General features: G+C 36.0%; 1 long non-coding RNA gene across 3 annotated transcripts; it reads left to right on the top strand.

Annotated features, from left to right (window-relative positions):
* The first annotated feature begins 10362 nt into the window (after positions 1 to 10362).
* LOC106063435 (uncharacterized) lies at positions 10363 to 48800 on the top strand. Of its 3 annotated transcripts, none has more exons than XR_008774891.1 (8): positions 10363 to 10769; positions 11052 to 11202; positions 11691 to 12027; positions 12421 to 12498; positions 16589 to 16765; positions 47618 to 47677; positions 48168 to 48307; positions 48423 to 48800. It is a non-coding gene; the product is annotated as an uncharacterized LOC106063435 (long non-coding RNA). The 3 variants fall into 3 exon arrangements; XR_008774890.1 differs by having other exon boundaries at positions 48448 to 48800; XR_008774892.1 differs by lacking the exon at positions 47618 to 47677 and having other exon boundaries at positions 48448 to 48800.
* Positions 48801 to 72089: the final 23289 nt, after the last annotated feature.

Raw genomic sequence — 72089 nt, forward strand, 5'->3', positions numbered from 1 at the left:
TGCATTTGCAAAATATTGGGTTTATTTCTCGTCTTCTTTGTATTACATTTACTAAACATTAACTAAAAGCTTTATCTTCGAGTCAGAAGATTAATGAGGAGTGCAGTGTTTCCAGTGGCTACGCAGCCCCAGCTGTGACCTATATACTTTGCCACAGCCAGCGCATCCTTCTTATAAACTTAAAAAAAAGGAAAAATTTCCAAAAACTGAAATAATTCTTGACCTTATTTCGTTGAATTCTCATTGTCATATTCTTTTCTGCTGCTCAGTAAATTTGATTTCACTGCAACTGGTCAAGCTCTCAATAAGTATTGTTTTTTTTTTCTGACCTACTTTGTTGACTGGACTGAATGTGCAGTGTAGCGTGATCAGCAGCATTGTCATTAATTGTGTCTTCCGTGTGTTCCAAACAGAGAGAAACGGAGAACGAAGGTCAACAGATCTTGCCCCAAAATCTTAAAATAAATCATTAAACAGTCCTAACCAGATCTAGAGATTATCTCAATATATCAAGCCAGATAGCCCGTTCTTTATTATTGTTATTATTATTTCTAATGTAATGTACCAGTTAAATCCTTATTACTTTTCTTGTCTTCATTTTGATTATTTCGAGTATGTTTTTTGTATACTGTTAGTATGCGTAATGACTGCCTTTGTAGCATTTGTGCTTTGTGGCAAAACAAATAAAATTGAGAATTTTAGGATTTTTTGAGACTTTTCTTTTCTTTTTTTAGGAGATTTTTGGAGCGCTATGAACACTATAAAAAAATCATAAGTCGAGTTAAAAAAAAGACCGGAAGTTACATTACTTAAGTTACGACGCATGCGCTTATTTCCGGACTTTCGCTTTGTTTCAAAAACGTCAACAAAAATTAGAAACAAATCTGTAAGGCCAAGCCCTAAGACGCCTAAATTAGTAAGTAAATCTAATTCTAATAAGTTTGATCTGCCGGCATAAGAACTTATCTTCTTAGAAAATCATTTTAAAATGTAGAAACACAGTTTTTAGCCACGTCGTGCCTTACGTACATAATTTTTCTGGACCTCCAACTCTTCCAACTTGCTTTTCAACTCTTTAAATTTTCCACAGCAGAGTTGAGCAGAGCTTTACTTTTTAAATTGAATTGTATTTCTAGAGATCTAGATCTAGTATCAATTTCAAATGGATCAATGTGGATTTCCTTACTATTTGTATTGAGAGCATTTACTATGAATGCTACAATGGTTTTGTTGATTTTAAATAGTTCAAATCTGTCAAGAAATTTATCTAGATTCTAGATCTATCATTTTTGTTTACAACTGAGATGAAGTAATTCGTGTCAAAAGTTGCACTGGTTATATAATATATTTATATCTTCTGCTAAAGGATTGGTTTGTGTTTTAAACATATCAATTCTTCTACCAAAACATAGGATGGGTTTACCTTTCCTTGCAGTTTTAGATTCAGCTCATTTAATTTTTCTGAGTTATATCCACCATAAAGTAAAATTTTTTTGCAACCATTAGTTGTTCTCTAATTCAGTGTGATTAATGTCTTTGTTTCCGTTTAGCAATGTATTTATTTCATTCAAGCACAAAGCAAAAGTTTCAACCTTTAGAAAGCCATCACAGTTTATTGTGAAGAAGGAGCTCGGAATACTGGGTCTCCGTTTTGTTCTATAATTCTTGAAATTGACAATGGTAGAGTGCTTTTGACAAGATACTACTAACAATCTTGATTACCAAATTCATGGCTTTATTATTTTGACCGGAAATATTTGGGCACAAAGCCATTCTTGATGTATTATTCAGTGAAACTTAAGGATTTCGCTGTTTGTTTTGCCGACCCCTGCTCTAGTGGATGGTAAGGCTTTTGGTAGTCGCACTGCCGTAAATCCGGAGCGACATGTACATATTATTATTAATGATACAGCAAGCGGGAACTTTTAATGACGACATTGTTGCCAGCCGACGTAAGATTCAAAGTGTAGGTGGTGAAAATGCGAATAAACTGTTTGAAAAAAAAAGTTACTGACACGTCATAATTCGGTTATATTTTATATGTTTCTTTTTTTTTTATGGAGGCTGTAGCCCGGCCTGATCTTCCTTAAATCCGGCCCTGAAAACAGATAGCCCTTATATCATTGATGCCCAACCTAATTCAACCTGCGGGCCATTTTTATTTTCGACAAAAACGTAGGCCTACAAAACGATATCGACCTGAAACCCGTAGATCCTGTGCTTCAATAATTAATGGGATATTTGAAATATATCTTTTTTTTCCCTCGCCAGAAGATGGCTTCATTTCTCTACTTAAAATATGAGCAACATTGTAGCTAGCTTTACAACCGAGTCATTTTCCTGTCTCTTTTTGGTAAATGTTCCCACCAATCCTTCAATCTCTAGGCGGCTCAAACCAAGAATGCCGTATTATTTGTTTCATAATGTCGTCTATATGTTGTTGTTTTTTAAATAGGCACACTTTCTGTATAAAAAATATGTTGGCTCATTATCATGTTTCACATAAAGTAAAGAACCGTTCACTTTTCCCTGGCCGGATGGACTCACGTCGCGGGGCTGGATCTGGCCCTCGACGTGAGTCCATCCGGCCTGGATTTTTGTTTAATACTACCAATGAGTAGTTCCACAAAGTTAGTTTTTTTTTTCCAGTCTAATTATGCTTCCTAACGAGTTCTTTCAATGTTTTTCTTTTGTTCTTTGTTTTCCCCCCCATTGTAACGTAAACCAAGTTTAGACCTGACCTTGAACTTTCTGAGATCCAGCTAGGCGCCCACAATCTCGGGGACTTTAAACCAGTCGTGCAGACCGACCTCGGTCTCCATTTCGTAGGTGTTGACCCGCACCCCCTTTTTTTTTTTTTTTTCCACACGCAACTGAAGAGATGGGGCGAGAATGGATAAGTAGGCCTATTGCAACAGTGGGCATCTGTTCATTAACAGCACGTCAATCTCTGGTCAGGTGTGTTGTGGGGTCACGGAGGTCACGGTTGTGGCAGCGAGCAGTGAGAAAAGGTTACATCATACGTGATCACGAGCTGCTTGCTTCATACATTCTCATCCCTTTGCCTTTGATTCCAAAGATTGTGTGACTAAGGATGAAGGCCGCATTTAATGTGGCAAAGCAGAACCAGTTGCGACCTGCATATTTTGCCACAGCTTATGCATAAAAAGCAGATTCTTTAGGGTCGCCTGCTCCTGTCTTATCTGATGAATTACAGGCGTTACTTCAAAGGAAAATTACGGCCTGTGAGAATACAGTTATGCTAGTTAATTAGTGATTTAGTATTTGCCAAGAAATTGCTTTTCCTGGCTGATTCAGGCAACCCATTCCATGCTCTAATAGCACTAGGGAAGAAGGAGCACTTGAACACATTTGTCCTAGCATATGGAACGAGTAATGTGCTTTACCCTTCTGTCTTTCTGAGTATTTTATTATGTTTTATTTTTCAGACAAGATAAATATAGTATAACAATATAGATGCAAATACGAACACCATTTACACACGGAACACATACACACTAACAACTAGCGCTTTGTAAGTTAGACTTCTGTGTACATCTCGATGACGACAGATGACCTTTCGTGTTTGTAAATTATGGTACAGCTAGTGTTATGTAGTATTGCTACTTTACTGCTTAGCCTTCTGAGTGATTTTGATCATTGTGCTACTCCAATCAAATATGTTTATTTTTTTTGGCAGTTGTTTTTCTCTGTCAGCTCTATCAAAATGGCGCCTCATTTGATCTTTATAGCGCCTGGGGGGGGGGGGGGGGGTCTCTGTTACGCCATCCTCCATCGCGCTTGGATTAAAGATCGCATTAGGCATGCTGTCATTCCAATACTCAGAACTCAAATGTAATATCATAATTTGGGGATTATTTCCAACTAAATGACAAATGCGTGTTGTTATAATTGAGTGCTAAGAAGAAATAATCAAATTCCATTAAAAGAATGTTTAGATTTCAACAGTAGGACAGGTGAAAGAAATAGGGTGTTTATATATTGGCCCATATTAGTCTGTGTTTTGTCTCGATTTTGAACGAATAAATCTATCTCGAGATAATTTATTAGGAATCACTAAGTGCGCAAACAATTCCTGAAATTCGCAAAGCACTTGAATTTTATCCAGTAATCTTTATCTTCGCACATTTTAAGAATTTTTAATTGAAGTAGAGAGAGAGAGAGAGAGAATGTCTATGATTCAGATATTCTGCCCTATGAGAAACATTTTGAGCTTTAATGTTTACCGAATTAAAAAAAAAATCTTCATTATTCACTATTCACTGTGCAGAGATAACGAACGATCTGTAGATGACAGCTCATCTTTTTTTTTATTACGAACATGTAATGCGAATTAAAAAAAATGAACAACGTTATAAACTTAGTCAATATTTGATGGAATGATTATTTACGAGGATGGCTGCCTGGTCGTGCGGTATGCGCGTTGGACTGTCGTTCGCACTTCTCGATGGTCCCAGGTTCAAACCCTGTCCACTCCCGTCGTCCTGCGCGAGGTTCGGACTAGGAAGTAAATTATACTTGTCACGACATGGCCTAAATTGTGCCGATGTGCCTAAACTCAAAACTCAAACTCTGAAGGAACATCCGAAATATGTAAAACATTTTACAATTATTGAGTGACAAAGACCTGTTATTACGCAACACTTTGTGTTCGACATGTTTATATGTCTAACCATCGAATATGTCGGCACATCTGGGAAGCGTGGCCGAGAGGCCAAGTACGCTTGAACTTTTCTTGGCTTGGCTACCTATGAAGAAGGCTCGAGGTTCGACACCCGACTTGAGCAGAGTTGTGTTTACTGATAGGTCTTAATATTCTTTTTGAATGTAGTGTAGCAGGTTGTCTGTCTGAGATCAATGGGGAGTGAGTTTTGGACCGTGCACAGAAAAAAGGGTGGCTGCCTGGTCGTGCGGTTTGCGCGCTGGACTGTCGTTCGGATTTATCGACGGTCGAGGGTTCAAACCCTGCCCGCTCCCATCCCCCGTCGTCCTGCGGGAGGTTTGGACTAGGAAGTAAACTATCTTCAACTCTGAAGGAACATCCGAAACATGTAAAACATTTTACAAACATTTTACAAAAGCCGCATACCGTAGCTTTTGATGGAGTTATAACATGTGTTGCCTATAGGTAAATCCAGCCCTGGTATAATTACTAAGTTTAATTTGATGTAGGCCCCCAACCCAAAACACAGGTACCGGTACTCGCGATATATTGTACTTTAAAATCATAATTATTTCAATAAAAATGTCTTCAGGGCTACTAACTCTGATCAAACTTCAATTTCGTATTGTTTATACATATTTGTCTCTTTTGGATGAAGAGTTCGCTGACCAGTGGTTAGTAGATTGTGTGTATGTGTATTGCGGGGTCACGGGTCAGAGTAATTTAAGCGATCTATTGTTTCGTTGCAACTAAACGTCAAAGTGTGTTCAACTAGGCGTAGGTCTATCTAGTCCCGGATGTAACACAAGCAATTTACATGTCTCAGATAAAGTGACCAATCCTGTCGACTTTTAGAATGAGTTTTGGCACAGAAGCCTATTGGTCACTGGCGGTGAAAGTGAACAGAGCTCAGTGTGTTGCAAGCACGCTTCAAATATCTATCTCGCTGTGTCCCTTGCGCGTCATCTAGATCTAGTCATAGTGTCATCTTTGGCTGCAGCCAGTGCAGGTCTGTTTGCTATTAGTATAGCATTGTCTTCCAGCTAGATCTAGATCTCATACCATCTTACTATCTAGTCAATATTTAATAATTTATTTGCTTTGGCAACTAACTCTTTACTTTATGGTAATTTAATATAAGATCTAGATCCTGGATCTAACTCTAGTAACTCTAGACTATAGATTTATCTGACTACAAAGGACGTCTCTGCATCATCAAGATCTAGACTAGATGAGAAAGGCTTAGATCTAGAAATAGCTGTCTGCACAAATTAACAACTTATCAAAAATGTTATCCTTTGAACTTATATTGAAGGCTTTGTTACTAATCAGCTTTTGTGGCTTAAACCAGCTCAGAGATTATGCAAAACTTGAAATTATTTATTATTCCTTGTTACTGTTAGGCTTGTTGACTTGTAGATTTCGATTAGATCTAGTCTATCGAGATCTTGAGATCTTATATGGCTTGCAACAATCTAGATCTTAATGATAAATGTGTAAACAAAAAAAAAAAGATACTGTAAAGCTTATTTGTGACTATTTGTGAAAATAAAAATGCTGCCTAAATAGCATAACTAGATAGTTACTTAGTTTAGATTTTAGATCTTAAGTTGTTCATTTGTGTCGAAATATGCATTGACAACTTGGTCTGCATAGTCATGTGAAATACTGCAGGCTACACATCCATAAAATTTGTATTAAAGATGGTGTCACTCATCCATAACCTACGTATTAAAGATGGTGTCACTCATCCATAACCTAGAATTAAAGCTGGTGTCACTCATCCATAGCCTAGTATTAAAGATGGTGTCACTCATCCATAACCTACGTATTAAAGATGGTGTCACCCATCCATAACCTTCATATTTATGATGGTGTCACTCATCCATAATCTAGTATTAAAGATGGTGTCACTCATCCATAACCTAGTATTAAAGATGGTGTCACTCACCCATAACCTATGTATTAAAGATGGTGTCACTCACCCATAACCTAGTATTAAAGATAGTGTCACACATCCATAACATTTGTAATAAAGATGGTGTCACTCACCCATAACTTACGTTTTAAAGATGGTGTCACTCATCCATTACCTACATATTAAAGATGGTGTCACTCAACCATTACCTATGTATTAAAAGATGGTGTCACTCACCCATAACCTACGTATTAAAAGATGGTGTCACTCATCCATAACCTACGTATTAAAGATGGTGTCGCTCACCAATAACCTACGTATTAAAGATGGTGTCACTCATCCATGACCTACATATTAAAGATGGTGTCACTCATCCATTACCTACATATTAAAGATGGTGTCACTCACCCATAACCTAGTATTAAAGATGGTGTCACTCATCCATAACCTAGTATTAAAGATGATGTCACTCACCCATGACCTATGTATTAAAGATGGTGTCACTCATCCATAACCTAGTATTAAAGATGATGTCACTCACCCATGACCTACATATTATAGATGGTGTCACTCACCCATAACCTAGTATTAAAGATGGTGTCACACATCCATAACATTTGTAATAAAGATGGTGTCACTCACCCATAACTTACGTTTTAAAGATGGTGTCACTCATCCATTACCTACATATTAAAGATGGTGTCACTCATCCATTACCTATGTATTAAAAGATGGTGTCACTCACCCATAACCTACGTATTAAAAGATGGTGTCACTCATCCATAACCTACGTATTAAAGATGGTGTCGCTCACCAATAACCTACGTATTAAAGATGGTGTCACTCATCCATGACCTACATATTAAAGATGGTGTCACTCATCCATTACCTACATATTAAAGATGGTGTCACTCACCCATAACCTAGTATTAAAGATGGTGTCACTCATCCATAACCTAGTATTAAAGATGATGTCACTCACCCATGACCTATGTATTAAAGATGGTGTCACTCATCCATAACCTAGTATTAAAGATGATGTCACTCACCCATGACCTACATATTAAAGATGGTGTCACTCATCCATAACCTATGTATTAAAGATGGTGTCACTCATCCATTACCTACATATTAAAGATGGTGTCACTCATCCATAACCTAGTATTAAAGATGATGTCACTCACCCATAACCTAGTATTAAAGATAGTGTAACTCATCCATGACCTATGTATTAAGGATGGTGTCATTCATCCATAACCTTTGTATTAAAGACTGTGTCTACTTATCCATAACCTTCACAGTCCTTTGTATAAAGATGGTGCCTTGTTAAGCTAGAAATATAACTTATATCTAGTTCTTAAACAAAATTTAACAACCACTTATATGTTAAACAGGAGTGTTTTAATAATTAGTTTTTAACTTGCAGATTTTTTTTTTCCAGATTAAAACACAGATCTCTTCTTTGTAATATAAAAAGGGAACATCATACAGATTGCTAGAAATTACCTTTGAGAAACAGACAAGAAATAAAAACACTATAAAATTGGTGTATCAAGGATGCCAGCATTCTATAAGGCAAGTAGTCATTCACAAAGTTAGAATTTAACTATTTTGAATTTAATGTCATTGTGTCATATAATTTTCTTAATAAGCAAGGGCAAGCAATGAAACCACTGATCTAGCAAAGCAAGTATCTTTACAAGTTTCATTCTTTTTTTTTTTGTGTTATTGCATGCAAATTGAGCATGTTTTTAATTTTAATTATTTAAGAATAATTACTCATTTTGCTTCATATAGTTTTTATAGGTCTAGTTAAAAAAAAATGTTTAAATATGTGAGTTGAAATTTTATCTTCAAACAGACTTAAACTCAACAACTCTGATGATTTCTTAGACAAATCGTTTATGTACTCATTATCATAATTATATTTTGGAACATTTTCAGATCAATGTCTAGTTATCAGATGATTAGAGCCATCGCTTGTGATGAGGAGCTGGCCAGAAGTTAAAACATGTGTAAAAGTCTATGCCACAAAGTGTTATTTAAGGCAAGTAATCTATTCAATATGACATAGGCATTTTAAATTTAATTTCATTGTTTCTTTTAATGTATGCTAATTAAGAACAGGAAAGCCGTGGAACTACTGATCTAGCAGGGCATGTATTTTTTTTTTAGATTCAGTTGTTTTTTAGCATGCAATTGGAGAATATTTTTTCAATGTTTATATTTATGTGATGGAAAGTAGTCAAGATTAGATGATCAGTTTTTGTTTTTTTCAAAGACAAGTATTACTTCAAATGCTATGATTTGTATAATTTAGACTTAAGTTTCTTTTGATGCTTGTTTAATAAAGAATAGGCAGGTAATTGGTATATATAGATATAGAGCAGCACAGTAAGTGAGCTTTCAATTGTATAGTTGTTGTTTTTTGCTTTGTATTGTAACTGCATGCTAATTAAACCTGTTTTTAATATTAACATAACACTTGGTATTTACTTTTCTGTTATCTTAGTTTTTAGAAACTAGTTTTAAATATATGCCTATTAGAAAGCCTCATTATGATATATGTAGTATTTATTGAGATAGGTAAACTCAGGTTTAGCCTTATTAATTTGGTAATAAAGTCAATATTTTCAAAATAAACTCTCTTTGCAGCGATAATATTCTATCCATATTCTTATATTTTATAACCTTTTCAGTTCCAAATGCAGTTTACAGCCGAGTGATCTAGAAATGGAGCAGGAATATAGATTATGAGAACTATGACTAAGAGACATCTGAGAAATAAAAAGTGCATATAATCAGAACTGTAGCAAGCTTGTACCAAATGTTTCTTAAGGCAAGTGGTCCTTTCCAATGTTACATTTAACTTTTTTAAATTTAATTCGTTTCTTTTCATTTATGTTAAATAAGAACCAGTTTCTTACTACAGATCTATCGAAGCAAGTATATTTTTTTTCTATGTATTTGTATATTTTAATTGCATTATTTCTTTTTTTTTTTTTTTGTTGCATGCTAATTGAAAATGTTTTAAATATTTTCCTAACAATTTAAGAATACATGTTTCTGTTATCTCTTAACCTTATGGTAATTAGTTTCAAATGTATAAATAAAACTTAATTTCTTCACTTTAAAATTTAGAGAGCTAGATCCTATTGGGGATTATCTCATTATGAAGTTAGTCAAAATCCCACAATCTTCACTAAGACTTGTATTTGATTTATCAGCCTGTACACATTTTGTTACAACTTTCAGGTTAAGATGCTGAGTAGAGCTTAGTTCTCCTCCGATGTAGGCAATGAAAAGAACGACAAGTTATGAGGAACAGGAAAAAGCAGTGTAGCAAGCTTATCCAAAAGTTTTTTAGTCAAGCCTATTCCATTCCTGTGGTTCTCTAGCCATTAAGAATTCTGGACTCGTTTCAACCTACTTTTCCATTCATCTATCTATTGAGCTTATAAGGCAAGTAGTTCATCTAAATGTTAAAATTTACCTTTTTTTTTTTCCCCCCCGAGGTCAAGGCAAAGTTTCTTCTCAATAAAACATTCTAATTAAAGCACAAATATTTCATAACTATGAAACAACAGATATTGCCTTACAAGTATAGTGGTTACTTTGAAGCAATTTTTTTTAGATGCAATTTATTTTTTTAAATGCTCAGCTACTTGATATCTGGTTGAATTCAAATGATAATAATAGCCTCTTAATGTGTAATTATAAAATTATTTAATTAACCTATTTTTTTTTTTTTTTTTATCAGTTCAAGATGTAGAGTATTAATTACTAATCAACTACAAGCCTGGTAAACAGACAGGCCAGGTAAATATGAATGAAGAACTGAAACTAGAGGTAAACATCATGGGAAGTCTAATTGTAGGGCAAGTATTTTTCATTCATATCTTATTTAACATAGTCGAACCATGCAATACTTATAGGCTTAACTATTGTTTTCATAGAAACAATGTTATTTTAAATATCATGAGATTGTGTATTTAAGAGATATTCCTATTCAAGTTTCCATGTTGCACCAGCTTAACAAGTGCACATTCTCTGCTGCCAACAGTACCAATTTGTCATCCAAGCAACAAATATTCTTTGGTAATCTTCTATCAGATGACGACAGTTTTCTCTTTGGCATTTTTATGAGTTTAAGCTTTCAAGGCCAAAGTGAGACTTAATTTTTTTTTCTTTATCTGCTAATTCTAAAACAATTTACCATTGCATTTTAAAAATAATAAATAACTTTTTATACTTTTATTCTCTACCATTTTTCTGTGTTTTGGTCTAGCTACAGATTGTCTTAGCATAATTCTGTACTACATATCAAGTTTATTTGATGCATTACTAAGCCTTGGACATCCTCATAACTAATTATAATGTTAAAAGGCATTTATTAGTTTAAAATTTAGGTCAGTCAAATAAGATAATGTGATCCCTAACTGTTTTCAGGGCATCAGCTATCAGCAGTGATATACAAGTCTTCATTGCCAAACAGTGACCCGCTTTACTGTTCTTCAATGTCAAGAGTCTGGAAATGTCAGCCCAAGGAGATCAAGTTTATGTGTCCAAGGTTAATTTGGTAATTCTCTAAGAACAATAGGTGAGTTGAATTCTAGTGCACCAGTCAAATATCTTTTTATAGCAAAGTGAAAAAAAATCAGTTTATTTTAAAAGCTGAACAAATCTGTTTTAAAAACATAAAATATTAGTTTTAGAGTACCTGTTTCCGGGTCAGATAGTGTCAAGCTCAACTGTTTCTATGGCCAATGGTTAACCATGGGTTGTTTGGCCAGCAATTTTTTTAGATACTGCTCTAGTTTTAGGTTTATAAGATATATGTTTTCTTCTAAAGTTAATCAATGAGTACTAAGATGTTAACTTTTTATAAGGTGGTGTACTTAATCACAACAGCTGCTTCACATTTACTGTAAGAAGGTTTGAATAGTGCATACATTTTCATAACTTTCCCTCTGGCTTGTAAGGTTCACATTTTATCGTTATTACTTTGTTTCCTTTTTTTTTTAGATTATTGACATTTTTCTTTTAATTTGTAAATTTGTTTCAACATTTCTGTTTTTTTTTTTAAAGACAGACTCTATGTGTTGTTGATCTGCGGGTTAGCGGCTCAATCATTGAGCACTGATTTTCCACTGTTGCCTTGATACTCCACTGATGGCTTGATACTCCACTGATGGCTTGGTTCTCCACTGACGACTTGGTTCTCCACTGACGACTTGGTTCTCCACTGACGACTTGGTTCTCCACTGACGACTTGGTTCTCCACTGATGACTTGGTTCTCCACTGATGCCTTGATACTCCACTGATGGCTTGATACTCCACTGACGACTTGGTTCTCCACTGATGGCTTGATACTCCACTGATGCCTTGATTGTCATAAGTTTATCTAATGACCTACAGATCAAGGTAATAAATATTTTTTTACTCTTTAACCCAAGAGCTTCTGCTTTAGGATACTTTGTTTTTACACTAGGTGCTTAATTCTGTTGTATGCTTCAGGACCCTAGTAATAGTTTCTTAAACTTTCAGACAATAAGAGCTAGTTTAGAATGAAAACACAAAACTTAAGCCAGATCTGTAGTCTCTTGAGTCCAGATGGGTAGATTAAAGTCTATTTGGGAAATTAGGTATCTTTAAAACTTGTACTTATACTAAAGATATTTGAAGTATTTTTAAACTAGCTATGTTTTTCTATTTAACTTTTTTTTTTTTTTATTCATTTGTTTGTGTTAGATTTACATTTTTCAAAATTGGTTATTATTTTAAAAAAAAATTAGTTAATCTCCTTTTGTTTAATAGGATAGCAAGTTGGAGCTGTTGGGTTGAAAACAAATAAATGAACTCACATTAGGCTGCATTACTTCCTAGAAAATTAAAGTAAGTAATTTGCTCCATTCTTCATGGTACATTTTTATATATAGCCAAATGAAAAGTTGAAAGTGATTCTTATTTAAAAAAATGCCCTTCATGTAAAGGTCATCTGTTTTTGTGGCCTACAGTTAATGGTGTCCTGTGGCCAGCACAATGACCAACTGCCTTTACTTTCCCCAACTAATGTCAGGTACACATTAGAGCTGGTTAGACTAAGAGGAGCCCAAAGGTCCCAAAATTTAAAATACCATGATTCGAACCTGGGACTTCCACTTCGGAAGCTAAATGCTTTACCGCTCAGCCACTATACCTCCTAGCAAAGAGAGATAATTGAAAAAAAATTGACTTTAAAATACCATGGAGTCTCATAAATCTTTCTATTTTTCCATCAGACAGTGAGATATTATCAGGGTGTCGGCGGCCTCCTGAAATTCCAGGATGTCCTGGAATCTCCTGGAATTTCATAAAAACTCAAAAAAAAAGTCCTGGAATTTTAAAATATCTCCTTATATGTCCTGGAATTTCGACGATCGAAAAAAAATAAATTTGGCACCAGTGGATGGGCCGTGGGGCGGAAATAAATTCAAAATTAGCGCAGAATATGTTAACTGCTTCTTGACAATAGATAGATCTAATCTTTTTATAGATTAGTATTGTTATCGGATCGATTTTTTTTTCCCTGAACACGTTGATTTCCATCCAAATAGGAACTACGTTACATATCTTTTTAGACCTAATTTCTATTGTTTCATTTTGTGTCCTAATACAGTGATGGGAATTCCGAAAATTTCTTCTGATCCGATTTTCTAACAAAAAATTCTGAAATTTGCCCGACATTAAAAAAAAAAAATGCAATTTTTTTTTTTCTTCATTTTTTTTTAATGAAAAAAAATCCGAATTTTCCCAATTTTGGAAGAATGTGAAATAAAATTAGACTTGTTTTGGGCATGCGAACATCCGGTCTTTTGACACAGTTAAAGTTCTATTTTTTTAAAAATCTCGTGTTATCGTATAGTCTTATATAAGTCTAGACTTAGATCTAGATTAATTATTTAGGTCTAGAGTGGTTTGAATCAGTCTAGATAGACGTATTCTAGATTAGTTTCTTTAATTTGAATACTTTTGATCTAGATTATCTTGATCTAGAGCGTCTAGACTTCAGTGGGCTCAATGGCTGCTTTGCCAGCTTTTGGAAAGTATCTAGAGTTGAGAGCGTCAATATTGATCATAATGGCCGGCCGCCTTTTGCTCTGTTGTTACGATGGCCCCTAAATTTTTTAAAATTTGAACCCTGCCTGCCGACTTCCAAGAGTTCAAATGGGATTAGATTTAGACATCTAGATCTATTATAAGATCTAGATCTAGTATTATAGTTATAGACATAAGTCATAAGGCCTTATATGATAAGCCATAAGGCAGCGGTTCTCAACCTTTTAAGTTCGGTGACCCCTTTTTACTATCCCCCACTCTGCCGTGCACTCCTCCCCCCACACACACATACAGCAATAGTAGAGTAGACAATAACAATCCATATTTTCGATGGTCTTAGGTGACCCCTGGGGGTTGAGAACCCTTGCCATAAGGTGATATGGTTGTATTTTGTATACATAGTTAACATAGTGAGTTAGATAGAATATAATACATGTAGATACAAAATAGATAATAATAGTAATATATTGGATCTAGAGTGTCTAGAGATCTAGATCCAGGTTATTAGATTTAAGTAGATCTAGATTATAATACTATTAGATAGATCTAGATTTCTAGATCTATAGTGAGAAATATATATTAAAGTTTTTTCTATTAAACTAATAACCAATCATTATTAATGCTTTAAAAGCATACTTTTTGTAAACAATTTGTATCAGCATGAAAAAGAGTCACATTAAGAAGCCTCAATATGAAGTTTTAAATATTCTCTTCCTCTAAGTATTGCTCCATATCTGGTTGTTCTTGCTTGTCTTGCTTAAGAACTCAGCAGAGATTCAGCAGAAGTGTAGCTCCTACTTTTTAGTATTTCCAAAACTCAAGCGTGTTTTGATTTTCAAACACGTTAATTCTTTATAGTTGTTTGAGAGAGAAGTTGTTACAATACCAGTAAAGCATTTATCTATTATAGTAGAATGCTCAGACTGCCTGGACCAAGATATAAGGCATTTGCAAATAGCTTTCTCCTCTCATCAGTATGAACAAACAATAGTGCCTTGCATGCATTTAATTTTGTGTGCAGTAAAGCCTATGCAGTGTAATTATTATGTAATACATTATTTAAAGAAAATATTAATTAATTTTACATGATAAAAAAAATTCAGCAACATCAGCGACAGGCCAGTAAAAAAAGCGGGATTACGAAATTTCCTAAAAATTTTTCAAAGACTGTTCCCATTATTGCTTATATTTTCATTGGGCTACATTATTAGATCATATTATTTCTGTGCACTGGCAATTTAATAAATAGGTCTTGTCCAATGACCTAGATCTGTGTGACCTGTGTCCTAGATTTAGATCTAGATCTAGTCAATCTAGTCTAGATATAATCGTAGTTTCTTATTGTGTGTGGCACTGTGTTCAATCTAAGTATAATTTTAATCTAGATCTAGTATCTAGTCTTATACAAGAATTGTATATCTAATCTAGGGTATTAGTTAAAATTTCTTATATTTTTAAGACTATGCTGAAGAAAAAACGTATTAGATCTACCAATCTATTCACTATTGATCACTATTCTATAGCCTAGTTTGTATTAAAATGCTAAAATGCGAGACATCGTTTAATGCACAGTGGGTCACTGTGCCAGACTGTGGCTTGAAAAAGATGTAGATCTAGATCTATCTAGATTTCTAGATCTACAAATCTTGGCTTCAGAAATTGTCCATCAGTGACACTAAAGCTTTTTGTTGACATTATAAAAACAAACAAAATTATCATTTCAATCATTGGTTAAGCAGCACTTAAATCGCATCTGAAATCCGATAAACACAAGCGAGTCTGGTAACTCAGTTGGCTGCCTTATTTGTCATAAGGACTGTCAGTCTCAGTGACTGTCCCTTGTCCTAACAGCTAATCCAGTTACCCAACAAATTCATAGTTTTATATTACTGCTAAGAAGGCAATCAACACAAAGTCTTTTGAGCACTTCAAAGGCTGTTTGCCAAAATTGAAAGCTTTATTTCAATTACAAATGTTTTGCAACCTTTTCTATAAAAATATCAATCAGATGCACTATTGTTGGTTGCCCTTTAAGGCTTTATGGCCCAAGACCTCTTGAGCATTCTTCAGTCATTTTCGCAAAGACTTAAAAACACCAGCTGTTTTCAAAGAATGTACTTCTTTTGCAACACTGCTTATTGTAGATTTGACATGCACCAACAATCTTCTAAATTAAAAAAACCCAAAAACTAAAGCCAGCGCTCGTGATGTTTTAAATTTCTAGATGGAAAGCAGAAAGTTTCTGCTGACAACAGCTCTCAAACTTGTTGAAAAATCTCCATTGAAGAATGCTATTTGCCCAAATACCCATTGCAAGATTTTGATAGCTCCTTAAATGATTTATATGCCACTTTGAGCATCTTGGTTCTGCTTGGCCGTATCAGTGCAGATGACTATGATAGTATTAAATCTGAATTTATGCGATTGCACATTTCCATTTTAAACACAAGTTCTGCTGCCTCCCAGTTCTTCAGTGTCACCTCTGATAGACTGAATACTTTCTTTAGCCAGATTGTGAACACTGAATTTTCTAAACTCTGGTCAGTGATGGCAGGGATGTATACCATGAGTATGGTAATTTAATTTAATTATGAAACCTACATTAATCAACTTAATATTTTGGCGCAAATTTTATGTCCTGGAATTTAAAAATTTCTCCTGGAAAAGTCCTAGAAAAGACCTGGAATTTCATTTTGACTTTGGTGCAGAAACCCTTTATTATTTGAAAACAAAAAAGTCTTGAGACAGAAAAAGCTCTTCTTGAATGAAAAGTTTAGAAACTGCCACATATTAAAATGGACTAATTTTATCAATACTGCATTATATGGTAATGCATTTAAATGTGATACATTTGTTTAACAGTGCGTTTTTCTCATTTCACTTGTAGACTAAATGGTCAATTAAACATTGAGGTCAAGGAAAAGGGATGAACATTTCAAGGCTACAGGAGGAACATTAAGTGTCTCTCTCACTGTGAAAAGATTCTATCGATCTACAACTGGTCAACATGTTTTATCTAAAGTTCATCTGCCGTTTCTTCAAATGGAGCCATAGTCAGAATAAGGTAAGAAATGTTCTTACTCTTCACAGCATTTATATTTTGTAAAGCAATGATCCTGCATTAGTTGTATGTGGTATATGCATGGTTCCTGTATTTGTTTTGTATATTATGATGTCAGTAATTGCTTCACAAACACATAACAACTTCATACACAACTTTGTACGTTCACCTGTCTAGTTAAAGAAATTTGTATTGTATTTGTTTTAATAGTTTCTAGTTATAATAGTAAACTGAATTTTCATTTGTGATATACCATTTTCATTTCAGTTAATATATGTGGATGTTCCTATTAATTTTTGCAGAAAAACTGAATAGCTCTGAAATATTCTAACTTTACAATTGTAAATATATTTCAACAAATAATAGAATTGAGTTCTTTGTCATTTGGAATTCAATAGTAATGTCTTATAAATATGGAATTTAAACACAAAAATGAAAAAGTTATGCATCACCATCAACTTTCTCTTTGCCACTTGGAGATTGGGATGATTCAAGTTACTATTGTAGCTAAACATTATTTAGAAATGCAAGTATGTGATAATATGTATGGTCTTGTCACCCCAATACTTAATTGGACCAAAAAAAAAAGGATCTACAATTCGCAGTGATATGATGTACTATTACATAAACAAGTTGACTTGAATTCATATATTAAGATCTTCAACTCCATAAACTGTTTCAATTCTTCAGTGTGTGATAGTGTGACAAAAAAGTAATTATTTCTTGTGATTATGTGCAATATAATTGCATATTAAGTAGACTTGAATACTCTATAAACTGTTTCATTTCTAAGGTGTGTTAAAATGCGCATTATATTTTCATGTTGGGAGTTAATGTGAGCCAAAAAAATCTACTATTCCAAGTGTTTGGATATACAATTGCATGCAAAAAGGTCCTAACACACTCAATGAACAATCATAAACAATTCCACCAAAGGTGCATCTATTTATTCATCATCACTCCTTTGAGTTCCTCATGGAACATAGGGCCTCTACAAAAACACGTCACTCTCCACGGTCTCTTGCTAGTTCTTTTATGGTTTCCCAGCTCTTCCCGGTCTCTCTGCTTCTTCAAGTACACTGCGCAAGTACACTGCGTCGCCATGTTCTTTTTGGTCTTCCTCTGCGTCTTGTTCCCTGGGGGTTCCAGTCTAAGGCCTGCCTAGCTCTGTTGCTGGTATTTTTCCTAAGGGTGTGACCAATCCATCTCCACTTCCTCTCTATGATCTGTACTTCTATATTTTTCTGTCCACTCATCTCCCACAGTTTGGTGTTTTCAACTTTGTCGTACCAGTGTATTTTTAGGATATTTCTCAGGCATCTGTTGATGAAGGTCTGTATTTTTTTTTGTTGTGGCTTCAGTTGTTCTCCATGTTTCAGAACCATACAGTAGGACAGCCTTGACATTAGAGTTAAAGATTCTTAGTTTAGTCTTGTTTGAGATGTGAGGAGATTTCCAGGTTGGTTTTAGCTGTGTAAATGTCTGATGCGCTAGATTTATACGTAGATTTATACGGCGTTTTATGTTTTCATCTGTTCCACCTGATATACTGACTACACTCCCAAGGTATATAAAATTTTCTACTTAGTCTATTGTCTGAGAATCCAGTACTATGTCTCCAATTTGTTTGTTTACTTTAAGTACTTAAGTTTTTTGGTGGTTTATTTTGACGCCTACTCTTTTTCCTACTTTGCTTAAAGCTGTGACCTTTTCTTGCATATCCTGTAGCCTGTGTGATAATGGGGCTATGTCATCAGCGAATTCCAGATCTTCCAGCTTTTGTGTGAGAGTCTATTGGATTCCTTTTTCTGCGTTAGAGAAGGCCTCTTTTGTGACCCAATCCAATGCTAAAAGGAACAGGAGTGGTGAAAGAAGACATCCCTGTTTGACTCCTGTTGTGACTGGAAATTCCTCTGACAGCTTGCCACAGTGGGTTACTTGGCAGGTGAAACCATCATAAAGGTTCTTGATTATGGTTATTATTTTATTGGGGATCCCATAATGTCTCATTAAAGTCCAGATAGATTCTCTGTCGACACTGTCAAAAGCTTTTTCAAAGTCAACAAAAGTTGCATAGAGAGGAGATTGCCATTCGACACATTGTTCTACAATTATCCTGAGTGTAGCTATTTGGTCAGCACAAGATCTCCCTTTTCTGTATCCGGCCTGTTCTTCCCTTAGGTGTTCACCGCATGCTCCCTTTATTCTGTTTAGTAGGATTCTGCTGAAAATCTTGCTTGGTACTGACAACAAAGTGATGCCTCACCATTTCTCACATTGTGATAGATCTCCACTCTTTGGTTTTTTATTAGCAAGCCCTTTTTCCACTCCCTGGAGGTGTTTTTGTTAACCAAATTTTGTTGAATAGTTTGTGCATTTGGTCAACTATTTCACTTCCTCCTTCTTTAAGAACTTCGGGTGATAAGTTGTCAATTCCAGCCGCTTTACCTGTCTTCATTTGTTTGAGTGCATTCCTTATTTCTTCTATTTGTTGGGCTCCAGATATGCACATTTGCCCCAAAAAATAAAAAAGATTTAATCCATGTGCAGGTACAGTTGGGATTGTCATTTGTATCACATCTCATTCATTGAGACTCTGCACTTAATTTGGTAATCAAAAAGCATATGCAATTCCCATTAAAATCATTTGTTGAGTGCTTAAAAAAAATTCAAACTGATGTATAACTGTGTTAGACATCTTTTATATTCCGATTGAATGTTTGTAACAATAATTAAGTTACATGCAAGGAACATCACAGGAAATATCGCTTGTCTATGTTAGACGTCTTTATTTATATTCCGATTGAACGTTTGTAACAATAATTAAGTCACACTCAATGAACATATGAACGTGTCCATCAAAGGAAATATCGCCGCTCGTGATGCAACTCACACTAATCAACATTTGCACTTGCAGACCAACTAAATAGTTGCGGAGAAAACACATTTAATTGATGACTTTACTAAGTATAGCTTAGGACTTTCCAAAAGCGAAGACCGGACTCTTTAGCCATCTTCGTGTTCATAGGAATCATTAAGGGAGGACTTTTAAAAGCGAAGACTGGACTCCTTAGCCATCTTCGTGTTTATAGGAATGATTAACGGAGGAATTTTAAAAGCGAAGACTGGACTCCTTAGCCATCTTCGTGTTTATAGGAATGATTAATGGAGGAATTTTAAAAGCGAAGACTGGGCTCCTTAGCCATCTTCGTGTTCATAGGAATGATTAATGGAGGAATTTTAAAATTGAAGACTGGGCTCTGCAGCCATCTTCATGTTTAAAGGATGTAGTTGAGGATTTTTTTTCAAAGAAGATCGGTCTCCATGACCATCTTCGTTATAATAGGAAAGGATATTGTATTAATTTTTGAAAAATTGAGGATTTTTAGCTGAGGACTAGATGTAGTAATATAGTCATCAATTGAATTGTTGATCCAAGACGAAATAGTTGGTTATGTCTGTGTGCATTTGTAGACAACCCAGCAGTGCACATCCTTTTTCTTGTTTTGCTTTTTTTCACGTGCTACAATGCCTTGGATAAAGCATCATCATAACTTGGAATGTTAAAAGGCATTAAAAAAAAAACTCATAGAAGAAAGAGTTTGTAAAATAACCGGTTCTTTCGGTTCAGTTGAATAATAGTTGGGACATAATTAGTTGAGTGCAAGCTTTGATGCTGTCAACCTCTCAACATTAGTTGAGGCCGAAGGTTTGTGAGGCTGTTAGCCCTCAAACTGTCTACTTGTAGACCACCTTCAAATACAGTAAAGCGCGACGTATTCGTTGAAAGCACGCTGCGCTCAGTTCAAATCTTGATGAACGAGCGGTCAACAAGTGGCCAAACAGGAGTCAGTCGGCAGCTGATTCAGCCTCCAACATTAGTTGGAGCCGAAGTTTGTGAGGCTGATAAAGCCCTCAAACGGGCTACTTGTTAGACCACCTTCAAACTATAGTTTGAACCTGATGCCATCGTGTGGTCCCGTTATGCTCCGTGTAGCTTGATGATTGGTCGGTCTACAAGTGCGAACGGTTGTCAGTGAAAAAGGCGAGCATGAAACTTTTTTTTGGGCTCCAGCTATTCAACTGATACACGTTTGCAAAACAAAAGTTCAAAAAAAAAGATGAAAATATAAGCTATCAGATATATGATGATTGTGCAGGAACAGTTGGGATTGTCGTTTGTATCACGCTTATCTCTTATCCATTGAGACACTGAAGTGATGTAACTAGTGAGGTTTTGTAACAACTTTATTGAATTGTAATCTACAAACATTTGTGTACAAATGTGTGATAATCAGCAGGTCTTTGACCTCTGCACTTAATGTGGTGATGAAAATGTATTTGCAATTCCCAGTGAAATCATTCTTTGAGTGCTTAAAAAAGAAATTCGTACAGATGTATAACTGTGTTAGACGTCTTTATTTATATTCCGATTGAACGTTTGTAACAATAATTAAGTCACACTCAATGAACATATGAACGTGTCCATCAAAGGAAATATCGCCGCTCGTGATGCAACTCACACTAATCAACATTTGCACTTGCAGACCAACTAAATAGTTGCGGAGAAAACACATTTAATTGATGACTTTACTAAGTATAGCTTAGGACTTTCCAAAAGCGAAGACCGGACTCTTTAGCCATCTTCGTGTTCATAGGAATCATTAAGGGAGGACTTTTAAAAGCGAAGACTGGACTCCTTAGCCATCTTCGTGTTTATAGGAATGATTAACGGAGGAATTTTAAAAGCGAAGACTGGACTCCTTAGCCATCTTCGTGTTTATAGGAATGATTAATGGAGGAATTTTAAAAGCGAAGACTGGGCTCCTTAGCCATCTTCGTGTTCATAGGAATGATTAATGGAGGAATTTTAAAATTGAAGACTGGGCTCTGCAGCCATCTTCATGTTTAAAGGATGTAGTTGAGGATTTTTTTTCAAAGAAGATCGGTCTCCATGACCATCTTCGTTATAATAGGAAAGGATATTGTATTAATTTTTGAAAAATTGAGGATTTTTAGCTGAGGACTAGATGTAGTAATATAGTCATCAATTGAATTGTTGATCCAAGACGAAATAGTTGGTTATGTCTGTGTGCATTTGTAGACAACCCAGCAGTGCACATCCTTTTTCTTGTTTTGCTTTTTTTCACGTGCTACAATGCCTTGGATAAAGCATCATCATAACTTGGAATGTTAAAAGGCATTAAAAAAAAAACTCATAGAAGAAAGAGTTTGTAAAATAACCGGTTCTTTCGGTTCAGTTGAATAATAGTTGGGACATAATTAGTTGAGTGCAAGCTTTGATGCTGTCAACCTCTCAACATTAGTTGAGGCCGAAGGTTTGTGAGGCTGTTAGCCCTCAAACTGTCTACTTGTAGACCACCTTCAAATACAGTAAAGCGCGACGTATTCGTTGAAAGCACGCTGCGCTCAGTTCAAATCTTGATGAACGAGCGGTCAACAAGTGGCCAAACAGGAGTCAGTCGGCAGCTGATTCAGCCTCCAACATTAGTTGGAGCCGAAGTTTGTGAGGCTGATAAAGCCCTCAAACGGGCTACTTGTTAGACCACCTTCAAACTATAGTTTGAACCTGATGCCATCGTGTGGTCCCGTTATGCTCCGTGTAGCTTGATGATTGGTCGGTCTACAAGTGCGAACGGTTGTCAGTGAAAAAGGCGAGCATGAAACTTTTTTTTGGGCTCCAGCTATTCAACTGATACACGTTTGCAAAACAAAAGTTCAAAAAAAAAGATGAAAATATAAGCTATCAGATATATGATGATTGTGCAGGAACAGTTGGGATTGTCGTTTGTATCACGCTTATCTCTTATCCATTGAGACACTGAAGTGATGTAACTAGTGAGGTTTTGTAACAACTTTATTGAATTGTAATCTACAAACATTTGTGTACAAATGTGTGATAATCAGCAGGTCTTTGACCTCTGCACTTAATGTGGTGATGAAAATGTATTTGCAATTCCCAGTGAAATCATTCTTTGAGTGCTTAAAAAAGAAATTCGTACAGATGTATAACTGTGTTAGACGTCTTTATTTATATTCCGATTGAACGTTTGTAACAATAATTAAGTCACACTCAATGAACATATGAACGTGTCCATCAAAGGAAATATCGCCGCTCGTGATGCAACTCACACTAATCAACATTTGCACTTGCAGACCAACTAAATAGTTGCGGAGAAAACACATTTAATTGATGACTTTACTAAGTATAGCTTAGGACTTTCCAAAAGCGAAGACCGGACTCTTTAGCCATCTTCGTGTTCATAGGAATCATTAAGGGAGGACTTTTAAAAGCGAAGACTGGACTCCTTAGCCATCTTCGTGTTTATAGGAATGATTAACGGATGAATTTTAAAAGCGAAGACTGGACTCCTTAGCCATCTTCGTGTTTATAGGAATGATTAATGGAGGAATTTTAAAAGCGAAGACTGGGCTCCTTAGCCATCTTCGTGTTCATAGGAATGATTAATGGAGGAATTTTAAAATTGAAGACTGGGCTCTGCAGCCATCTTCATGTTTAAAGGATGTAGTTGAGGATTTTTTTTCAAAGAAGATCGGTCTCCATGACCATCTTCGTTATAATAGGAAAGGATATTGTATTAATTTTTGAAAAATTGAGGATTTTTAGCTGAGGACTAGATGTAGTAATATAGTCATCAATTGAATTGTTGATCCAAGACGAAATAGTTGGTTATGTCTGTGTGCATTTGTAGACAACCCAGCAGTGCACATCCTTTTTCTTGTTTTGCTTTTTTTCACGTGCTACAATGCCTTGGATAAAGCATCATCATAACTTGGAATGTTAAAAGGCATTAAAAAAAAAACTCATAGAAGAAAGAGTTTGTAAAATAACCGGTTCTTTCGGTTCAGTTGAATAATAGTTGGGACATAATTAGTTGAGTGCAAGCTTTGATGCTGTCAACCTCTCAACATTAGTTGAGGCCGAAGGTTTGTGAGGCTGTTAGCCCTCAAACTGTCTACTTGTAGACCACCTTCAAATACAGTAAAGCGCGACGTATTCGTTGAAAGCACGCTGCGCTCAGTTCAAATCTTGATGAACGAGCGGTCAACAAGTGGCCAAACAGGAGTCAGTCGGCAGCTGATTCAGCCTCCAACATTAGTTGGAGCCGAAGTTTGTGAGGCTGATAAAGCCCTCAAACGGGCTACTTGTTAGACCACCTTCAAACTATAGTTTGAACCTGATGCCATCGTGTGGTCCCGTTATGCTCCGTGTAGCTTGATGATTGGTCGGTCTACAAGTGCGAACGGTTGTCAGTGAAAAAGGCGAGCATGAAACTTTTTTTTGGGCTCCAGCTATTCAACTGATACACGTTTGCAAAACAAAAGTTCAAAAAAAAAGATGAAAATATAAGCTATCAGATATATGATGATTGTGCAGGAACAGTTGGGATTGTCGTTTGTATCACGCTTATCTCTTATCCATTGAGACACTGAAGTGATGTAACTAGTGAGGTTTTGTAACAACTTTATTGAATTGTAATCTACAAACATTTGTGTACAAATGTGTGATAATCAGCAGGTCTTTGAGCTCTGCACTTAATGTGGTGATGAAAATGTATTTGCAATTCCCAGTGAAATCATTCTTTGAGTGCTTAAAAAAGAAATTCGTACAGATGTATAACTGTGTTAGACGTCTTTATTTATATTCCGATTGAACGTTTGTAACAATAATTAAGTCACACTCAATGAACATATGAACGTGTCCATCAAAGGAAATATCGCCGCTCGTGATGCAACTCACACTAATCAACATTTGCACTTGCAGACCAACTAAATAGTTGCGGAGAAAACACATTTAATTGATGACTTTACTAAGTATAGCTTAGGACTTTCCAAAAGCGAAGACCGGACTCTTTAGCCATCTTCGTGTTCATAGGAATCATTAAGGGAGGACTTTTAAAAGCGAAGACTGGACTCCTTAGCCATCTTCGTGTTTATAGGAATGATTAACGGAGGAATTTTAAAAGCGAAGACTGGACTCCTTAGCCATCTTCGTGTTTATAGGAATGATTAATGGAGGAATTTTAAAAGCGAAGACTGGGCTCCTTAGCCATCTTCGTGTTCATAGGAATGATTAATGGAGGAATTTTAAAATTGAAGACTGGGCTCTGCAGCCATCTTCATGTTTAAAGGATGTAGTTGAGGATTTTTTTTCAAAGAAGATCGGTCTCCATGACCATCTTCGTTATAATAGGAAAGGATATTGTATTAATTTTTGAAAAATTGAGGATTTTTAGCTGAGGACTAGATGTAGTAATATAGTCATCAATTGAATTGTTGATCCAAGACGAAATAGTTGGTTATGTCTGTGTGCATTTGTAGACAACCCAGCAGTGCACATCCTTTTTCTTGTTTTGCTTTTTTTCACGTGCTACAATGCCTTGGATAAAGCATCATCATAACTTGGAATGTTAAAAGGCATTAAAAAAAAAACTCATAGAAGAAAGAGTTTGTAAAATAACCGGTTCTTTCGGTTCAGTTGAATAATAGTTGGGACATAATTAGTTGAGTGCAAGCTTTGATGCTGTCAACCTCTCAACATTAGTTGAGGCCGAAGGTTTGTGAGGCTGTTAGCCCTCAAACTGTCTACTTGTAGACCACCTTCAAATACAGTAAAGCGCGACGTATTCGTTGAAAGCACGCTGCGCTCAGTTCAAATCTTGATGAACGAGCGGTCAACAAGTGGCCAAACAGGAGTCAGTCGGCAGCTGATTCAGCCTCCAACATTAGTTGGAGCCGAAGTTTGTGAGGCTGATAAAGCCCTCAAACGGGCTACTTGTTAGACCACCTTCAAACTATAGTTTGAACCTGATGCCATCGTGTGGTCCCGTTATGCTCCGTGTAGCTTGATGATTGGTCGGTCTACAAGTGCGAACGGTTGTCAGTGAAAAAGGCGAGCATGAAACTTTTTTTTGGGCTCCAGCTATTCAACTGATACACGTTTGCAAAACAAAAGTTCAAAAAAAAAGATGAAAATATAAGCTATCAGATATATGATGATTGTGCAGGAACAGTTGGGATTGTCGTTTGTATCACGCTTATCTCTTATCCATTGAGACACTGAAGTGATGTAACTAGTGAGGTTTTGTAACAACTTTATTGAATTGTAATCTACAAACATTTGTGTACAAATGTGTGATAATCAGCAGGTCTTTGACCTCTGCACTTAATGTGGTGATGAAAATGTATTTGCAATTCCCAGTGAAATCATTCTTTGAGTGCTTAAAAAAGAAATTCGTACAGATGTATAACTGTGTTAGACGTCTTTATTTATATTCCGATTGAACGTTTGTAACAATAATTAAGTCACACTCAATGAACATATGAACGTGTCCATCAAAGGAAATATCGCCGCTCGTGATGCAACTCACACTAATCAACATTTGCACTTGCAGACCAACTAAATAGTTGCGGAGAAAACACATTTAATTGATGACTTTACTAAGTATAGCTTAGGACTTTCCAAAAGCGAAGACCGGACTCTTTAGCCATCTTCGTGTTCATAGGAATCATTAAGGGAGGACTTTTAAAAGCGAAGACTGGACTCCTTAGCCATCTTCGTGTTTATAGGAATGATTAACGGATGAATTTTAAAAGCGAAGACTGGACTCCTTAGCCATCTTCGTGTTTATAGGAATGATTAATGGAGGAATTTTAAAAGCGAAGACTGGGCTCCTTAGCCATCTTCGTGTTCATAGGAATGATTAATGGAGGAATTTTAAAATTGAAGACTGGGCTCTGCAGCCATCTTCATGTTTAAAGGATGTAGTTGAGGATTTTTTTTCAAAGAAGATCGGTCTCCATGACCATCTTCGTTATAATAGGAAAGGATATTGTATTAATTTTTGAAAAATTGAGGATTTTTAGCTGAGGACTAGATGTAGTAATATAGTCATCAATTGAATTGTTGATCCAAGACGAAATAGTTGGTTATGTCTGTGTGCATTTGTAGACAACCCAGCAGTGCACATCCTTTTTCTTGTTTTGCTTTTTTTCACGTGCTACAATGCCTTGGATAAAGCATCATCATAACTTGGAATGTTAAAAGGCATTAAAAAAAAAACTCATAGAAGAAAGAGTTTGTAAAATAACCGGTTCTTTCGGTTCAGTTGAATAATAGTTGGGACATAATTAGTTGAGTGCAAGCTTTGATGCTGTCAACCTCTCAACATTAGTTGAGGCCGAAGGTTTGTGAGGCTGTTAGCCCTCAAACTGTCTACTTGTAGACCACCTTCAAATACAGTAAAGCGCGACGTATTCGTTGAAAGCACGCTGCGCTCAGTTCAAATCTTGATGAACGAGCGGTCAACAAGTGGCCAAACAGGAGTCAGTCGGCAGCTGATTCAGCCTCCAACATTAGTTGGAGCCGAAGTTTGTGAGGCTGATAAAGCCCTCAAACGGGCTACTTGTTAGACCACCTTCAAACTATAGTTTGAACCTGATGCCATCGTGTGGTCCCGTTATGCTCCGTGTAGCTTGATGATTGGTCGGTCTACAAGTGCGAACGGTTGTCAGTGAAAAAGGCGAGCATGAAACTTTTTTTTGGGCTCCAGCTATTCAACTGATACACGTTTGCAAAACAAAAGTTCAAAAAAAAAGATGAAAATATAAGCTATCAGATATATGATGATTGTGCAGGAACAGTTGGGATTGTCGTTTGTATCACGCTTATCTCTTATCCATTGAGACACTGAAGTGATGTAACTAGTGAGGTTTTGTAACAACTTTATTGAATTGTAATCTACAAACATTTGTGTACAAATGTGTGATAATCAGCAGGTCTTTGACCTCTGCACTTAATGTGGTGATGAAAATGTATTTGCAATTCCCAGTGAAATCATTCTTTGAGTGCTTAAAAAAGAAATTCGTACAGATGTATAACTGTGTTAGACGTCTTTATTTATATTCCGATTGAACGTTTGTAACAATAATTAAGTCACACTCAATGAACATATGAACGTGTCCATCAAAGGAAATATCGCCGCTTGTGATGCAACTCACACTAATCAACATTTGCACTTGCAGACCAACTAAATAGTTGCGGTGAAAACACATTTAATTGATGACTTTACTAAGTATAGCTTAGGACTTTCCAAAAGCGAAGACCGGACTCTTTAGCCATCTTCGTGTTCATAGGAATCATTAAGGGAGGACTTTTAAAAGCGAAGACTGGACTCCTTAGCCATCTTCGTGTTTATAGGAATGATTAACGGAGGAATTTTAAAAGCGAAGACTGGACTCCTTAGCCATCTTCGTGTTTATAGGAATGATTAATGGAGGAATTTTAAAAGCGAAGACTGGGCTCCTTAGCCATCTTCGTGTTCATAGGAATGATTAATGGAGGAATTTTAAAAGTGAAGACTGGGCTCTGCAGCCATCTTCATGTTTAAAGGATTTAGTTGAGGATTTTTTTTCAAAGAAGATCGGTCTCCATGACCATCTTCGTTATAATAGGAAAGGATATTGTATTAATTTTTGAAAAATTGAGGATTTTTAGCTGAGGACTAGATGTAGTAATATAGTCATCAATTGAATTGTTGATCCAAGACGAAATAGTTGGTTATGTCTGTGTGCATTTGTAGACAACCCAGCAGTGCACATCCTTTTTCTTGTTTTGCTTTTTTTCACGTGCTACAATGCCTTGGATAAAGCATCATCATAACTTGGAATGTTAAAAGGCATTAAAAAAAAAACTCATAGAAGAAAGAGTTTGTAAAATAACCGGTTCTTTCGGTTCAGTTGAATAATAGTTGGGACATAATTAGTTGAGTGCAAGCTTTGATGCTGTCAACCTCTCAACATTAGTTGAGGCCGAAGGTTTGTGAGGCTGTTAGCCCTCAAACTGTCTACTTGTAGACCACCTTCAAATACAGTAAAGCGCGACGTATTCGTTGAAAGCACGCTGCGCTCAGTTCAAATCTTGATGAACGAGCGGTCAACAAGTGGCCAAACAGGAGTCAGTCGGCAGCTGATTCAGCCTCCAACATTAGTTGGAGCCGAAGTTTGTGAGGCTGATAAAGCCCTCAAACGGGCTACTTGTTAGACCACCTTCAAACTATAGTTTGAACCTGATGCCATCGTGTGGTCCCGTTATGCTCCGTGTAGCTTGATGATTGGTCGGTCTACAAGTGCGAACGGTTGTCAGTGAAAAAGGCGAGCATGAAACTTTTTTTTGGGCTCCAGCTATTCAACTGATACACGTTTGCAAAACAAAAGTTCAAAAAAAAAGATGAAAATATAAGCTATCAGATATATGATGATTGTGCAGGAACAGTTGGGATTGTCGTTTGTATCACGCTTATCTCTTATCCATTGAGACACTGAAGTGATGTAACTAGTGAGGTTTTGTAACAACTTTATTGAATTGTAATCTACAAACATTTGTGTACAAATGTGTGATAATCAGCAGGTCTTTGACCTCTGCACTTAATGTGGTGATGAAAATGTATTTGCAATTCCCAGTGAAATCATTCTTTGAGTGCTTAAAAAAGAAATTCGTACAGATGTATAACTGTGTTAGACGTCTTTATTTATATTCCGATTGAACGTTTGTAACAATAATTAAGTCACACTCAATGAACATATGAACGTGTCCATCAAAGGAAATATCGCCGCTCGTGATGCAACTCACACTAATCAACATTTGCACTTGCAGACCAACTAAATAGTTGCGGAGAAAACACATTTAATTGATGACTTTACTAAGTATAGCTTAGGACTTTCCAAAAGCGAAGACCGGACTCTTTAGCCATCTTCGTGTTCATAGGAATCATTAAGGGAGGACTTTTAAAAGCGAAGACTGGACTCCTTAGCCATCTTCGTGTTTATAGGAATGATTAACGGAGGAATTTTAAAAGCGAAGACTGGACTCCTTAGCCATCTTCGTGTTTATAGGAATGATTAATGGAGGAATTTTAAAAGCGAAGACTGGGCTCCTTAGCCATCTTCGTGTTCATAGGAATGATTAATGGAGGAATTTTAAAATTGAAGACTGGGCTCTGCAGCCATCTTCATGTTTAAAGGATCTAGTTTTGGATTTTTTTTCAAAGAAGATCGGTCTCCATGACCATCTTCGTTATAATAGGAAAGGATATTGTATTAATTTTTGAAAAATTGAGGATTTTTAGCTGAGGACTAGATGTAGTAATATAGTCATCAATTGAATTGTTGATCCAAGACGAAATAGTTGGTTATGTCTGTGTGCATTTGTAGACAACCCAGCAGTGCACATCCTTTTTCTTGTTTTGCTTTTTTTCACGTGCTACAATGCCTTGGATAAAGCATCATCATAACTTGGAATGTTAAAAGGCATTAAAAAAAAAACTCATAGAAGAAAGAGTTTGTAAAATAACCGGTTCTTTCGGTTCAGTTGAATAATAGTTGGGACATAATTAGTTGAGTGCAAGCTTTGATGCTGTCAACCTCTCAACATTAGTTGAGGCCGAAGGTTTGTGAGGCTGTTAGCCCTCAAACTGTCTACTTGTAGACCACCTTCAAATACAGTAAAGCGCGACGTATTCGTTGAAAGCACGCTGCGCTCAGTTCAAATCTTGATGAACGAGCGGTCAACAAGTGGCCAAACAGGAGTCAGTCGGCAGCTGATTCAGCCTCCAACATTAGTTGGAGCCGAAGTTTGTGAGGCTGATAAAGCCCTCAAACGGGCTACTTGTTAGACCACCTTCAAACTATAGTTTGAACCTGATGCCATCGTGTGGTCCCGTTATGCTCCGTGTAGCTTGATGATTGGTCGGTCTACAAGTGCGAACGGTTGTCAGTGAAAAAGGCGAGCATGAAACTTTTTTTTGGGCTCCAGCTATTCAACTGATACACGTTTGCAAAACAAAAGTTCAAAAAAAAAGATGAAAATATAAGCTATCAGATATATGATGATTGTGCAGGAACAGTTGGGATTGTCGTTTGTATCACGCTTATCTCTTATCCATTGAGACACTGAAGTGATGTAACTAGTGAGGTTTTGTAACAACTTTATTGAATTGTAATCTACAAACATTTGTGTACAAATGTGTGATAATCAGCAGGTCTTTGACCTCTGCACTTAATGTGGTGATGAAAATGTATTTGCAATTCCCAGTGAAATCATTCTTTGAGTGCTTAAAAAAGAAATTCGTACAGATGTATAACTGTGTTAGACGTCTTTATTTATATTCCGATTGAACGTTTGTAACAATAATTAAGTCACACTCAATGAACATATGAACGTGTCCATCAAAGGAAATATCGCCGCTCGTGATGCAACTCACACTAATCAACATTTGCACTTGCAGACCAACTAAATAGTTGCGGAGAAAACACATTTAATTGATGACTTTACTAAGTATAGCTTAGGACTTTCCAAAAGCGAAGACCGGACTCTTTAGCCATCTTCGTGTTCATAGGAATCATTAAGGGAGGACTTTTAAAAGCGAAGACTGGACTCCTTAGCCATCTTCGTGTTTATAGGAATGATTAACGGAGGAATTTTAAAAGCGAAGACTGGGCTCCTTAGCCATCTTCGTGTTTATAGGAATGATTAATGGAGGAATTTTAAAATTGAAGACTGGGCTCTGCAGCCATCTTCATGTTTAAAGGATGTAGTTGAGGATTTTTTTTCAAAGAAGATCGGTCTCCATGACCATCTTCGTTATAATAGGAAAGGATATTGTATTAATTTTTGAAAAATTGAGGATTTTTAGCTGAGGACTAGATGTAGTAATATAGTCATCAATTGAATTGTTGATCCAAGACGAAATAGTTGGTTATGTCTGTGTGCATTTGTAGACAACCCAGCAGTGCACATCCTTTTTCTTGTTTTGCTTTTTTTCACGTGCTACAATGCCTTGGATAAAGCATCATCATAACTTGGAATGTTAAAAGGCATTAAAAAAAAAACTCATAGAAGAAAGAGTTTGTAAAATAACCGGTTCTTTCGGTTCAGTTGAATAATAGTTGGGACATAATTAGTTGAGTGCAAGCTTTGATGCTGTCAACCTCTCAACATTAGTTGAGGCCGAAGGTTTGTGAGGCTGTTAGCCCTCAAACTGTCTACTTGTAGACCACCTTCAAATACAGTAAAGCGCGACGTATTCGTTGAAAGCACGCTGCGCTCAGTTCAAATCTTGATGAACGAGCGGTCAACAAGTGGCCAAACAGGAGTCAGTCGGCAGCTGATTCAGCCTCCAACATTAGTTGGAGCCGAAGTTTGTGAGGCTGATAAAGCCCTCAAACGGGCTACTTGTTAGACCACCTTCAAACTATAGTTTGAACCTGATGCCATCGTGTGGTCCCGTTATGCTCCGTGTAGCTTGATGATTGGTCGGTCTACAAGTGCGAACGGTTGTCAGTGAAAAAGGCGAGCATGAAACTTTTTTTTGGGCTCCAGCTATTCAACTGATACACGTTTGCAAAACAAAAGTTCAAAAAAAAAGATGAAAATATAAGCTATCAGATATATGATGATTGTGCAGGAACAGTTGGGATTGTCGTTTGTATCACGCTTATCTCTTATCCATTGAGACACTGAAGTGATGTAACTAGTGAGGTTTTGTAACAACTTTATTGAATTGTAATCTACAAACATTTGTGTACAAATGTGTGATAATCAGCAGGTCTTTGACCTCTGCACTTAATGTGGTGATGAAAATGTATTTGCAATTCCCAGTGAAATCATTCTTTGAGTGCTTAAAAAAGAAATTCGTACAGATGTATAACTGTGTTAGACGTCTTTATTTATATTCCGATTGAACGTTTGTAACAATAATTAAGTCACACTCAATGAACATATGAACGTGTCCATCAAAGGAAATATCGCCGCTTGTGATGCAACTCACACTAATCAACATTTGCACTTGCAGACCAACTAAATAGTTGCGGTGAAAACACATTTAATTGATGACTTTACTAAGTATAGCTTAGGACTTTCCAAAAGCGAAGACCGGACTCTTTAGCCATCTTCGTGTTCATAGGAATCATTAAGGGAGGACTTTTAAAAGCGAAGACTGGACTCCTTAGCCATCTTCGTGTTTATAGGAATGATTAACGGAGGAATTTTAAAAGCGAAGACTGGACTCCTTAGCCATCTTCGTGTTTATAGGAATGATTAATGGAGGAATTTTAAAAGCGAAGACTGGGCTCCTTAGCCATCTTCGTGTTCATAGGAATGATTAATGGAGGAATTTTAAAAGTGAAGACTGGGCTCTGCAGCCATCTTCATGTTTAAAGGATTTAGTTGAGGATTTTTTTTCAAAGAAGATCGGTCTCCATGACCATCTTCGTTATAATAGGAAAGGATATTGTATTAATTTTTGAAAAATTGAGGATTTTTAGCTGAGGACTAGATGTAGTAATATAGTCATCAATTGAATTGTTGATCCAAGACGAAATAGTTGGTTATGTCTGTGTGCATTTGTAGACAACCCAGCAGTGCACATCCTTTTTCTTGTTTTGCTTTTTTTCACGTGCTACAATGCCTTGGATAAAGCATCATCATAACTTGGAATGTTAAAAGGCATTAAAAAAAAAACTCATAGAAGAAAGAGTTTGTAAAATAACCGGTTCTTTCGGTTCAGTTGAATAATAGTTGGGACATAATTAGTTGAGTGCAAGCTTTGATGCTGTCAACCTCTCAACATTAGTTGAGGCCGAAGGTTTGTGAGGCTGTTAGCCCTCAAACTGTCTACTTGTAGACCACCTTCAAATACAGTAAAGCGCGACGTATTCGTTGAAAGCACGCTGCGCTCAGTTCAAATCTTGATGAACGAGCGGTCAACAAGTGGCCAAACAGGAGTCAGTCGGCAGCTGATTCAGCCTCCAACATTAGTTGGAGCCGAAGTTTGTGAGGCTGATAAAGCCCTCAAACGGGCTACTTGTTAGACCACCTTCAAACTATAGTTTGAACCTGATGCCATCGTGTGGTCCCGTTATGCTCCGTGTAGCTTGATGATTGGTCGGTCTACAAGTGCGAACGGTTGTCAGTGAAAAAGGCGAGCATGAAACTTTTTTTTGGGCTCCAGCTATTCAACTGATACACGTTTGCAAAACAAAAGTTCAAAAAAAAAGATGAAAATATAAGCTATCAGATATATGATGATTGTGCAGGAACAGTTGGGATTGTCGTTTGTATCACGCTTATCTCTTATCCATTGAGACACTGAAGTGATGTAACTAGTGAGGTTTTGTAACAACTTTATTGAATTGTAATCTACAAACATTTGTGTACAAATGTGTGATAATCAGCAGGTCTTTGACCTCTGCACTTAATGTGGTGATGAAAATGTATTTGCAATTCCCAGTGAAATCATTCTTTGAGTGCTTAAAAAAGAAATTCGTACAGATGTATAACTGTGTTAGACGTCTTTATTTATATTCCGATTGAACGTTTGTAACAATAATTAAGTCACACTCAATGAACATATGAACGTGTCCATCAAAGGAAATATCGCCGCTTGTGATGCAACTCACACTAATCAACATTTGCACTTGCAGACCAACTAAATAGTTGCGGTGAAAACACATTTAATTGATGACTTTACTAAGTATAGCTTAGGACTTTCCAAAAGCGAAGACCGGACTCTTTAGCCATCTTCGTGTTCATAGGAATCATTAAGGGAGGACTTTTAAAAGCGAAGACTGGACTCCTTAGCCATCTTCGTGTTTATAGGAATGATTAACGGAGGAATTTTAAAAGCGAAGACTGGACTCCTTAGCCATCTTCGTGTTTATAGGAATGATTAATGGAGGAATTTTAAAAGCGAAGACTGGGCTCCTTAGCCATCTTCGTGTTTATAGGAATGATTAATGGAGGAATTTTAAAAGCGAAGACTGGGCTCCTTAGCCATCTTCGTGTTCATAGGAATGATTAATGGAGGAATTTTAAAATTGAAGACTGGGCTCTGCAGCCATCTTCATGTTTAAAGGATCTAGTTTTGGATTTTTTTTCAAAGAAGATCGGTCTCCATGACCATCTTCGTTATAATAGGAAAGGATATTGTATTAATTTTTGAAAAATTGAGGATTTTTAGCTGAGGACTAGATGTAGTAATATAGTCATCAATTGAATTGTTGATCCAAGACGAAATAGTTGGTTATGTCTGTGTGCATTTGTAGACAACCCAGCAGTGCACATCCTTTTTCTTGTTTTGCTTTTTTTCACGTGCTACAATGCCTTGGATAAAGCATCATCATAACTTGGAATGTTAAAAGGCATTAAAAAAAAAACTCATAGAAGAAAGAGTTTGTAAAATAACCGGTTCTTTCGGTTCAGTTGAATAATAGTTGGGACATAATTAGTTGAGTGCAAGCTTTGATGCTGTCAACCTCTCAACATTAGTTGAGGCCGAAGGTTTGTGAGGCTGTTAGCCCTCAAACTGTCTACTTGTAGACCACCTTCAAATACAGTAAAGCGCGACGTATTCGTTGAAAGCACGCTGCGCTCAGTTCAAATCTTGATGAACGAGCGGTCAACAAGTGGCCAAACAGGAGTCAGTCGGCAGCTGATTCAGCCTCCAACATTAGTTGGAGCCGAAGTTTGTGAGGCTGATAAAGCCCTCAAACGGGCTACTTGTTAGACCACCTTCAAACTATAGTTTGAACCTGATGCCATCGTGTGGTCCCGTTATGCTCCGTGTAGCTTGATGATTGGTCGGTCTACAAGTGCGAACGGTTGTCAGTGAAAAAGGCGAGCATGAAACTTTTTTTTGGGCTCCAGCTATTCAACTGATACACGTTTGCAAAACAAAAGTTCAAAAAAAAAGATGAAAATATAAGCTATCAGATATATGATGATTGTGCAGGAACAGTTGGGATTGTCGTTTGTATCACGCTTATCTCTTATCCATTGAGACACTGAAGTGATGTAACTAGTGAGGTTTTGTAACAACTTTATTGAATTGTAATCTACAAACATTTGTGTACAAATGTGTGATAATCAGCAGGTCTTTGACCTCTGCACTTAATGTGGTGATGAAAATGTATTTGCAATTCCCAGTGAAATCATTCTTTGAGTGCTTAAAAAAGAAATTCGTACAGATGTATAACTGTGTTAGACGTCTTTATTTATATTCCGATTGAACGTTTGTAACAATAATTAAGTCACACTCAATGAACATATGAACGTGTCCATCAAAGGAAATATCGCCGCTCGTGATGCAACTCACACTAATCAACATTTGCACTTGCAGACCAACTAAATAGTTGCGGAGAAAACACATTTAATTGATGACTTTACTAAGTATAGCTTAGGACTTTCCAAAAGCGAAGACCGGACTCTTTAGCCATCTTCGTGTTCATAGGAATCATTAAGGGAGGACTTTTAAAAGCGAAGACTGGACTCCTTAGCCATCTTCGTGTTTATAGGAATGATTAACGGAGGAATTTTAAAAGCGAAGACTGGGCTCCTTAGCCATCTTCGTGTTCATAGGAATGATTAATGGAGGAATTTTAAAATTGAAGACTGGGCTCTGCAGCCATCTTCATGTTTAAAGGATGTAGTTGAGGATTTTTTTTCAAAGAAGATCGGTCTCCATGACCATCTTCGTTATAATAGGAAAGGATATTGTATTAATTTTTGAAAAATTGAGGATTTTTAGCTGAGGACTAGATGTAGTAATATAGTCATCAATTGAATTGTTGATCCAAGACGAAATAGTTGGTTATGTCTGTGTGCATTTGTAGACAACCCAGCAGTGCACATCCTTTTTCTTGTTTTGCTTTTTTTCACGTGCTACAATGCCTTGGATAAAGCATCATCATAACTTGGAATGTTAAAAGGCATTAAAAAAAAAACTCATAGAAGAAAGAGTTTGTAAAATAACCGGTTCTTTCGGTTCAGTTGAATAATAGTTGGGACATAATTAGTTGAGTGCAAGCTTTGATGCTGTCAACCTCTCAACATTAGTTGAGGCCGAAGGTTTGTGAGGCTGTTAGCCCTCAAACTGTCTACTTGTAGACCACCTTCAAATACAGTAAAGCGCGACGTATTCGTTGAAAGCACGCTGCGCTCAGTTCAAATCTTGATGAACGAGCGGTCAACAAGTGGCCAAACAGGAGTCAGTCGGCAGCTGATTCAGCCTCCAACATTAGTTGGAGCCGAAGTTTGTGAGGCTGATAAAGCCCTCAAACGGGCTACTTGTTAGACCACCTTCAAACTATAGTTTGAACCTGATGCCATCGTGTGGTCCCGTTATGCTCCGTGTAGCTTGATGATTGGTCGGTCTACAAGTGCGAACGGTTGTCAGTGAAAAAGGCGAGCATGAAACTTTTTTTTGGGCTCCAGCTATTCAACTGATACACGTTTGCAAAACAAAAGTTCAAAAAAAAAGATGAAAATATAAGCTATCAGATATATGATGATTGTGCAGGAACAGTTGGGATTGTCGTTTGTATCACGCTTATCTCTTATCCATTGAGACACTGAAGTGATGTAACTAGTGAGGTTTTGTAACAACTTTATTGAATTGTAATCTACAAACATTTGTGTACAAATGTGTGATAATCAGCAGGTCTTTGACCTCTGCACTTAATGTGGTGATGAAAATGTATTTGCAATTCCCAGTGAAATCATTCTTTGAGTGCTTAAAAAAGAAATTCGTACAGATGTATAACTGTGTTAGACGTCTTTATTTATATTCCGATTGAACGTTTGTAACAATAATTAAGTCACACTCAATGAACATATGAACGTGTCCATCAAAGGAAATATCGCCGCTTGTGATGCAACTCACACTAATCAACATTTGCACTTGCAGACCAACTAAATAGTTGCGGTGAAAACACATTTAATTGATGACTTTACTAAGTATAGCTTAGGACTTTCCAAAAGCGAAGACCGGACTCTTTAGCCATCTTCGTGTTCATAGGAATCATTAAGGGAGGACTTTTAAAAGCGAAGACTGGACTCCTTAGCCATCTTCGTGTTTATAGGAATGATTAACGGAGGAATTTTAAAAGCGAAGACTGGACTCCTTAGCCATCTTCGTGTTTATAGGAATGATTAATGGAGGAATTTTAAAAGCGAAGACTGGGCTCCTTAGCCATCTTCGTGTTCATAGGAATGATTAATGGAGGAATTTTAAAAGTGAAGACTGGGCTCTGCAGCCATCTTCATGTTTAAAGGATTTAGTTGAGGATTTTTTTTCAAAGAAGATCGGTCTCCATGACCATCTTCGTTATAATAGGAAAGGATATTGTATTAATTTTTGAAAAATTGAGGATTTTTAGCTGAGGACTAGATGTAGTAATATAGTCATCAATTGAATTGTTGATCCAAGACGAAATAGTTGGTTATGTCTGTGTGCATTTGTAGACAACCCAGCAGTGCACATCCTTTTTCTTGTTTTGCTTTTTTTCACGTGCTACAATGCCTTGGATAAAGCATCATCATAACTTGGAATGTTAAAAGGCATTAAAAAAAAAACTCATAGAAGAAAGAGTTTGTAAAATAACCGGTTCTTTCGGTTCAGTTGAATAATAGTTGGGACATAATTAGTTGAGTGCAAGCTTTGATGCTGTCAACCTCTCAACATTAGTTGAGGCCGAAGGTTTGTGAGGCTGTTAGCCCTCAAACTGTCTACTTGTAGACCACCTTCAAATACAGTAAAGCGCGACGTATTCGTTGAAAGCACGCTGCGCTCAGTTCAAATCTTGATGAACGAGCGGTCAACAAGTGGCCAAACAGGAGTCAGTCGGCAGCTGATTCAGCCTCCAACATTAGTTGGAGCCGAAGTTTGTGAGGCTGATAAAGCCCTCAAACGGGCTACTTGTTAGACCACCTTCAAACTATAGTTTGAACCTGATGCCATCGTGTGGTCCCGTTATGCTCCGTGTAGCTTGATGATTGGTCGGTCTACAAGTGCGAACGGTTGTCAGTGAAAAAGGCGAGCATGAAACTTTTTTTTGGGCTCCAGCTATTCAACTGATACACGTTTGCAAAACAAAAGTTCAAAAAAAAAGATGAAAATATAAGCTATCAGATATATGATGATTGTGCAGGAACAGTTGGGATTGTCGTTTGTATCACGCTTATCTCTTATCCATTGAGACACTGAAGTGATGTAACTAGTGAGGTTTTGTAACAACTTTATTGAATTGTAATCTACAAACATTTGTGTACAAATGTGTGATAATCAGCAGGTCTTTGACCTCTGCACTTAATGTGGTGATGAAAATGTATTTGCAATTCCCAGTGAAATCATTCTTTGAGTGCTTAAAAAAGAAATTCGTACAGATGTATAACTGTGTTAGACGTCTTTATTTATATTCCGATTGAACGTTTGTAACAATAATTAAGTCACACTCAATGAACATATGAACGTGTCCATCAAAGGAAATATCGCCGCTCGTGATGCAACTCACACTAATCAACATTTGCACTTGCAGACCAACTAAATAGTTGCGGAGAAAACACATTTAATTGATGACTTTACTAAGTATAGCTTAGGACTTTCCAAAAGCGAAGACCGGACTCTTTAGCCATCTTCGTGTTCATAGGAATCATTAAGGGAGGACTTTTAAAAGCGAAGACTGGACTCCTTAGCCATCTTCGTGTTTATAGGAATGATTAACGGAGGAATTTTAAAAGCGAAGACTGGACTCCTTAGCCATCTTCGTGTTTATAGGAATGATTAATGGAGGAATTTTAAAAGCGAAGACTGGGCTCCTTAGCCATCTTCGTGTTCATAGGAATGATTAATGGAGGAATTTTAAAATTGAAGACTGGGCTCTGCAGCCATCTTCATGTTTAAAGGATCTAGTTTTGGATTTTTTTTCAAAGAAGATCGGTCTCCATGACCATCTTCGTTATAATAGGAAAGGATATTGTATTAATTTTTGAAAAATTGAGGATTTTTAGCTGAGGACTAGATGTAGTAATATAGTCATCAATTGAATTGTTGATCCAAGACGAAATAGTTGGTTATGTCTGTGTGCATTTGTAGACAACCCAGCAGTGCACATCCTTTTTCTTGTTTTGCTTTTTTTCACGTGCTACAATGCCTTGGATAAAGCATCATCATAACTTGGAATGTTAAAAGGCATTAAAAAAAAAACTCATAGAAGAAAGAGTTTGTAAAATAACCGGTTCTTTCGGTTCAGTTGAATAATAGTTGGGACATAATTAGTTGAGTGCAAGCTTTGATGCTGTCAACCTCTCAACATTAGTTGAGGCCGAAGGTTTGTGAGGCTGTTAGCCCTCAAACTGTCTACTTGTAGACCACCTTCAAATACAGTAAAGCGCGACGTATTCGTTGAAAGCACGCTGCGCTCAGTTCAAATCTTGATGAACGAGCGGTCAACAAGTGGCCAAACAGGAGTCAGTCGGCAGCTGATTCAGCCTCCAACATTAGTTGGAGCCGAAGTTTGTGAGGCTGATAAAGCCCTCAAACGGGCTACTTGTTAGACCACCTTCAAACTATAGTTTGAACCTGATGCCATCGTGTGGTCCCGTTATGCTCCGTGTAGCTTGATGATTGGTCGGTCTACAAGTGCGAACGGTTGTCAGTGAAAAAGGCGAGCATGAAACTTTTTTTTGGGCTCCAGCTATTCAACTGATACACGTTTGCAAAACAAAAGTTCAAAAAAAAAGATGAAAATATAAGCTATCAGATATATGATGATTGTGCAGGAACAGTTGGGATTGTCGTTTGTATCACGCTTATCTCTTATCCATTGAGACACTGAAGTGATGTAACTAGTGAGGTTTTGTAACAACTTTATTGAATTGTAATCTACAAACATTTGTGTACAAATGTGTGATAATCAGCAGGTCTTTGACCTCTGCACTTAATGTGGTGATGAAAATGTATTTGCAATTCCCAGTGAAATCATTCTTTGAGTGCTTAAAAAAGAAATTCGTACAGATGTATAACTGTGTTAGACGTCTTTATTTATATTCCGATTGAACGTTTGTAACAATAATTAAGTCACACTCAATGAACATATGAACGTGTCCATCAAAGGAAATATCGCCGCTTGTGATGCAACTCACACTAATCAACATTTGCACTTGCAGACCAACTAAATAGTTGCGGTGAAAACACATTTAATTGATGACTTTACTAAGTATAGCTTAGGACTTTCCAAAAGCGAAGACCGGACTCTTTAGCCATCTTCGTGTTCATAGGAATCATTAAGGGAGGACTTTTAAAAGCGAAGACTGGACTCCTTAGCCATCTTCGTGTTTATAGGAATGATTAACGGAGGAATTTTAAAAGCGAAGACTGGACTCCTTAGCCATCTTCGTGTTTATAGGAATGATTAATGGAGGAATTTTAAAAGCGAAGACTGGGCTCCTTAGCCATCTTCGTGTTCATAGGAATGATTAATGGAGGAATTTTAAAAGTGAAGACTGGGCTCTGCAGCCATCTTCATGTTTAAAGGATTTAGTTGAGGATTTTTTTTCAAAGAAGATCGGTCTCCATGACCATCTTCGTTATAATAGGAAAGGATATTGTATTAATTTTTTAAAAATTGAGGATTTTTAGCTGAGGACTAGATGTAGTAATATAGTCATCAATTGAATTGTTGATCCAAGACGAAATAGTTGGTTATGACTGTGTGCATTTGTAGACAACCCAGCAGTGCACATCCTTTTTCTTGTTTTGCTATTTTGCACGTGCTACAATGCCTTTGATAAAGCATCATCATAACTTGGAATGTTAAAAGGCATTAAAAAAAACTCATAGAAGAATGAGTAAGTAAACTAACCGGTTCTTTCGGTTCAGTTTATTTTCTTCTTCTTCTTCATCGTTCTCATTGTTATGTTGGAGTGTTCATATGACTAGACCAATACATGAGATAAACTGCGCAGTGGTTTCCAAATCAGGGAGCTCTCCATGTAGTTTTCTTTCTATTGGGGTGATTTGGGGCCAATGTCTTATACGAGCCTCTTGGTAGAGATAGCAGTTTTTGAGGACGTGGTCGGCATTTTTTGGTGATACTCCACATGGGCAGATTTCACTGGTTCCAATTTTGAGCTTCCGGAACATGTGTTGTCGCATTCTGTTGTGTCTTGGGTCCTGAGTCGAAAGATTAGACGTTTGTCTTGTCGGGATAGCTTATAGTTAGCATCATCTTTCTTGTGATTTGGATGGGAGCGCGTCCATTTCTCATTTATTTTATCTACAATTAATTTCTTCATTTCTTCTGGATAGAGTGCAGAGTTTACTTGTGAGTTTGTTCTCCCACTCTTGGCGAGTGTGTCAGCCTTCTCATTTCCTGCTAGTTGTATGTGAGCTGGTATCCATTGAATAACAGTTTTTTTGCTGTTGTGGTTGAGCTTTGTAAGTGCTAGGGTTTGTAAAATAACCGGTTATTTCAGTTCAGTTAAATAATAGTTGGGACATAATTAGTTTTACCTGTCATATTTTCTTAGTTTAACATGTCATATTTTCTTAGTTAAGCCTGTCATTTTTTCTTAGTTATACCTGTCATAGTATCTTGTGTAGCATGTTTATCATTTGTAATGACTGGTATATTTTACTAGTACACCATTAACATATACTGGAAAAAATTCCAGTTCTACTTCAATATTATATACTGTAGCTTGAACTTCATTTGTATTAACATATGCTGGAAAAAATTCCAGTTCTAATTCAATATTATATACTGTAGCTTGAACTTCATTTGTATTAACATTATTACTTTGTTACCTATTCTGATTTCCGATTACTTATCTATTTCTTGGTACATTATATTTTTGGAGAATTAGATTCTTGTCTTTGATGTTGATAATAAATTTCTCTTTGGTGATTAAGATTCCAATAATATTGCTTTTAACAGGATGCATTTCTTTCTTTGTTCTCCTATTAATGAGTTAATAACACTCAAAAGTCTTGCCACTTAGTTTACAGATGAATATATTAGAACAAGACTCTTCATTGTAATTGCAAGTTTTACAGATAGTCTGAAAATAACTATGTATGTTATCAGTTTCTTTTAAGTCCCACATTTTTTGCCTATAGATAGTCTCTTTATGTTCACGCTTGGTAGTTTCTGTTTTGTCACCCTTGTTTCGACTTGCAGCTTTTATTTTTCAGTTTCTTTTTTTTGAACTTCTAATTCTTTGTCTGGTTTTGCTTTCTTTTAATTTCTTTCAACATCTAGTTGTATTTCTCTCTTCTCTTTGTGCTCTCGCCAACTCTTTCAATATCAGCTTACTTTTCTTTCCATTTATTTCAAAACATCTTTTTCTTCATCTTTAAGACCAAACAAGTCAGCAACTTTCTTTAGTTCAATATATCCATCCATGTATCTATTAATACTTATCAAATGTCCCAATGCATTCTGTACTTTTTTATAGATAATAATGATATCTAATATCTGTTATAGTTTACAATCACTGACAATATTATCAAGCCAATACTATTGTGATTAACATAACACACTCAATTGTCAACAATCTAATAATCAATGTCACAATCAATTATGTTTTTACAATATATTTTTTTTCATATAATTGTCCTAACAAGGAGAAAACAAAATTAATAAAATATTATAATTAAAAAAAAAATGTAACAAAATGTATACCAAAATGTTAAAATTATATAAATGATGATATGATGATGACTGAGTGTCCTTGCACTGAAAACTTTGATTAAATTGAGGAGGATTCAAACAACACATTGACCTCACTCTCTTACCCTAAAGCACATCCTGTTCCAAAAGCAAGATTGGGTCTATATATAAAAACAAACCAGCACAGCAGGAAAAAGACAGAGAAAATTTTAAAGAAATACTACATATACTTACAAATATCAATAACAATGACTTAAAGACCCCAAGAAATTGTGCACAATATTAATACAATGTAAACATTAAACAAAACAATAGTCTAAACACAAAAATCTACTAGTGTTAAATCTGTGACCCCTAAAACCTTAATTTCTGATCATATATATTTTACTATATATATAACACATTTAAGAAAAACAAAATGTAACAAGGACACAATATCAGTGATACCAAATTTTGACAAGAACACTACTGTCACCAGCATTCTAAATATAGAACATATACAAATTAAAAATGAAAATCAAAATTATCAGTAATATATTTCAATGCTGATTATCTTCCTGTAATGTCATTGAATACTAGCACTGATATAGCTCATCACTTTGAAGAGTGCTTCTTAATCTTTTCACTGTCCAACTTCAATAGAATGTATATATATATATATATATATATATATATACTTTTACTGCACAAAATTACTGACTGTTACTTGAGATATATATGATACATCAGCACAAAATTACTGCCTGTGTCAAAATTTACAATTACTGTCCAACTTTAATACAGTATATATATACTTGTACTGCACAAAATTACTATTATTTGATGAGATATATAATATACACAAATTTACTGTCTGCGTGTGTCAAAATTTACAATTACAGCTCAACTTCAGTACAATATATATACTTGTACTGCACAAAATTACTGACTTTACGTTATGAGAGATATAATATATATTGACACAAATGTACTATTATCCTGTCTGAAAATGTACAATTACAGTTCTTATTGTTACAGAATAATATGGCTAAATTGAAAACTTGGGCTCCAAAACATTTTAATGAGTGTAATCAATGATGAGAAATAAACAATTAAAAACGTAACAATTAGCAGCAGTCAATATCTGAATATCACAGCTTTACACAACTTGTACTTCAATCTGGTTCTCACCTTAACACTGCTGGCCCTCTACTGTGTCGGCCCGGCTTGACCCAATTGTGTTAAAAAACAGTCCAAAGTCAGCTAACCATATCACCATTGACCTACTTGGGGATTGTTTACATCATACATATATATATATATATACTTTTACTGCACAAAATTACTGACTGTTACTTGAGGTATATATGATACATCAGCACAAAATTACTGCCTGTGTCAAAATTTACAATTACTGTCCAACTTTAATACAATATATATACTTGTACTGCACAAAATTACTATTATTTGATGAGATATATAATATACACAAATTTACTGTCTGCGTGTGTCAAAATTTATAATTACAGTTCAACTTCAGTACAATATGTATACTTGTACTGCACAAAATTACTGACTTTACCTTATGAGAGATATAATTTATATTGACACAAATGTACTATTATCCTGTCTGAAAATGTACAATTACAGTTCTTATTGTTACAGAATAATACGGCTAAATTGAAAACTTGGGCTCCAAAACATTTTAATGAGTGTAATCAATGATGAGAAATAAACAATTAAAAACATAACAATTAGCAGCAGTCAATATCTGAATATCACAGCTTTACACAACTTGTACTTGAATCTGGTTCTCACCTTAACTCTGCTGGCCCTCTACTGTGTCGGCCTGGCTTGACCCAACTGTGTTAAAAAACAGTCCAAAGTCAGCTAACCATATCACCATTGACCTACTTGGGGATTGTTTAAATCATATATATATATATATATATATATATATATATATATATATATACACTTTTACTGCACAAAATTACTGACTGTTACTTGAGATATATATGATACATCAGCACAAAATTACTGCCTGTGTCAAAATTTACAATTACTGTCCAACTTTAATACAATATATATACTTGTACTGCACAAAATTACTATTATTTGATGAGATATATAATATACACAAATTTACTGTCTGCATGTGTCAAAATTTATAATTACAGTTCAACTTCAGTACAATATATATACTTGTACTGCACAAAATTACTGACTTTACCTTATGAGAGATATAATTTATATTGACACAAATGTACTATTATCCTGTCTGAAAATGTACAATTACAGTTCTTATTGTTACAGAATAATACGGCTAAATTGAAAACTTGGGCTCCAAAACATTTTAATGAGTGTAATCAATGATGAGAAATAAACAATTAAAAACATAACAATTAGCAGCAGTCAATATCTGAATATCACAGCTTTACACAACTTGTACTTGAATCTGGTTCTCACCTTAACTCTGCTGGCCCTCTACTGTGTCGGCCTGGCTTGACCCAACTGTGTTAAAAAACAGTCCAAAGTCAGCTAACCATATCACCATTGACCTACTTGGGGATTGTTTACATCATATATATATATATATATATATATATATATATATATATATATATACTTTTACTGCACAAAATTACTGACTGTTACTTGAGATATATATGATACATCAGCACAAAATTACTGCCTGTGTCAAAATTTACAATTACTGTCCAACTTTAATACACTATATATATACTTGTACTGCACAAAATTACTATTATTTGATGAGATATATAATATACACAAATTTACTGTCTGCGTGTGTCAAAATTTACAATTACAGTTCAACTTCAGTACAATATATATACTTGTACTGCACAAAATTACTGACTTTACGTTATGAGAGATATAATTTATATTGACACAAATGTACTATTATCCTGTCTGAAAATGTACAATTACAGTTCTTATTGTTACAGAATAATACGTCTGAATTGAAAACTTGGTCTCCAAAACATTTTAATGAGTGTAATCAATGATGAGAAATAAACAATTAAAAACGTAACAATTAGCAGCAGTCAATATCTGAATATCACAGCTTTACACAACTTGTACTTCAATCTGGTTCTCACCTTAACTCTGCTGGCCCTCTACTGTGTCGGCCCGGCTTGACCCAACTGTGTTAAAAAACAGTCCAAAGTCAGCTAACCATATCACCGTTGACCTACTTGGGGATTGTTTACATCATATATATATATATATATATATATATATATATATATATATATATATATATATATATATATATATATATATATATATATATATATATATATATATATATATATATATATATATACTTTTACTGCACAAAATTACTGACTGTTACTTGAGATATATATGATACATCAGCACAAAATTACTGCCTGTGTCAAAATTTACAATTACTGTCCAATTTTAATACAATATATATATACTTGTACTGCACAAAATGTATATAATATTATATACACACACACACATGTATATAATATTATACACACACACACATGTATATAATATTATACACACACACACATGTATATAATATTATACACACACACACATGTATATAATATTATACACACACACACATGTATATAATATTATATACACACAATGTATATAATATTATACACACACACACACACACATGTATATAATATTATATACACACACACACACATGTATATATTATACACACACACACACATGTATATATTATACACACACACACACATGTATATAATATTATACACACACACACATGTATGTAATACTATACACACACACACACACATGTATGTAGTATTATACACACACACACATGTATGTAATATTATAATACACACACACATGTATGTAATATTATATACACACATATGTAATATTATATATATATACACACACATATATATATATATATTATATATAAACACACACATATACATATACATATATATATGTTAGTTTTGATAACCGTTATAAATAAATATATATGATTTTCATTATTCTATATAATGTATAATCCACACTGTTTTTACAAATGTGTAGTCCTGTTTAGTACTCCCAGAACCACTTTAGTTTTTTCTGTTTCACTAGCAACATATGAATTTATGTTTGAAATGTTTAATTACACTTCTTTTTTACTGAACTTTAATTATTTTGTTTACAGATATCAAGCTACAAAATTAAATTCCAATTTTTTAGGTTCTCGCCTATATCTGCAATTTATATCTATATATTTAAGTTTTGTTACCTTGAACTCTCAAGTTTTTGTTACACAACTTTATATTTCAGATTCTTTTTGTTCTTCCTGAGGTTCGAATGTATCAGTTGTTTTTGTTGACAGATATCAAGGTACAGAAATAAGAATCTAATTTAGAGTTTTTAAAAGTTTGATTATTTCCAATATCTGCCAAAGTGTCTGCTAAATGTAACTAGTACTGATTAGAAACATGGTGATTGCAAAGTCTAACATATGGACAAGTAGGATGCTTGGGGCTTGATTCAGTGAAAGAATGTTGGACAAGCAGAAGTGTTATGGAGTGTGTGTGTGTGTGTGTTTTTTATGGTGACTGTGGAAAGAGGTTAGCGATTGGATGTGAATGATGCAAAAGTGGCATTGTCGTCACTTGGTCTTAGTTAGGAGAGACGACTCCAGAATGTAAGACTGAAAGGTTGTGTTATTGTAGTGAGTTAGATTGTAAGACATTTTATGACTTAAGTCTACTACATTTATTTCCTGTGATCACAAGTATTATAAATGTTCTATTTAGTATTGTTCACAAGGAAGTTATTCAAGTTAGTGTGAAGTTTTATTAGCTCAGATCTATTATGCCTTCAACAGTTTGTCTACCAGCAGTTTGGTGCTACAAGTCAACGACAGTCAACAACAACATGACTAAATTAAATAAAGCCATGTCTATTTCTACATCATTTTGTTCCTATTAACCTGTTGTTACTAACAACTAACTTGAAATGGGAGAGGTGAGTTATTATCTAAATCATGCTAAACTCCTCAAATTCTATAGAATTGCAGAGAACTGACATAAAACATAAAATGTGTATTCTAATTGTAACTTTTCCTGAACTGATCTCCTAGATTTTCATCATTTTTTTTCCTGAAGTCATTTCAGTTCTCAATTATTTTGTGCAACAAGTTACAAGAACAAATTCAAGCGAGAGAGGTCACTACACTAAGACTTTGTCTTCTCATAAGAATGGATGGCTGCCTGGTCATGTGGTATGTGTGCTGGACTAACGAGAGAGGTCACTACGCTAAGACTTTGTCTTCTCATAAGAATGGATAGCTGCCTGGTCATGTGGTATGTGCGCTGGACTGTGTGTGGTAATCTTGATGCTCATATCTTGCCTGATGCCATTTATTCTGCTGGACGTTTGGTCAAGGAAGTAGATTCTCTTCAACTCTCAAGGAACAATCAAAACAGGTCAAACATTTGACAAGAATATCAAGTGCAGTTTACATGTAAGTAATGTTGAAACATTATCTGATCTCATTTATGCATTCTTGAGGACAATCTGCTGCCACTAAACCAGTTACATCAGATCTGGACAAAGTGGTCGCCTCCTCTTCATTAAGGCTAGAACAGAAAGAGTTTATAACTCTTTTACTCCACTTTCTGTCAGGTGTTTTATGGTCATTTGTCACATCACAAAGAAGCTTAGTTTATTAAGCACTGGTTGTATATGACTGTGTGCTTTGTGTGTGAATGATGTTCCTGTTTACTTCTATATTATCATTGCTATAGCAGTAATCCTGAGGATAATGGTAATCAAACTGAATTTCTATGTTTTAATCTTATCTTAAACTTGGTAATCTGATCATTGCTTACATTTTCATTTTTTTAAAGTACATTCTTAAAGAAATACAATACTTTAGGATAGAAAAAGAAGAGCAAACAATATGGAGATTGGCTGGAGCCATATAAAGAAACTGAAATCAAATTAAAAAAAAAGGTATCAAGAAAAACATTAAAAAGCCTTTTTTGAAAAGACAATAACTCCATTATGCAGCTTATTGACCAATTTATTTTTTCGCTTAATATGAATGAATGCTGGATTAAAAAATTAAAGAATATTTTCTGAACCTTCTCCCCCCCCTCCTTCTCCCAGAGAAAGAATCCTGGTCAAGTGAATGTTTAGATCTAATACACTTTATAGTATGTTCCATTGAGCTTTAATTTGAGAGTAATCTTCCATTAAAAACATTAATTTATTCAACTCTTGAATCAATAATGCCTTTCATTAGAAATTCCTGTACATGATTATTTCAAAATGAATGTTATATCTAGAATCCTAGATATAGATCTCTTGCTAAATTTAAATTTACAGTTTTCCCCATGTGGCCAACGAGCTAGTAATTCTTTTCTCAAGTGTTAAATTTATAGGAAAATCGTTAGTCGTTTAAGATCAGCTGTCTGGGTTCCTGATCCAGGTTCCATGAACGAGTGAACTGAATAGAGGTGTTGTAAAAAGAATACGTGTAGAGAGATTTTGAAACAATATAAACAGTCTCTGCAACTCAAAGATTGCTGTTGCCAATAGAACCAATGATTTTGGACTACAAGCTGAAGAGCTTAGAAAGTTGGGATTCAATTTTTCTAGAAATACACAAACTTTAGAGCAGACTTTTCACTCTAAACATTCAAGCTTTCTGTATTCTGTACACCAGATCCACTAACTAGCTAGTTATTTCTAGTTTTCTGGCATAATTGAAAATCTCCAATAAGTTCCTTAGACTTTAATGGCTTAATAAACCTTGCAATTTTTTTTTTTTACTTAATTTGGGTAGTTATTATTTGCTGCTGAATTAGATGTCTTGGGTATATTTTTTTTCCGTTAAAGTTAATTCATAACATACTAAGTTAAAACATAAAGTCAAAGCTGCATCATCATAATAGTTGTATTTAACATGAAAAGAAAAGCAACAGATTTTTTTTTTCCATTTTAGACCAACATGATGAAAAGGTAGACATGAAGATCTAGACCAGCATGATGAAGATGTAGACAGACATGATGAAGATGAAGAACTGCATGATTTAATTTTAGACAAGCATGATGAAGATGTAGACCAGCATGATGAAGATGCAGACCGACATGAAGATGAAGACCGACATGAAGATGAAATGTAAACCAAAATATTGATCAAAAGAGATGTAGGGAATAAAAAGGTAAGCAATGCTGTGTATATCAATTTATATTTTCTTTATACTAAACCCCTAAGAAAAGCTTTGCCAAGTTTTGTGTTTCACTGACTATGAAAATATTTTGATCATTTTTTGTTCTCTTTACAGTGAACATCTTGACAAGTAAAACAATTCCTAGAGGCGAAGGCACAGACACACTGGATATATTAGAGAGTGTTTCCTTTTCTACCATCAATTAGAGACTTCCTTGTGCTCTAAGGGAACCTGCCATTATCTTTTGATTGCTAATTGGCGTTGATGTTTATACATTCCTACTGCATGTGAAAGAAATTAACATTTCCCTAATGCTACTTTGAAACCAGAACTTCTCAAGATAATCTTAGTGACCAAGCTGCAATACAGGACCCAGTAGGAAACAATGAAGAATCCTCCCAGCCTCATGTCGAGTACCCCTGCTCCACCTACTAGAGTGGCGACACATACTTCTATGCCCACAGTTATACATCCTGAACCCTGTAACCCAACCTCACAACATGGTTACGTTACCAGAAGTGGTTGCGAAGTCAGAAAGCCCAACAGATACGCTGTGAACAATCATTTCTAATACAGGTACAAGTACTCAAGTGATGTACTTTGTAAGAACTATTTAGGTGGAATCACCATAATTGACTTGTAAATCTTGTTATTTATTTAGGTATATCTTGACAATCAGTCCAGTCATTTGTTCATTTATTTTTTTAATATTCCTTTTTTACCCCTCAATCTTCTTGTTGTTTCAGTGAAATGTTTTTATCTTTTTTGTTTTTGGAGGAAGGAGGGGCTGTGGTATAAAATCATTATTATTATTATTGGAGTCACACTACCACCAAAGCCTTGCTACATTATGCTTTTAATTCAATTTATTATCTCCCCTGCTTTTGTGTGCTATCATATTAATGTTCATTAGTGTCACATCCATGCACAATTTGTTCTATGCTTTTTATAGTGTAAATAGTGACTTGACATTATTTAGATCAATTATAGTATGTTATATTATGTCATTGTAGTTAACATAAAACTGTTAACATTTTCTGCGCTGTTATTAATATGAATGTTTTCCCATGTTGCTATGAATGCGGTTTTTTAGTCCGAAATCATAGATGAGAAATTGTTCCATAAATTTATGAGTAGATTGATATTTACTATTTGGTATTGTCAGACTTCACTAAAGCATTGAGTTCATCCCCTTAGTCTATTTAAAACTTTCAAATACTAATTCACTTTGTCTTATCTAATGGTGATCATGGGGGTATCCACTTTGGTCTGTCATCTCCATAGTGTCTAGTATGAACACTCACTGTCCTGTTGGAGGTTACGGCTAAGATGTAATCTTTATTTCTTATGGGACACATGTAAAACCAACAAAACAAACAGTAGACCTAGACTTTATTAACAGGTCCTATAAACATTTTTTTATAATTGAACTGGCTCTCCCAGAGCTATATATATGTATGCTTATTTTTACTACTTTTGTAGACTAATGCTAAGCTGTATACTAATACTTTGCATATTATTATATGGGTTAGGGCGAAGCTGTTTCCTGTACTGTTGACCAGTGGTCTGTGTGTCAGTTTTAATTATTCTCTACTTAGAGCTGCCTGTATGTTTCAGAATTTAAAAAAAACATTTTTCTACATGTAAACCTACTTTCAATTTTAGTTATCTATGGTACATTGTTTTTCTAATTGTCAAAATAATTGGCTGTAAGTTTTTTAAAGTTTGTTTTAAAATGATGGCCACTTCTAATGTTTATGTACTAGATCTTGTCCTTATGTTTTTGTATTTTTATCTGCAGTGTTTTGTAACTGCTGCTTTAGTCATTGAAATTAAAGTCTCATTTATTAAATTTCTTCTGTTTCTTGATTTCTTTTATCAAAATCCCCTTGGTCACAGACTAAGGTCCACAGATACAACTCACCCAGTGGCGTTACCATCTGGCAACTGTAACTTCTTGTTAGCCCAGGCTAGACATGACCTTGGGTCCCGCCATGCTAACATTATACTAGTATTCTCTTGAATCATTCCAGACAGTATAGAGACCACCCCTCTCCCTAACAATACATAATTACCTTGCTTTAGTTGTAGTAAGAAAGTTGAGCAAACAGTTAAAAGCTTCTATAGAAATCACTTGGAGGTGTGGTGGCTGAGCGGTAAAGTATTTAGCTTCCAAACAAGGGTCCAGGGTTTGAAGACTAGGATTTTTTATTTTAGAACTATTAGGCACCTTTCCATAAAATTTTAAGTTTTGAAAGGGATGCTGTGGGCTGTGGTATTTGGGCTTGGAAAGACAAGGGCTTAGCCCACGGCACCAAAAATCAGACTGATGCACTCCCTGGTCATGGCTGCATTTTTATATGCTTGCGAGTCTTGGACGCTGACTGCAGAGCTAGAGAGGAGGATCCTAGCAATGGAACTGAGAAGCTACAAAAGGATCCTAGGCATCACATTCAAAGATCGCATCACTAACCAGGAGAGTAGAGACAGGGTTACTGCAGTGATCGGACCCCATGATGACCTGCCAACTATTGTAAAAAAAAAACGCAAGCTTAAAAGCTGCCTGGTCGGGATGGCTGTCTGGTCGTGCGGTTTGCTCGCTGGACTGTCGTTCGGATTTATTGATGGTCGAGGGTTGAAATCCTGTCCGCTCCCATCCCCTGTCGTCCTGCGGGAGGTTTGGACTAGGAAGTAAACTCTTCAACTCTGAAGGAACATCCGAAACATGTAAAACATTTTACAAACAAACATTTTATGCCATATTACAAGATCTACGGGGCTTGCAAAGACTTTCCTCCAGGGAACAGTACCAGAAAAAGAAGAGGCAAAGGAGGACATCATAAAAGAATGGACAGGCCTACCATTGAAAGAGGTTTTAAACCAGGCAAAAGACAGGGAGGAATGGAGAAAGATGGTTGAAAAGTCTTGCTTGGTGCCCCAATGATTCAACAGACTAAGGGATGTGCCCCAATGGTTCAACAGACTAAGGGATGTGCCCCAATGGTTCAACAGACTAAGGGATGTGCCCCAATGGTTCAACAGATTAAGGGATGTGCCCCAATGGTTCAACAGACTAAGGGATGTGCCCCAATGGTTCAACAGATTAAGGGATGTGCCCCAATGGTTCAACAGACTAAGGGATGTGCCCCAATGGTTCAACAGACTAAGGGATGTGCCCCAATGGTTCAACAGACTAAGGGATGTGCCCCAATGGTTCAACAGACTAAGGGATGTGCCCCAATGGTTCAACAGACTAAGGGATGTGCCCCAATGGTTCAACAGATTAAGGGATGTGCCCCAATGGTTCAACAGACTAAGGGATGTGCCCCAATGGTTCAACAGACTAAGGGATGTACCCCAATGGTTCAACAGACTAAGGGATAGGTAAAGGTAGGCACTTTTGAGTCCACTTAGCTCTAATGGGATCCTGACATTTGTTTGGGAAAAGTAAAGATTGTTGGTCATTGTGCTGGCCACCTGACACACTCATTGACCATGGGACACAGACAACAGATGAGCTTTATATCATCTGCCCTACAGATCCCGAACTCTGAAAAGGGAAATTTACTTTTTTTTTTTTTTTTATTCAATCCCCTTGAATATATTTTTTTTAACATCAAAAAGCTTCTCCCATTTTTTGATTTATCATTCACTTTGTCTTTAGATGTTATCTTTTTGATAATGATTGAATATTGAGGTCAAATTAGACTAGCTGGCTATGAGTTTGTAGAGGGTAATCAATGACTCAATCTGAATAGCGCTACCTATCATATCTTTCTTTGGTAAATTTCTATTTCATCTTTTATTAAAGTTCATCATGTTGGTTGAAGTAATTACTGTACATTTCAAGGTGTATTGAGGCCAGTACAATGACCTGCTGCAGTTACTTCCCTTTACCATTCACTTTCAAATACATTAATAGTCTCAAAATATGAATTCAGTAACATATATAAGCAGACCAAACCTTGATGATAGATAAATATGAGTTAAAGACTTTTTTTTTATACATATTAATTATCGAAGAGGTTGTTTAGTTACTATAAATTTAGAGTTATGTCTTCTTGAAACAGTTATGAAACCAAATTGTTTACCCTGATAATTTAGAAATTCTCTTTCCTACAAATTAAAAAGACGTGATACCCAAAGGGATTCAAACTAAAACTTTTTGATTTGTGTAACGATCAAGATTCTTCACATTGCAGTTTTTCATTCAAATATTAATTTTATAAGCAGCTTATTATTGTATTAGGACAAAGTTAAGATATAAGTTTTCTTTGTGAAGCTGCAGTCATGTAGCATTACAATATAGTCGATTCATCATATTTCAATATGTGTTTTGTCTAATTAGACTTGTTCCATAAAGTTGGTACGTATAAAATGGTTCCAATGGAATACATTTCTGACTACAGATCTAACTCCTGGCCTTCACATGTCAGAACTGTTTTTACTAAAAGAAGAATGGGCAAGTGTGAGTGACCAGTAAGCAGGAGGGGCTAGTTAGGCTTGACTGGCTACCCACCTAAGAGAAGGGAAGCCTCTGTTGCCAAGCAGCTATAACCAACATAGGAAAGCCTCTGTTGCCATGCAGCTATAACCAACATAGGAAAGCCTCTGTTGCCATGCAGCTATAACCAACATAGGAAAGCCTCTGTTGCCATGCAGCTATAACCAACATAGGAAAGCCTCTGTTGCCATCCAGCTATAACCAACATAAGAAAGCCTCTGTTGCCATGCAGCTATAACCAACATAAGAAAGCCTCTGTTGCCATGCAGCTATAACCAACATAGGAAAGCCTCTGTTGCCATCCAGCTATAACCAACATAAGACAGCCTCTGTTGCCATGCAGCTATAACCAACATAGGAAAGCATCTGTTGCCATCCAGCTATAACCAACATAGGAAAGCCTCTGTTGCCATGCAGCTATAACCAACATAAGACAGCCTCTGTTGTCATGCAGCTATAACCAACATAGGAAAGCCTCTGTTGCCATCCAGCTATAACCAACATAAGAAAGCCTCTGTTGCTATGCAGCTATAACCAACATAGGAAAGCCTCTGTTGTCATGCAGCTATAACCAACATAAGAAAGCCTCTGTTGCCATGCAGCTATAACCAACATAGGAAAGCCTCTATTGCCATCCAGCTATAACCAACATAGGAAAGCCTTCGAGGAAAAATCAGGAGTCAACCCTTCAGTTTGCAGCATACAGTGTTACTCTCTGGCAGAGCCTGCAATGTCACTGATCCCAAACTGTATTGGCACTTCGAATATATAGCTGTGTGGGTGAAATCATTGCAACCACAGCAAATGTCAGGAAAATGAGATAATTCAGAGCTAAAGCCTGGGAAATGAGATGATCCATAGCAGCTTTGTGACTGAAGAAGGCCATAGAATCAGATCAAAGTTTGAGATTTGCTGATAGTTTTAGACAGAAACTTGCTCAAAAACAAATATTGTTATGAAGCAATTATCGAAACGAACATTTTTGTAAGAACTTTTTACTGACATATGGAAAAGCATGATTGAAACTACTAGAATTTTAGAAAAACTAGATCTAAGGGTTGCTGGGGGGGAGGGGTGTAAAGTGGCAATTTTTTTTAGTACCAGTACCAGTTAATTGTGTCAATCAACCCATTGGACTAGGATAAGTTATATAGCTTAAAGACATCCATGCAACTTTTTAAGAATAAAATCACATCGACTTCATTTGAGTGGGGGAGACTGAAATCCTCTCTAGCCAATGCAGTGGACTGAAACCCAGCTGTAGTGCTTCCTAGATCAGTTGAGATAGAGAGAAGCAAGTCTGGAGCAGCAAACATTAATGAGGCAAGGTTTCCTCTTTCTACCTGCACTGGGGCACTGTGAGTTTCAAATTTGGCCTACAAGCTGCATGAAATGCTGGATATCTGGCATAAACCACTGTCAAAGGGGCTTGAGTTCAAATCCTGACTGATTTGTTTTTGCTGAGCAAAGAAATGCCAGAAATACCATTTCCCCATATAGGCTATACCAAAGTAATTTGAAAAAAAAAAAAATTAGCACAGACCAGTTACAATAGAGACGCTGTGGCTGAGTGGTAAAGCGCTTGGCTTCTGAACCAGTGACCGGGGTTCAAATCCTTGTGAAGACTGAGATTTTTATTTTGGGATCTTTGGGCACCTCCGAGTCCACCCAGCTCTATTGGGTATCTGACATTAGTTGGGGAAATGTAAAGGCGGTTGGTCGTTGTGCTGGCCACATGACACCCTTGTTAACCGTAGGCTACAGAAACAGATGACCTTTACATCATCTGCCCTATAGACCACAAGTTCTGAAAGGGGAACTTTACTTTACTTTACAGTTACAATAAAAAAAAAATTAAAATTGTAAAATGAATGCCACTTTTATTACAATGTATACATAAATATCAAAATGAGTTAATCAATTCAATGTATAAGAGGCACTGCTGATTGAAAGTTAACAATGTTTTAGAATGTCACAATAAAACTGAAACTCTGCTGCATAAATAAATGTTTAGTCCCAAACAAATGTTCATTGGTAGTCCTGATAGTACTTTTAGATAGAATCACAAAAACTTGTTTCACTCGGAAATTTCATTTTAAAAGGGAGACAATTCGATTAGAAGTTAACACTTTATAGAAATTTAACAAATTATAATAACAATGTCTCTAATGTAGAAATATACAGAGGGATAAAACTAAATATCAGTTGTTATTCTTAAAAATAAAAAAGATGTACATTTAACACTATAGCATATTCTGTCCCAAAAATATAACCTTGATCAGAATATTTTATTTTTAATGATAATATTGCTAGAGTTGTGTACCCTAAACCTCTTACAACAGATGTTTATTCCGTCAGAACTATGTTTTAAAAGCTAATCGACATACTGATGTACTGGTTCACGTGGCATAAAACTCTGCCGGATCTTTACAACATGAGCAATGTAGGTAACACCCAAGACTATTCTTAAATACTTTAATGTAAACTTAATAACATTGACACTACTAACAAGGTTAAATGTAAATGAATCAACATTCAAATCTAAAAATGACTATAAAAACTATTTTTAATATGATAAATGTATTCTACATATATACAAACAAAACAAACTTAATATAAATAATCCAAAATTTTAAAAACATTTTTAAAAAATTATTCAGTGCAGAAACTGCATTAAATTTAAGATGTTTTTAACATATCTATAAAAACCTTTATTATGTAATACAAAGAATATGCCATTTCATTTACAAAGCATAGTTGAATAAAGTCTAGTAATACAGAAGTATTCAGTGGTAACATTTTCATAAAGAACTCTTAAAAAGAAAACTACAGTTGATAATGCAAATATTAAAAAGTAAATTAAGTTATTAGTAACAAGTAAAATACATGCCAGTGGTTTCAAATAAAAACATATCCAGTTATCATTGCTTCTTAGGTCTAAACACCTGTACTGGTATCCATTCTCATGGATTATATTTTATTCTTTTAAAATTCCTTTAGCATTTTACATTTTTGATCAAATCCTGTGATTCATTTTACATGTGATTATTCAACCACAGAATTCCATCAAAATCTCTTAATTTCTTGACATGTCTTGTTGAAAAGTACAATTAGCTGAGTCAACTTTCTTTAATGCTTATGGTCATTGACAAATATAGCTTAAAGAAATCTTTGTTTAATTTCTAACTTTAAGTCAACAGTCAAAGTAAATGAATACCTGGTAAATAAAAAAACAACAACAATGTAAGACTTACTTATTAACTTGTTTGTCCTACATTTGTAAAACAAATAAAATGGGTAACGTCTTTAAACTCTTACAAAAACACAAGAAAAATTTAACAGCATCACAGCATTAAAAAAAAACAAAAAAAAAGTCCAATTAACCTTTGACCTTAACCTTACCTTTCTTGGCCACTCTCATGAACTGTATTGTCTTGAGCATAAAAATGTGTTATGTGGTGTATAAAATTAATCTAAATCTTTTACCACTCGATGGATGGAAGTCTTCTAGACAAGTAAGCAATGGCTTTCAGATCTCCCTCACAGCTTCTGTGGTTGAATATTTCCCAGTAAAATAAAGCTGCTTAGAATAATATCTGTTGTGCTTGACCATCACTTAGGGTCATAGGGACTATATACAATGGCTACCTGGTCGTGCGGTTTGCTCGCTGGACTGTCGTTTGGATTTATCGAGGGTCTCGGGTTCAAATCCCGCCCGCTCCCATCCCCCGTCGTCCTGCGGGAGGTTTGGACTAGGAAGTAAACTATCTTCAACTCTGAAGGAACATCCGAAAAATGTAAAACATTTTACAAAAAAAGAATAAAACCTAAACAGAATTGACAGGCAAAAAAACCAGTAAAATAAAGCTGCTTAGAATAATATCTGTTGTGCTTGACCATCACTTAGGGCCATAGGGACTATATACAAAAAAAAGAATAAAACCTATACAGAATTGACAGGCACAAAAACATTTTCTAACTTAAGAATCTACAAATATTACAGATATTAGACAAACAACACTTGATTTATTACCAAAACAGCTGCCAACTTTTTCATTCCATTCTACTTCTCTTATAATCATGAATATCTTCAATTATCTTTCAGTCATTGATGCTTGTACAGGACATACTTAGATAATTGTCAGTAACATAATATTAGGCTATATAAATATCCAGTCTAAGAAAGCCTTGATCTAGCAGGCATATCCAAACACAAGTAAGTACCCTTCTTCTGTAAGGTACTTGTGTAGTCAAGGAAGATCTTATATTTGTAAACAGGCCAACATTTTAGGATTTTGAGCTGACCGAGCATTTGAACATTCTAGAAGAAAATAAATGCAAGAAGGGTTTAATATAAATATCATCATCTCTTATAATTCTATTTGCAGAAGCTAAGAGATATCTCAAATAAGATAAAATCATCTCATAAAAAGAAAGTATGAATAAAAAAATAGATCAGATAGATCTTAATATAAGATAGATCACAAATTAGATCAAATATATCTCAAATAAGATAAAATGTGTGAATTAAAAAAAAAAAAGCATAGCAGAGGAAAGCAGAATTATAAGATAGATAATGAACAGTATTAATCAATTAGCCTATATTCTGATTAATAAATTTGATCTTTGATTCTCAAAGTAAAATGAGTCTTTAAAACAAATCTGTTAAAATTTATAATTTTTTTTAACAAAAGAAAAAAAATAAATAAAAAACTAAACAAAATAAATGTAAAGGCTCTAGAATAGAACAAGTTTCCTTAAACACTCCATCTCCTGAACACACCATCTCAACACTTCATCTCCTAAAAACTCCATCTCCTCAACACTCCACCTCCTCAACACACTATCTCCTCAACACTCCATCTCAACACTCCACATCATCAACACTTCATCTCCTCAACACTCCACATCCTCAACACTCCACCTCCTCAACACTCCACCTCCTAAACACTCCATCTCCTCAACACTCCATCTCCTCAACGCTCCATCTCCTCAACACTCCACCTCCTCAACACTCCACCTCCTCAACACTCCATCTCCTCAACACTCCATCTCCTCAACACTCCACCTCCTCAACACTCCCCCTCCTCAACACTCCCCCTCCTCAACACTCCATCTCCTCAACACTCCATCTCCTCAACACTCCATCTCCTCAACACTCCACCTCCTCAACACTCCATCTCCTCAACACTCCATCTCCTCAACACTCCACCTCCTCAACACTCCATCTCCTCAACACTCCACCTCCTCAACACTCCACCTGCTCAACACTCCATCTCCTCAACACTCCACCTCCTCAACACTCCATCTCCTCAACACTCCACCTCCTCAACACTCCACCTCCTCAACACTCCATCTCCTCAACACTCCACCTCCTCAACACTCCATCTCCTTAACACTCCACCTCCTCAACACTCCACCTCCTTAACACTCCATCTCCTCAATACTCCACCTCCTCAACACTCCACCTCCTCAACGCTCCATCTCCTCAACACTCCATCTCCTCAACACTCCATCTCCTCAACACTCCACCTCCTCAACACTCCATCTCCTCAACACTCCACCTCCTCAACACTCCACCTGCTCAACACTCCATCTCCTCAACACTCCATCTCCTCAACACTCCATCTCCTCAACACTCCACCTCCTCAACACTCCACCTCCTCAACACTCCATCTCCTCAACACTCCATCTCCTTAACACTCCACCTCCTCAACACTCCATCTCCTCAACACTCCATCTCCTCAACACTCCATCTCCTTAACACTCCACCTCCTCAACACTACACCTCCTCAACACTCCACCTCCTCAACACTCCATCTCCTCAACACTCTATCTCCTCAACACTCCATCTCCTCAACACTCCATCTCCTCAACACTCCATCTCCTCAACACTCCATCTCCTCAACACTCCATCTCCTCAACACTCCATCTCCTTAACACTCCACCTCCTCAACACTCCATCTCCTCAACACTCCATCTCCTCAACACTCCATCTCCTTAACACTCCACCTCCTCAACACTACACCTCCTCAACACTCCACCTCCTCAACACTCCATCTCCTCAACACTCCATCTCCTCAACACTCCATCTCCTCAACACTCCATCTCCTCAACACTCCATCTCCTCAACACTCCATCTCCTCAACACTCCATCTCCTCAACACTCCATCTCCTTAACACTCCACCTCCTCAACACTACACCTCCTCAACACTCCACCTCCTCAACACTCCATCTCCTCAACACTCCATCTCCTTAACACTCCACCTCCTCAACACTACACCTCCTCAACACTACACCTCCTCAACACTCTATCTCCTCAATGCTGCATTTTAAAACTTGAGCTTCTAAACTGATGGAGAGTCTAGAAACAAGTATAAAACAAAAAGCCAAAAACTGTCAAGGCAAAGAGACAAGATCTAAGTTTAGATGTCAACACTTTGTCATTAATAATAATAATAATTATCTTTATTGTCTGTAAGGAAATGTGTCATACAATTTATGCATTATAACTATAAAAAAAATGTACATTCACACCAGACTCACTCATAATTTACATGTGAAAAGTTTATATCTGATTTTTTCTATTTATTGATTTGATTGCCAAGGGAAAAAAGAGTTTTTGTGTCTGTCTGTCTTTGTATCTCTTTTGTGATTTTTTATTTCTAGAATCTTTTTTAGCTTTTATATTTGTTTGTTTAGATTCATGAGCGATGATTTAGTCCAAACATGATGGGAGAAGAAAGGCAGAATTCTGAAATAGAGAACAAGACATTTACTGCTTTAGTTGCTCAGAGAGTTGCATCTTGAGTTATGGGAACTGCTCATTTTAAAATAGGTTGCCACCATCTTCTAACTCCAAGCTAAGCAATGGCTCTCTTTGTTTTGCTTATAACATATTCAATATTGTTTGCCTATCATATTCCAGGATGGGGCTTGGTGGCTGAGTGGTTAAGGCCATGGCTTCTGAACCTGGGGACCTTGGTTCAAATCTCGGTGAAGACTGGGATTTTGAATTTCATGATTTTTAGGGCACTTCTGAGTCCACCCAACTCTAATGGGTGTCTGACTTAAGTTGTGGAAAGTAAAGACGTTAACCATTGGTCAAAGAAACAGATGACCTTAACATCATCTGCCCCTATAGATCGCAAGATCTGAAAGGGGGAACTTTACTTTTATATTCCAGTTACTTCTGCTGGTTAAGTTTGTATTGTTGAACCTGAACTCACTGACCTATATATGCTCTATTCACATCAAGTTAACACTGCAAGTTAAATAAAAAATTAAATTAACTTTCAGAAATGGTCCTGTAGTCAACTTGGCAGTCCCAGGTTCAGACCCAGCATGCAGCTCTTCTTGTTCTTAAAGCTTTTAAGCCAAACAGTAAAAAATTAATAAAATGAGGATTTCTTGTTCAGGAAAGATAATATCCCAAAATGAAGTTGGTATGTATCCATAACTCATGGTTGGAAACATCCTAAAGCCCTAAATAAAAATTGCATTCTGTACTGTGATTTTAACTCAAGGCTGCAGTAGTAGCACTGTAACTTCTTCAGTATCCAATGTTACCAAGTGCCCTATTTAAGAACTAGGCCATTTTTTAAAATAGAAATGATAGTTTCTTGTATGTAAAAAAATATTTGTAAAATTGTTTTATGTTTCAGATGTTCCTTTAAAGTTAAAGATAATTTATTTCCTGGTCCAAACATCTCAAAGGATGATGGGGGGTGGCAGTGGGCAAGGTATAAATCCAGGACCATCAACAAGTCCAAACAACAGTCCAGCGTGCATACCGCACATCCAGGCAGCCACCCATAGTCATAATAAAAAGTATTTTCTAAAAGAGTTTCTATGACGACATTGTCAGTTGCACATTTTTATTCACAAAAATGTGTGGAATGTGTGGCTGAGAGGAGGGCCTAAACTGCTTGGCTACAGCTTAGCCACCTAACATGGGGGCTGAATTTTGTTTTCTGAAAGCCCAAAGGCAGCATGGAAACCTCCAATAAGTTCCCTTCCCCCAATAGTCAACAAAAGGAGATTGGGCCATAGCGCACAAAGTATGCCCTAAGCATGAACTATGCACTATATCAACACATTAAAAAAGATTTACATGTTTTTTAAAATCTTTCATACCTTAGCAAATGAAGTTGAATAAGAAACTATTCTATTTCAAAGTGACACAAAACTAAACACTATTAAGTCCAAATACTTTTTACTACGACTAAGTAATAGTAGATAGGGCCTACAGAGCTAATCAATATGAGGCTCAAATAGTTCTTACTTTGACTATTGATGAACATGACATGAAACATAATAGCAGCACCCATGGAGAAAAGAAGAAAATGTAGTAATACATAGATGATGTTTGGAGAACTCAAACCTTGGACCTCAGAACCATCCCTATCCAATAGCTGTGACCAGATGCAAGTTAAAATTCCTGACTAACACCCCGAAAGACAATCAACAAATCTTGTAAGACGCCCCAACAAACTAAGAGATAGGTGAAGGTCAATATTACAGACCATAAAAGTGAGAAGTCGTATTGTTAAAACAGAAACTTGAACAAAATCAGAATAATGACAACCAGTTTGATACAAATATAAACCAATGTAACTTAACAATTAAACCCATGTTTTTAAATTCAGACTGTATTGCCACTGATTTTGATTCTCCTTCCTTCACTCTTTCTTAGACTGTTCATTGGTAGATGAAATAAAGTAACAGCTTTCCCAGTCCCCAGTCCATTGCCATCTTTTTGCATCTTTTCTTATCCTAGATCAGGGGTTCTCAACCTGTGGGTCGATTGACGATTTGCCAGGGGTTGCCAAAGACCATCGAAAAAGTTTATTGTTTTTGTCTATTCCTCTATTGCTGTGTGTGTGTGAGGGGTAGGGGGGCGCGGCAGAGTGGTGGATTGTAAAAAGGGGTCGCTGAGCTTAAAAGGTTGAAAACCGCTGTCCTAGATGATTTGCATCCTACGTGTGTTCCTAGGTCAATCTAGTCATGCAAGTGAATCAATGACTTCAACTCTGCCAAGTCACTGGTTTTCCTGGCTGACTCAGGCAACCCATTCCATGCTTTAATAGCAATAGGGAAGAAGGAGTATAACTTTGTCCTAGCATATGGAATGAGGAATGTGCCTTTATCTTTGTGTCTCAGTATTTTTTAAAGTTTTGTTTTTTTGTATTTGGAGTTTATAGTTTAATGTTTTATGTATGATTGCTACATTCCTTTGATCTCTAAAGTTAATAATTTTACTAAAGGTCAAACTATAATCAAATGTGAATATTTGATAGTGAATGTTAATGAATCTCACTGCTCTATTTTGTGTATTCTACTTTCTTAGTGTTTTCTTGAGCTGAGGGTGCCCAAACCGAGGACACGTAATCTATTATTCAGTTGCATCACTGCATCATCTCTACTGCTTTTCTTATGACTTCCCTTTTGACTTGCTCACAATTCTTTCTCCACTCATCAAAATACTGAGAACATCTTCGATAAACCTTTCCAGCATAAAACTTTTTCTTTGGTCCAATAATAAAGTCATTAAGTTTTGAGAATCCTCAAAAGCTGTCTATGACAATTCTCACAGTCCTTTCTGCCAAGTTGCAATTCTCTAGTTCTTAATAGAAAATCCTCTATCCACAATGGCTTGTCCATGTGTCCAAGTGAAAAAGGAATCAATGGCTTACCAATTCTCCAAATATGTTTCAATTTTTTGTCAGGAGAGTTGTTTATAAAAATACAGTTCCCAGTCTATCTTTTTACTTTTGAAAAGGATGAAAGAGCCAAGCTTGGCTAAGATAAACAAACCTGGTTGTTGACATCACAACCATGTATTTGGTGTAGTCAATACAGAGCAATGGTCTTAGAGTCTTAGCACATCCACAGTTATTCCATTTTCATTTCTTCTTTTTAGGGGGCCCATTTGTGTTGGATGAAAAAATACAATAAATGGCTCTTTGGTCCATCCTAACAAGGCCTCTTATTACAGATGTTGCTTCAAAAAAGAAGATAATTAGGCTCTATGCATTTCATGTGTCAATCTAGTCATGCATGTTAATCAGTGAATTAAACTCTGCAAAGTCATTGGTTTTCCTGGCTGATTCAGTCAGCCCATTCCATTCTATATTTAAACTAGGGAAGAAGGAGAACTTTGGCCTAGCATATTTAATAAGAATATTATATTGCCTGGTATGTGGTGTGAACAGATGAAATGAATGGGACTTTGCTCCATCCAAATAAGGCATACACTATTGCCATGACAGATCAATTCAGATTGGCTTCTCTGCATTTTCTTCAACTTTGTCAGTTCTTTAAAGTAGAGTTTTCTGTTTGTCATTGCAGTACCAACAGCAAATATTCCATACTCATTGGATAAAGTGTCAAACAGTGGGACACAATATTATTTTTGTTTATCAAGTGGCTAACAGCCTGAGAACAAAGCTAAGAACAATATATCAATACTTTGTTTTGCCTGTGTTGAATTTCTATGTTGATATAGCAATGACCTTTTACCTTTACCTATCCCTTAGTCTGTTGGACCGTTGGGGCACCAGGCAAGATTGCCTGGCATTGCCATTATTGACATTGCCATTATTATTATTTGCTTCATAAGCCATAGTTTTGATTACCACTTTGATAGGTTTGGATTTTTATATATTGCTTTGTAAGGAATCAACCTTGGCAAGGAATCATTCCTTCATCCAAGCTGGGATGTAGAAATAGAAGATAGAAGTAGTGCTGAGATGTTGAGATGTTAAGAAGTAGTGCTGAGATATTGAGAAGTAGTGCTGAGATGTTGAGATATTGAGAAGTAGTGCTGTGATGTTGAGATGTTGAGAAGTAGTGCTGAGATGTTGAGATGTTGAGAAGTAGTGCTGAGATGTTGAGAAGTAGTACTGAGATGTTGAGAAGTAGTGCTAAGATGTTGAGATCTTGAGAAGTAGTGCTGAGATGTTGAGAAGTAGTGCTAAGATGTTGAGAAGTAGTGCTGAGATGTTGAGAAGTAGTGCTGAGATATTGAGAAGTAGTGCTGAGATGTTGAGATGTTGAGAAGTAGTGCTGAGATGTTGAGATGTTGAGAAGTAGTGCTGAGATGTTGAGATGTTGAGAAGTAGTGCTGAGATGTTGAGAAGTAGTACTGAGATGTTGAGAAGTAGTGCTAAGATGTTGAGATCTTGAGAAGTAGTGCTGAGATGTTGAGAAGTAGTGCTAAGATGTTGAGATGTTGAGAAGTAGTGCTGAGATGTTGAGATGTTGAGAAGTAGTGCTGAGATGTTGAGATATTGAGAAGTAGTGCTGAGATGTTGAGATGTTGAGAAGTAGTGCTGAGATGTTGAGAAGTAGTGCTGAGATGTTGAGATGTTGAGAAGTAGTGCTGAGATGTTGAGAAGTAGTACTGAGATGTTGAGAAGTAGTGCTAAGATGTTGAGATCTTGAGAAGTAGTGCTGAGATGTTGAGAAGTAGTGCTAAGATGTTGAGATGTTGAGAAGTAGTGCTGAGATGTTGAGAAGTAGTGCTGAGATGTTGAGATGTTGAGAAGTAGTGCTGAGATGTTGAGATGTTGAGAAGTAGTGCTTAGATGTTGAGAAGTAGTGCTGAGATGTTGAGATGTTGAGAAGTAGTGCTGAGATGTTGAGATGTTGAGAAGTAGTGCTTAGATGTTGAGAAGTAGTGCTGAGATGTTGAGAAGTAGTGCTGAGATGTTGAGAAGTAGTGCTGAGATGTTCAGATGTTGTGAAGTAGTGCTGAGATGTTGAGAAGTAGTGCTGAGATGTTGAGAAGTAGTGCTGAGATGTTCAGATGTTGTGAAGTAGTGCTGAGATGTTGAGAAGTAGTGCTGAGATGTTGAGAAGTAGTGCTGAGATGTTGAGAAGTAGTGCTGAGATGTTGAGAAGTAGTGCTGAAATGTTGAGATAGTTAGGCAGTGGTATTTTATATCTCAGGAAACAATCTTTTCCCAATGCAGCTTCACATGTGACTTAAGAAGTCAATCCTTGATAAACAGCTATTGTCACAGGTTAGGCATCTATATTCACCAGGTGCTATTGCACTTTAACCAGTCTTTCTGCTTCTGCTGTGTATGCCATCTGCAATCTAGGACCATTCCTTTAGGCTTCATCTCCATTTGAGTCTATTCAGTACCTTTTTCCCCAACTGTTTGTGCCCATTTTGAAGAGCTTCGCTGTGGCTTTTGCATTCAGTATACGTAACAGTGAGTGACCAGCGGCTCTTCTGGCTTCTAATAGACCACCATACAAAATGTCTTGAGGAAGCCACCCTTTGCCATTCTATGAACAAGTTCAAGCTAGCCAAGATTTCTACCGTACTGCTGATAACAGTGCGAAGGTTCAGAAGCATCTTTTTTTTTTTCATAAAAAAAAATCTTTAACTATTAAATTTGAAGGGGGCATGGTTAAGCGCTTGGCTTCCGAACCTGAGGTCCTGGGTTTGAATCCTGGTGAAGACTGGGATTTTGAATTTCTGGATTCTTAGGGCAGCCCTGAGTCCACCCAACACTAATGGGTACTGATTTTAGTTGGGGAAAGTAAAGGCTGTTGATTGTTGTGCTGGCCACATAACACACAGCTCGTTAACCGTTGGCCAAAGAAACAGATGACCTTAACATCATCTGTCCTATTGATCGCAAGGTCTGAAAGGGGAAACTTTATTTTTTTTAGATAGATGATGTTATGTTTAATCACCCGAGACTTTCACCCCACAACTTTGGAGGATTATCTATCCATGTAGCATGCACTCTATACTGTCGTAATGTTATGTTCAAACCCTGCCCCCCAGTCACCCTGCAGAGGTTTGGATAATAATCATTAAATCTGAATTAACATGTAAAACAAAACTAACAAAAGGTCCTCTCAGATGAATTGATAGCTAAAGAATATTTGAATGGAAACATGATATATAAATCCCGACTTTAATTTAATGATTAACATAACATGAAACAAACCTGAATGTCTTCAAATTCATCATAGCAATGAACATTTTAATCAAGACCACGACAGCGTCAAGAAAGATAATCCATACAAAACGTAGCCATCCACCTCACTGACTTTCAGCAGCACACTGTCTGTTATCTCTGAGTCACCATTATCCTGACTGCTATTTGTTTCTTCTTTAATAGCTGGTGCCTGAGAGTTCCCGATACCAAAGGCAGCCCAGAACAATGTCCCAGTGGTCTCTAAGAGGCTGAATAAAAAGTCTTTGTTCAGCAAATAAAATTTTCTTCAAAACATTTGGGAATAAATTAATTCTTGTCAAATCTAGTCAATTTAATATCATCTAGCAAATTTAATATATCATCTAGTAAACTTAAACGTCTTCACTAGTGATCAGCTTTAACTTTAAACACTAGCTATAGCAATTTTTTTAAAAATCTTATAATTGATTTCAGAAATTGCTAACTCTTGTTGTTATTCATCAAATGGGAGTGTGAAAAAATAAAAAGTGTATTATAATACAGTATAAATATGAACTAAAAGACATTATACACAGTTAGCTAGCATATTTTCAAAGTTGTAAACTAAATACATAAATATATTTACATGTGGCCCCCCACTCCCAAATTTTTCTTAATGTGGCACTCAATTCAAAAAGATTGCCCACTCCTGGTGTATACAATAGAAACTACAAGTTTGTGTCAAAATTTAATAGAAGTAACATTTAAAATTAAGAAATTAAATTTAAATTTTTCTTTTGAGTATGTCTATACAGCCTAAAATAATTTTGTCTTGCAAAAAACATCCATGAATTAAATATAAAATAACTTCACCATGTAAGGTAAGTGAAAATAAAATGACTCTACCTGCAAAATTCTCATTCTTGGAAATACTGTAGAAGCTTATTAGTCCACATCTAAAGGCAATCATGACTGTGAATTAGATGAAGATAAACTTGCCAACATCCTGTGGAATAATAACTAGGTTAAGATACTTATCGCATTATTTCATAAAGTTGGCTAGAGTAAGATTTACTTACACTAATGTTGTTATTATAATAATGACTTGAGTTCAAATCCTTCATATCACCATGATTACAATATTGCGCCTTGGCAAAGAATCCTTAGCCCTTCATGCAATATAAAGAATGGCCTATTTCTGTTTCTAACCAGGTGCAAGTTGATTTGTATAGTAGCTTATAGTGTATGTAATGATAGGCTGAATTGTGCACATCTCCAACTTCAATGGTTGAATCTAGTGGATTTTTTTCCTAAATAGACCTAACCAATAATGAATAATCTACAGATGATGATTATCTTATATAATACAGACGTTACTTCAAAAAAGAAGATGATTACACCCTACGTGTCATGCATTTAGTCATGCATATTAACCAATGACTTAAATTCTGCCAAGCACTGGTTTTCCTGGCTAGCTCAGGCAACCCATTCCATGCTCTAATAGCACTAGGGAAGAAGGAGCATTTGTACAAATTTGTCCTAGCATATGGGATGAGGAATGTGTCTTTATCTTTGTGTCTTTCAGAGTATTTTATTAAATTTTGTTTTTGTATTTGAAGATTATGGTTCAGTGTTTTATGTATAATTGCTACTTTACTTTTGAGTCTTCTGTCCTGAAGGCTTTCTAAATTTAGTGATTTTACTAAAGGTGTTACTCTAGTCAAATGTGATTAACAAATTGAAATTGAAAAACTTTAATTAAATAATTCAACAAGTCTAATTATATCTTTGAATCACCAAGTTTTCAGTTCCAATAAAAAAAAGTTTAAAGCCTAACTAATAATATCAGAGGTACAGTGGGGAGTGGTAAAGCACTTGGCTTTTGAACCCAAGTCCCAGGTTTGAATCCTAGAAGACTGGGATTTTACTTTAAGGCACCTCTTAGTCCACCCAGCTCTAATGGGTACCTGACATGAGTTGGGGAAAAGTGCTAGTCACATAACTTTAGCTAACCATAGGCCACAGGAACAGCAATCTTTACATCATCTGCACTATAGATTGCATGGTCTAAAAAGGAGAACTTTTTTTTTAATAATGTAAGGCCAAAATGAACCTTTGCTCTAATATTGTAATTCTTATTATAACTTCCATGAGCCTCAAGTCTCAAGAGATTCTAGACAAGTATGAGGATGTCCTAAAATTTTCTCAGCCATTTTTAGATGTACTAGAAAATAGAGGAACACCATTGTAAAAATTTATATTTCATTTCATTATATTTAATTTTCAGCATTGTAATAATTTATGTGTAATGCACTATTTGTAAAACAAATTTCCTTTAAGGATATTTAAAAAAATTATTATAAAAAATGAGATCATAATCATTCCATGGCAGCTGCCAGCATCTAAATTTGAGAAAGGAAAATTCAAAAGCTGTGTCCCTTAAAAGTGTGCACTAAGAAATGTGTATATGATGTAGCAGGTCTGCAGTAGTAGCAGACAGTACTAGTCTAGTACTAGACTCTGACATCTAGATCTAACAAGATTCTTCCTTTCTTTCCCTCCACTTTTGGTTAATATCACAGGAGTGAATATTGTTCATTTAGTAGATCTAGAAGTAAAGTTTTAGTAAAGTAAAAAATTATGACCAATAGCCAGCAGTATTGGAGATGAAAAGCTGACTAGTGTCAGTAGTTTCAAATACCTACTAACCTACTTGGACTGAGTGGAGCTGCTTAGAAGTTAGAGGCGGTAACGAAACCTGAACTACTGGCCCGAATCGCACAGTCCACAGCAGCCCTTTCAAAACTTAAAATATTATGAAAAGACAAGGCATAGCGCTTTGCACCAAAATCATACTGATGCGCTCCCTGGTGTTAATATCATTAAACGATTAAGCGCATAATTCTTATGTTAGGTTCTAACTCAGTAACTGACAATTCAGCTGTTTCATTTTACGCCATCTTGGTTGATAACAACAGTCAACAAGGGACATTACTCTAATATACTTAATAGCATAACCTATATATAACATACTAAAACCTGGTAATGGCCACATTTTTATATGCTTGTGATTCTTGGATGCTGATTGCAGAGTTAGAGATGAGTACCCTAGCAATGGCATTGGGATGCTACTGAAAGATCCTAGGCATCAGTGGCGTCACTAGGGTGGGTGTCACCCGGTGTGGTCAGCTCAGTATGTCACCCCCCCTTCTTAAAAAAATGTTGTTTTTTTCTTTGTTTGTTGCGCTGTAGCACATATAGTTTATAACTACCTACGTTATTCCATTGTGCAAAAACTAAAAAATGAGTGTCTATTAAATTTTAAAATTCAGTTGTCGAGTACAATTTATCTATAGTTTATTGGGTTTGTGTAGTCATGTGAAACTCTGAACGCTTCCTTCATATTTGGAATCGAAGACATTGCCATTGATCTATAGTTCAATTTCGGCTGCCTGGTCGTGCGGTTTGCGCGCTGGACTGTCATTCGGATTTATCGATGGTCCCGGGTTTAAACCTTCACCGCTCCCATCCCCCGTCGTCCTGCAGGATGTTTGGACTAGGAAGTAAACTATCTTCAACTCTGAAGGAACATCCGAAACAGGTAAAACATTTTACAAACAAACATTTTACAACAATGCAACCATAAGTAAATTAAACTGTTTTTATTTTCTGGATTTCAAACGTGAAAACTGATCATTAAGTTGATCAAAGTTAATGTCTTTGGCGTTCTCATTTTTAATGAAAATTCCCACATATGAAAGTGTCGTCTGTTCCTTTGTCTCAAAACGTTCTTAAGTTTAATTTTAAAAATCTTTTTTTTTCACCTGACGCCATGGGCGTAGCCAGGGGGAGGGGTTTGGGGTTCAAACTCCCCCGAAAAAAATCCTGGCTACGCCCATGCCTGACGCCATAGATATGCAGATGGTAAGAAACGGTTGAAGGCTTTGTTAAATGATTTAGAGATATTTTTTAAGGTCTTAGTGGCATATGAATCATGCACTGTCAAATTTTTCTTTTCTTCAAGGATAACTTTTGTTGCCTTTAGAGTTCTAAGGTGTAAGCTATAAAAAGGATGAACTTGATGTTCCTGCAGTTTATAAATTATTGTTTGCCGTAAATGAATTGATTAAAACCACTAAATAGT

This window comes from Biomphalaria glabrata, chromosome 14 (assembly GCF_947242115.1).
Source record: "Biomphalaria glabrata chromosome 14, xgBioGlab47.1, whole genome shotgun sequence".
Taxonomy (NCBI): domain Eukaryota; kingdom Metazoa; phylum Mollusca; class Gastropoda; family Planorbidae; genus Biomphalaria; species Biomphalaria glabrata.